Raw genomic sequence first — 72,089 nt, forward strand, 5'->3', positions numbered from 1 at the left:
GATACCCACCTCAAAACAAAAGACAGACACAGGAGGAAAGTGAAGGGATGTAAAAAATATTTTCAATGGAAATTGGGAACAAATGTAAAGCTATTGTAGCGATACTCATATCTGATAAGATAGACTTTAAAATGAAGGCCAATTAAGAGGACCTAAAGAGACACCTCTACAAACAGGACATACAAATGGCCAAGAGACATATGAAAAAATGTTCAGTGTCACTAATCATCAGAGAGATGCAAATTAAAACAATGAGGTATCACTTTACATCTGTCAGAATGGCTGCCATCAACAAATCATAAAACAAAAAGTGCTGACGAGGGTGTGGAGAAAAGTGGACCCTAGTACACTGCTAGTGGGAATGCAGACTGGTGCAGCCACTATGGAAAACACTATGGTGTTACCCAAAAAATTAAAAATTCAACTGCCATTTGACCCAGTGATCCCACTTCTAGGGATACACTCTAAGAAGCCTGAAATACCAATCAGAAAGAATATATGTACTCCTATGTTCATAGCAACACTATTTACAATAGCTAAGATCTGCAAACAACACAAGTGACCATCAGTAGATGAGTGGATGAAAAAACGGTGGTACATATACACAATGGAGTACTATGCAGCTGTAAAAAAGAATGATCACTTATCATTTCAGATGACATGGAGAGACCTGGAGAGTATTATGCTAAGCGAAACAAGCCAAGCAGAGAAAGACAAATATCACATGATCTCACTTATTTGTGGAATATAATGAACTAAACAAATTGATGAACAAAATAGACCCAGAGTCATAGAAGTAGCGTACAGACTGACAGTCCTCAGAAGAGGGGTGAGAAGGGGAGTAAAGGGATAAACCACAGAACTTATATGCATTTATGTATAACCGATGGACATAGACAACAAAGCTGGCAATGGAGGGAGTGTCAATGGGGAAAAAAGGAGAAACATATGTAACAAAAATAAATTAGTAAAAATATGAAATAAAATAAAACAAAGGCCAATTAACAACCAACATCTGCCCTATCCTCTGGAAATCCTCTTATACTGAACACCTGAGAACGTTTTTCACTCAGCTGAGGGCTACAACCCAAGGCTCATCAAGTAACTAAGACTACTAGCCTCCAGGCAAAAAGGTAGAAGATAACTGAACCTTCCCTGGACATGCAAATCTACCTAGGAAAGTAAGACTTGCCAGTAATGTTGAACATGGGTCCTCCTACACTCAAACAAACCCAGTACAGGGAGCTACAAACAGCAGAACACCAACACGCAAAGGGAAAATTTGGCAGGCTCCAAAACCCACTGAGATAGCCAAAATGGTGAAACAAAGAAACAAATCCAAAGTGAAACAACAAGAGAAGTCTACTGAATGAGATAAATGAAATACAGTTAAGTTATCAGAGGTAGAGTTCAGAGCCATGATGTTGAGGAAATTCAACTGCATGAGTAAGGACATCAACACCATGGGTAAAGATATAGAAACACTGAAAACCAACCAAGTGGAAATGAAGAATGACATAGCAGAAATAAAGAACACATTGGAAAGACTAACCAGCAGAGTACAAAAAACTGAGGACTGGATCAGTGAATTAGAAGACAGGGTAGAGCCCTGGCCGGTTTGGTTCAGCGGTTAGAGCGTAGGCCTGCGGTCCTGAGAGACCCGGGTTTGGTTCCCGCTAAGGGTATATATCTCAGTTGCAGTTTGTCCCCGGCCCTGGTCGGTTGTGCGGGTGGCAGCCACTCGATGTGTTCCTTTCGCATCAATGTTTCTCTCTCTCTCTCTCTGTTCCTCTCTCTCCCTCCCACTCTACCTGAACAAAAAATGGAAAAATGTCCTCGAGTGAGGATAAAAAAAACAAACAGAAGACAGGGTAGAGAAAAAATTAACCAATCAGAAAACCAAAAGGAAAAAACAAGAAGAGAGCTTAAGAGAGCTGTGGGACAACTGGAAACATAACAACATTCACATCATAGAAGTTTCAGAAGGAGAAGAAAATGAGCAAGGGTTAGAGAATATATGTGAACAAATTGTGATGGAAAACTTCCCTAACTTGGTAAAGAAAGAAGGCATTCAAGTTCAAGAAGCACAAAGACCGCCAAGTAAGAAAAACCCAAACAGGCCCACACCAAGACACATAGTAATTAAAATGCCAAAAATTAAAGACAGAGAAAATCCTAAAGGCAGCAAGAGAAAAGCAACAGGTTACCTACAAAGAAACCCCCATTAGGCTATCAGGTGACTTGTCAACAGAAACACTACAGGCCAGAAGGGAATGCCATGAAGTAATCAAGGTCACGTAAAACAAGAATCTGAATCCAAGACTACTCTATCCAGCAATGCTATCATTCAAAATAGAAGGTGAAATAAAGAGCTACCCAGACCAAAAAAAAAAAAAAAGGCTAAGGGAATATATTAGCACAAAACCAGCACTGCAGCCCTGGCCGGTTTCGCTCAGTGGTTAGAGCGTCGGCCTGCTGTCCTGAGAGACCCGGGTTCAGTTCCCGCTAAGGGCATGTACCTCGGTTGCAGTTTGTCCCCGGCCCTGGTTGGTCGTGCGGGTGGCAGCCACTCGATGTGTTCCTTTCCCATTGATGTTTCTCTCTCTCTCTCTGTTCCTTTCTCTCCCTCCCACTCTACCTGAACAAAAAAAAAAAAAAAACCAGCACTGCAAGAGATGTTAAAGGACTACTGTAATTAGTAGTAATAGGAAGAAAAATATAACCGCAATAAAAAAATGGCAATAAATAAGGACATATCAATAATAACCTTAAATGTAAATGGCTTGAATGCCCCAATAAAACGACACAGAGTAGCTGATTGGACATGAAAGCATGACTCATGTATACAGTTGGCCCTCATTTATCGCAGTTATTCAGTTCCAGACTCTACTGCGATAAATGAATTTCCACGAAGTAGGGTTATTTATATACAGTCGTCTCTTGCCACTTCACGCTTTGAAGTTCATGGCTTCACCCTATCATGTTTTTTTTCAAATACTGTATTGTATTTGAAAAAAACAGCAACACAGTGAAGCCATGAAAGTTGAAACACCAAGTGGCGAGGGACAACAGTATGCTGTTTACAAGAGACCCACCTCACAACAAAAAAACTCACATATGTTGAAAGTGAAGGGATGGAAAAAAAATCTTCCAAGGAAATGGAAAGGAAAAAAAAGCTGAGGTAGCAATACTTATATCTGATAAAATATATTTCAAAATGAAGGTCATAACTAGAAACAAAAAAGGCCACTGCATAGTATTGAAAGGATCTATCCAACAGGAAGATAAAACCTTGGTAAACATATAGGCACCCAATTTAGGAGCACCAAAATATATTTAAAATCCTGTGGAGAACTTCAAAGGAGAAATTGACAGGAATACAATCATAGCAGCAGACTTCAACACCTCACTGACATCACTGGATAGATCATCTACACAAAAAATTAACAAGGAAATAGAGACTCTAAATGAACACTAGAGCAAATAATTTAATAGATATCTACAGAGATTTACAACCCAAAATTGCAGAATTCACATTCTTCTTAGTGCACATGGGACATTCTCAAGACATACCACCTGTTAGGACACAAAGTAAGTCTCCACAAGTTCAGGAATATTGAAATCATATCAAGCATCTTCTCAGATCACAATGGCATGAAACTAGAAATCAACTGCAACAAGAACATGCAGACATTTGAACAATTGGAGGCTAAATAGCATATTATTAAACAATGAATGGGTTACCAAGGAGATCAAGGAAGAACTTAAAAATTTCCTGGGAACAAATGAAAATGAACACACAAAATCTATGGGATACAGCGAAAGCAGTTCTGAGAGGGAAGTTCATAGCACTACAGGCCTACCTCAAGAAACAAGAAAAATATCTAATTGGCTATCTAACCTCACAACTTAAAGAACTAGAAAGCAAACAAAAAGAGAAAACCCCAGAGCAAGTAGAAGAAAGGAAATAGTAAAGATCAGAGCAGAAATAAACGACATAGAGACCAAAAAACAATTCAAAGGATCAATGAAACAAAGAGCTGTTTTTTTGAAAAGATAAACAAGATTGATGGACCCTTAGCTATATGCACCAATATATATAGAGAGGACCCAAATACACAAATAAGAAATGAAAGAGGAGAAGTAACAACTGACACCACTGAAATACAAGGATTGTTAACAAATACTATGCACAATTATATAGCAACAAATTGGACAATCTGAGCAAAATGGACAAATTTCTAGAAGCACATAGATTCCCAAAACTGAACTTGGATGAGATAGAAAACTTGAACAGACCAATAAGAACTAAGGAAAGTGAAGATGTAATCAAGACTCTCCTAGAAAACAAAAGCCCAGGCCCGGATGGCTTTACGATTGTGGGGTGGGGGTGGGGGGTACTGAACATTCAGAGAAGAACTAATACCCATTCTCAAACTATTTGAAAAAATTCAAGAAGAAGGAAGACTCCCAAACTTGTTTTATAAGGCCAGCATAATTCTATTTCCAAAACCAGAAAAAGGCACTATAGAGAAAGAAAACTACAGGCCAATATCCCTGATGAACATAGATGCTAAAACCCTAAACATAATACTAGCAAATTGGATCCAGCAATACATTAAATAAATATTCACCATGACCAAGTGGGTTTCGTTCCAGGGATGCAAGGCTGGTACAATATTCACAAAACAATAAATGTGATACACCACATAAACAAAATGAAAGATAAAAACCATATGATCATATCATTAGATGCTGAAAGAGCATTTGACAAAATCCAGCACCCATTTCTGATAAAAAACACTCAGTAATATGGGAATAGAGGGATCATATCTTGACATAATAAGGCCATATATGAAAAACCTATGGCCAACATCATACTCAATGGGCAAAAACTAAAATCATTACCCTTAAGAACAGGAACAAGAAAAAGATGCCCATTTTTGCCACCCTTATTTAACAATACTGGAAGTCTTAGCCCCAGCAATCAGACATGAAGAAAAAATAAGAGGGATCCAAATTGGAAAGGAGGAAGTGAAACTGTCATTATTTGCAGATGACATGATATTGTACATAGAAACCCTAAAGACTCCATTAAAAATCTGCTAGATTTAATAAACAAATTTGGCGAGGTAGCAGGATACAAAATTAACGTCAAGAAATCAACGGCATTTTTATACACCAATAATGAACTCACAGAAAGAGAAACTAGAAAAGCAATCTCATTTACCATTGCAGAAAAAAAAAAAAAAAAATTAAGATACCAAGGAATAAACTTAACCAAAGAAATGAAGGACTTCTTCACATAAAACTACAGTCATTTATTTAAAAAACATAGAGGAAGATATAAAAAAGTGGAAGCACATACTTTGTTCATGGATTGGAAGAATTGACATCATTAAATGTCCATACTACCCAAAGCAATCTATAGATTCAATGCAATCCCCATCAAAATACCAATGAATATATTTCACAGACCTAGAATACATACTTCAAAAGTTCTTATGGAACCAAAAAAAGACTCCGAATAGCCACAGCAATCTTGAAAAAGAAGTACATATTAGGTGGGATCACAATACCAGATATCAGGTTATACTACAAAGCCACTGTAATCAAAACAGCCTGGTACTGGCACAGGAACAGGCATATAGATCAATGGGATAGAACAAAGAACACATAAATTGATCCAAAACATTATGCTCAATTAATATTTGACAAAGGGGGCAAGAGCATACAATGGGGTAAAGACAGCCTCTTTAATAAATGGTGTTGGGAAAATTGGACAACTACATGCAAAAAAATGAAACTAGACCATCAACTTACACCATACATAAGAATAAACTCAAAACGGATAAAAGACTTAAATATGACTCATGAATCTGTAAAAATCCTAGAAGAAAATGTAGGCAACAAAATTTCAGACATCATACACAGCAAAATTTTCACTGATACATCACCTAAGGCAACAGAAACAAAGCAGAAAATGAACACATGCGACTACATCAAACTCAAAAGCTTCTGCACAGCAAAAGAAACAATCATTAAAATGGAAAGGGAACCCACCATATATATGGGAGACCATAACTGCCAATGATACATCAGATGAGTTAATTTCCAAAATATATAGAGTGCTCATACAACTCAACAAAGGGAAGACAAAGAACCCAATTAAAAAATGGGCAGAGGAACTAAATAGACACCTCTCCAAACAGGACATACAAATGGCCAAGAGACATATGAAAAAATCCTCAGTGTCACTAATCGTCAGAGAGATGCAAATCAAAACAACAATGAGGTATCACCTCACACCTGCTGGAATGGCTGCCCTGAGCAAATCATCAAATAACAAGTGCTGGCACAGGTGTGGAGAACAGGGGACCGTCGTACACTGCTGGTGGGAATGCAGACTGGTGCAGTCACTATGGAAAACAGTATGGCATTTCCTCAAAAAATTAAAAATTCAACTGCCATTTGACCCTGTTATCACACTTCTAGGAATATATCCTAAGAAGCCTGAAACAACAATCAGAAAGAATCTATGTATCCCTATATTCATAGCAGCACTATTAAAATTGCTACAATCTGAACACAGACCAAGTATCCATTAATAGATGAGTGGATAAAAAAGCTTTGGTACATATATGCAATGGAATACTATGCAGCTGTAAGAAATAAAGATCTCTTATCTTTATAGGCACCATGGAGGGACCTCAAGAATATTATGCTAAGTGAAATAAGGAATCAGAGAAAGAAAAATGCCACATGATCTCAATTATTTGTGGTGTATAATGAACAAGGTGGGGTGATGAACAAAATAAAGAAAGAAGTATGGTTTAGACTGACAAACCTCAGATTAGGGGGATGGATGTATGGATGAGATGAACCAAAGAACTTATTTGCATGTCTGCATAACCAATGGACTTAGACAACAATGCTGAGGGGGTGGGTGGGGAGGAAGGGGTCTGGGTGGAAAAAGGATAAACATTTGTAACAAAAATAAGTAAATAAAAATTGGAGAAAAAATAAAATGAAGACCATAGTAAGATACAAAGAAGGTCACTACATAATATTAAAAGGATCGATCCAACAAGAGGATATAACCCTGGTAAACACATATGTACTGAATACTGTAGCACTAAAATATATTAAAAACTACTGGAGGCCCTTCAGGGAAAAATCAGTGGTAATCAATAAACTCCCAGCCAACAAAATCCCAGATCCAGATGGCTTCACAGGGGAGTTTTACAAAAAATTCAGAGAAGAACTAACACCTATTCTCAAACTATTCCAAAAAATTCAACAGGAAGGAAAACTTCCAAGCTCTTTTTATGAGACAAGCATAATCCTAATTCCAAAACCAGATAAAGATACTACCATGAAAAAAGGAGAAACATCTGTAATAAAAATAAATTAATAAAAAACACACTACAATGAAAGAAATTTACAGGTCAATATCCCTGTTGAATACAGACACCAAATCCTTCAACAGAATTTTTCCAAAAAGAATTGAGCAATATATTTAAAAAATGTTATACACCACGACCAAGTTGGATTTATCCAAGAGATGAAAGGCTGGTATAATATCCGCAAATCAATACAAGTGATACACCACATAAACAAAATGAAAGGTAAAAATCATATGATCGTATCAATAGATGCTGAAAAAACATTTGACAAAATGCAGCACCCATTTTTCTTTTTTTATTCCTCATCTGAGGACATTTTTGTATTTATCTTCAGTTAGAGCAGGAGGGAGAGATAGAGAAACATAGATGTGAGAGAGACACATTGGTTGCCACCCCCAACTAGGGCCAGGGAAATACTGCAATCGAGGTATGTGCCTTTAGCAGGAACCAAATCCAGGTCTCTCCGGTCCGGGGGCAATGCTGTAACCGCTGAGCCAAACTGGCCAGGGCACAGCACCCATTTTTGATAAAAACTCTCAGTCAAGTGGGATTAGAAGGATCATTTCTCATCATAATAAAGACTATATATGACAAACCTATAGCCAGCATCATACTCAATGGGCAAAACCTAAATGCATTTCCCTTAAGAACAGGAACAAGACAGGGATGTCTGCTTTCACCACTCTTATTCAACACAGTACTGGAAGTCTTAGCTACAGCAATCGGACATGAAGAAAAAATAGAAATAAAAAGCATCCAAATTGGAAAGAAGGAAGTAAAACTGTCATTATTCACAGATGACATGATATTGTACATAAAATACCCTAAAGATTACAACCAAAAAAACTACTAGATTTAATAAATGAATTTGGCAGGATACAAAATCATACAATATCCAGAAATTGGCATTTTTATACACCAATAATGAACACACAGAAAGAGAAACAAAAAAATAAATCTTACCATTGCAACAGAAATATTAAGATACCTAGGAATAAACTTAACCAAGGACGTAAAAGACCTGTTTTCAGAAAAGTACAGGACATTGCAAAAAGAAATAGAGAAAGATATTAGAAAATGGAAGCATATACCGTATTCATAGATTGGAAGAATTAACATAACTAAAATGTCCATATTACCCAAAGCAATCTATAGATTCCATGCAATCCCTATTAAATTACCAACGGCACCCTGGCCAGTTTGGCTCAGCGGTTAGAGTGTCAGCCTGCGGACCAGAGAGTCCTGGGTTTGGTTCCCGCAAAGGGCACGTACCTTGGTTGCAGTTTGTCCCTGCCCCGGTTGGGGTTGTGTGGGTGGCAGCCAGTCAGTGTGTCTCTCTCACATTGATGTTTCTCTCTCTCTCTTCCTCCCTCTCTCCCTCCCACTCTATCTGAAGATAAATGCAAAAGTGTCCTCAGTAAAAAAAAAAAATTACCAACAGCATATTTCACAGATCTAGAACAAATACTCCAAAAGTTTACATGGAACCAAAAAGACCCCAAATAGCCACAGCAATCTTGAAAAAGAACGAAGTTAAAGAAATCACAATTCTGGATATCTGGTTCTACTACAAAGCCATTATCATCAAAACAGCCTGGTACTGGCACAAGACCAGACATATACAGTTGTCCCTCACCAGTTCGCGCTTCAACTTTCATGGCTTTACTCTGTTGCGATTTTTTAAAATCATTCGGAATCGCCTGAAGTACTATATTTGAAAAAAACCACAATAGAGTGAAGCCGTGCAAGTCAAAGCGCAAAGTGGCGAAGGAGGACTGTATATAAAGAATCCTACTTCATGGAAATTCATTTATCGTGGTAGAGTCTGGAACTGATTAACCACGATAAACAAGGGCTGACCTTAGATCAATGGAATAGAAATTGTAGAGAACCCAGAAATCGACCCAAGACAATATGCTTAATTAATATTTGACACAGGAGGCTATAGCATACAATGGAATCAAGACAGTCTGTTCAATGAATGGTGTTGGGAAAACTGAACAACTACATGCAAAAAAACAAAAACAAAATTAGACTACCAACTTACACCACACACAAGAATAAACTCAAAATGGATAAAAGACTTAAATGTCACTCTTGAAACCATAAAATTCCTAGAAGAAAATGTAGGCAGCAAAATCCCATAATCACACATAGCAGAATTTTCACCAATACATCACCTAGGGCAAGAGAAACAAAGGAAAACATTAATAAATGGAAATACACTTCCAGTCAAGGTGGCAGCATAGGTAAATGTGATATTGCCTCCTCCCACAACCACATCAAAATTACAACTAAACTACAAAACAATCATCATTCAGAATCACCTGAAATTGAGCAGAATGGAAGTCCTACAACAATGAAATTGAAGAAACTGGTAGGAGGGTCGGAGGCACGGATGTGCTGGTCCCACACCCACGTGTGGCAGATAAAAATCAGGAGGGCTATTTTGGCTGTGAAACTCCTCCGAGGAGTGAGGGGTCCCCATCCATCAGGCTTCCAGCTCAGGGTTCCAGTGCCAAAAAGAGAAGACCCCATAACTTCTGGCTGTACAAAAACAGTAGTAATCGAGGCTGAGAGAGGCTGAAACTTCTGGAGCCCCAGGCAGTTCCTCTTAAAGGGCCCGTGCACAGACTTACTGAGACTACCTCCTTCTTGGCTCCAGCACTGGGGAAGTAGCTTGAAAGGCACCAGAGACATACAGGGAAGAACTGAGTTGTACGGCATTTGGGTGAGAACTGAAGAGGTTGCTTTCTCCCGGACAAACATGCTGGCAGAGGCTGTTGTTCTTTTGCTGAGCCCATACCCCAAGGGGCTGGCAGAGGGTCACCATATCTGGGACTTCAGCATCCTGGCTTACCTGTTTGCCCTGCCCTGGTGATTACCTGAGGCTCTGCCCCACCCAACTCCCAGGCCCATGCAAGCTGTTCCAATGGCTTTATCATAGTATTGGCCTGTCTTGCATCCTGCTTCACTTTCCTAAAATCTCTCAAACAAGCAGCAAGCCCCATTCCTCTCGTTAAGTGGCCCCAGGACTGGCACTAGAAGCTGCCAGCTTGGTTCACAAGTTGGCTTTTCCTGAGCACCTCCAAGCCCAGCAAAAGAAGCAGCCATCTTTAGATCATATTGCAGCTATGCTGGGTGGCCCCAGGTAGAACACAGGCAGTGGCTGACCTTGCCCCAGAGGGATCACACCCAGTGGACAGCTTCAGACCACATCAAAGCACTACCACCCAACCACATCCACAAGTAACACACTCAAGGAGTGGACTCAGTGAGTACCAGAGCCCTGCTGTAGTAAGTTTTGCTCTGTGTGGTGGCCCCTGCACAGCTGATCCTCCAAGGTAGTTAGAGGTCAGTGGACAGTGGTCATAGCCAGTCCTTGCAGCTGATCAGCCTGAGTAAATCCCTCCCACTGAGGTGCCAACAGCAATAAAGACTCAATTAAAACAGAAGGGTGTACAGTCAACACTAGGGGTGCACCACGAGGGCCCAGCTGGGGTGATCAGGGAAGATGTGCCACAGGATCCTACAGGACACCTACAACATTAGGCCACCCTACAAAACCTAGGGAAACATAGCAACTCTACCTACTACATAGAAACAATCACAGGAAAGCAGCCAAAATGAGACAAAGAAACATGTCTCAAATGAAAGAAAAAAACAAAACTCCAGGAAAAGAATTAAAGTGAAGATAAGCAATCAATCAGATGCAGAGTCCAAAACATCAGTTGTAAGGATGCTCAAGGAACTTAGTGAGAACTTCAAGAAACTTAACAAGAACTCCAAGAAAGTTAGTGAGAATATCAACAACATAAAAAAAGACCAGTCAATAATGAATGATGCACTAAATGAAACAATGAATAATTTACAGGGAATCAGAAGTAGAGTGGGTGAAGCCAAGAAGCAAACCATCGATTTGGAATGTAAGGAAGCAAAAAACACCCAATCAGAACAGCAAAAAGAAAAAGAATTTTAAAAAATGAGGATGGTATAAGGAGCCTGTGGCACAACATCAAGTGTACCAACATTCGCATCATGGGAGTGCCAGAAGGAGAATAGAGAGGGCAAGAAATTGAAAAACTGTTTGAAAAAATAATGACAGAAAACACCCCTAACTTGGTAAAGGAAACAGACATACAAGTCCAGGAAGCACAGAGAGTCCCATACAGATGAACCCAAAGAGGTCAACATCAAGACATATTATAATCAAAATGCAAAAGATTCAAGATAGAATCTTAAAAGCATCAAGAGAAAAGCAGTTAGTTACCTACAAAGGCGCTCCCATAAGACTGTCAGCTAATTTCTCCAAAGAAACTTTGCAGTCCAGAAATGAGTGGCAAGAGACATTCAAAGTGATGAAAAACAATGACCTACAACCAAGATTACTATATCCTGAAAAGCTATCATTTAGAATCAATGAACATATCAAGAATTTCCCAGACAAGAAAAAGCTAAAGGAGTTCATCACCACCAAACCAGTATTATATGAAATGTTGAAGGGTCTTCTTGAAGGAGAAGAACAACAACAAAATGAACAATAAAATGGCAATAAATACATATCTATCAACAATGAATCTACAAACAAAATGAGCAGGCAGAACAGAAACAGACTCATAGATACAGAGAAGTGTCTGTTGCTTGCCAGATGGGAGGGTGCTGAGGGGATGGGTGAAAAAGATGAAGGAATTAAGAAGTACAAATTGGTTGTTTGACTGATGAACTTCAAAGGGAAGGGGGAGGGAGGACGAGAAGAGATAAACCAAAAAACTTGTATACATATATACATAACCAATGGACACAGACAATAGTGTACGGAAGGCAGGAGGGGGGCAGAATGTGGATGGGGGGACCAATGGAGAAAAATGGGGGGATATCTGTAATATAGTCAACAATAAAGATAAGTTTATGCCCTGGCCAGTTTGGCTCAGTGGTTGGAGCATCAGCCTGCAGACCAGACAGTCCTGGGTTTGGTTTCCGCCAGAGGCACATGCCAAAAAAAAAAAAAGATAAGTTTAAAAAAATAAATAAATGGGCACTGGCCAGTTTGGCTCAGCAATTAGAGCGTCAGTCCACGGACCAGAGAAACCCGGGTTCAGTTTCCGCTAAGGGCACGTACCTCGGTTGCAGTTTGTCCCTGGCCCCAGTTGGGGTCGTGCAGGTGGCAGCCACTCAGTATGTCTCTCTCATATTGATGTTTCTCTCTCTCTCTTACGCTCTCTCTCTCCCACTCTATCTGAAGATAAATGCCAAAAAAAAAATAAAATAAAATAAATAAATGGGAATACATCAAACCAAAAAGCTGTGCAGCAAAAGAAACCAGCATCAAAATGAAAAGGTAACCCATTGTATGGGAGAACATATTTGCCAATGATACATCTGATAAGGGGTTAATTTCCAAAATATATAGAGTACTTATTTAAGTCAACAAAAGGAAGACAAACAATCCCAATTAAAAAATGGGCAAAGGACCTAAATAGACACTTCTCCAAACAGGACATACAAATGGCCGAGAGACATATAAAAAATGCCCAACATCACTAAGGATCAGAGAGATGCAAATTTAAATGGCTATAAGATATCACCTCACTCCTGCCAGAATAACTGGCATCAACAAGTCATCAAACAACAAATGCTGGTGAGGATGTGGAGAAAAAAAGGACTCTAGTACACTGCTGGTGGGAATGCAGACTGGTGCAGCCACTATGGAAAACACTGTGGTGTTTCCTCAAAAAATTAAAATGGAACTGCCATTTGATCCAGTGAACCCACTTCTAGGACTATATTCTAAGAATCCAGAAACACCAATCAGAAAGAATATATGCACCCATGTTCACAGCAGCACTATTTACAATAGTTAAGATCTGGGAACAGCCCAAGTGTCCATCTAATAGGTGAGTGGATAGAAAAGCTGTGGTATATTTACAGAATAGATTATGCAGTTGTAAAGAAAGATCTCTTACCCTTTGATATGACATGGAGGGACCTGTAGTGTATTATGCTTAGCAAAATAAGCCAATCAGAGAAAGACAAAGATCATGATTTCACTTATTTGTGGAATATAATGAACAAAATAAACTGATAAACAAAATAGATCCAAAGACATGGACATAGGGAACAGACTGACAAACCTCATGGAAGGGGGTTTGTCAGGCAAGAAGGGATAAACCAAAGAACTTACATGCATATATGTATAACCAATGGACACAGACAGCAGTGCAGTGAAGGTGTGAAGGTGGAGGAGGGTAGCAGGAAGGAGGCTGTCAGTGGGAGAAAAAGGAGGGACATCTGTAATAAAAATCATTAAAAAAATAAAAATTAAAAATAAATTAAAAAAAAAACTTGGACATGATTATTCAAAGCAGTATTATTAACAATGCCAAAATGAAACAACCCAAAGGTCCATCAAATGCTGAATAGATTAAAAAATGTGTTTGTTCTATACAATGAAATGTCATTCAACAATAATGAAGTACTGTTTTAAAGGTATGTCTTACATGCTACAAATAGACATACCTTTAAAACATTATGATAAATAAAAAGGGTAGTCATGAAGGACCACATATTATGTGATTTCACTGAGGAAATGTCCATAACAGACAATACAGATGGAGTACAGTAGTGGATCCCTAGGGCTAGGAAGAGTGGGGTAAGTGGAAACTGGCATAGGGTGATTGCTAAAAGGCACAGGGTTACTTGTTAGTGTGATGAAAATGTTCTAAAATGGATTTTGAGCCCTGGCCGGTTTGGCTCAGCGGTTAGAGCGTTGGCCTGCGGTCCTGAGAGACCCGGGTTCGGTTCCCGCTAAGGGCACGTACCTCGGTTGCAGTTTGTCCCCGGCCCTGGTCGGTTGTGCGGGTGGCAGCCACTCGATGTGTCCCTTTCACATCGATGTTTCTCTCTCTCTCTCTGTTCCTCTCTCTCCCCCCAACTCTACCTGAACAAAGAATGGAAAAATGTCCTCGGGTGAGGATAAAAAATAAATAAAATAAAAAATAAAATGGATTTTGATGATGACTGTATAATTGTGAATGTAGAAGACACTTTAAATGAGTAAAATGTATAGTATGTTGATTATATCTCAATAAAGCTGTTATCAAAATTTAAAATATATATATGGTGACTTAAGATTTGATTTTGGTGAACACACAATGCAAAACAGATGATGTATTATAGAATTGTGCACTTGAAACCTATATAATTTTATTAACCAGTATCAGCTCAATGAATTTAATAATAAAATTTTTTAAAGTCAAATGGAGCCTGGCCAGTGTGGCTCAGTGGATTGAGTGTTGTCCCATAGACTGGGAGGTCCCGGGTTGATTCCCAGTCAGGGCACATGCCCGGGATGTGGGCTTGATCCCCAGTGGAGGGTATACAAGAGGCAGCCAATTGATGATTTCCTCTCACATCGATGTTTCTATCTCTCTCTCCCTTCTCTCTCTAAAAAAGCAATAAAAACTTTTTTTTTAAGTCAAATGGATAAAGATGATGTGGTACATACAGATAATGGAATATTATTCGGCCATAACAAAAAGAGTGAAATTGTACCATTTGCAACAACATGGATGGACCTAGAAGGTATTATGGTAAGTGAAATAAGTCAGAGAAAGACAAAAACATAATTTCATCTATGTGTGGAATATAAAAAAAATAAATGAACAAAACAGAAACAAACTCATACAGAGAAAAACATGGGTTGCCAGATGGGAGGAGGACTGGGGGGCTGTGAGGGAAAAGGTGAAGGGATTAAGAAATACAAATTTGCAGTTACATAATAGTTATGGCGGTGTAAAGTACAGTTTAGGGAACACAGTCATTGATATTGTCAGAACTGTGTCAAATGGGTGCAAGACGTATTGGGGGCATCATTTTGTAAGTTATATAAATGTCTAACCACTATGTTATACACCTGAAACTAATATAATATTGAATGTCAACTGTAATTGAAAAAGAAAATTCTCTTTTAAAAAGAAAAAAATATTTGGATAACTGATTTATGACACTAATTTAAAAATCTCAGAAATAATATACAAAAGGATAAGACAAGAGGAAACACCAAACAAAAGCTGGTTTAGGAGTAATAAAAAACAAAATGTTTTTAGCTTATTAAAATTTTTTAATTATTATTTTTAAAGAGAGAGAGAGATAAGAGCTTAGATTGGCGACCTCCTGCATGCCCCCCACTGGGGATCAGGCCCACAACCTGGGCACATGCCCTTACCGGCAATCAACCAATCTGGTGACCTCTTGGTGCATGGATGATGCTCAACCACTGAGCCACACCAGCAGGACTTGTTTTAGCTGATTATAATTGCATAGCAAGCCCTGGCTGGTTTGGCTCAGCGGTTAGAGTGTTGGCCCTCGAACCAGAGTCCCGGGTTCAGGTCCCACTAGGGACATGTGCCTCGATTGCAGTTTGTCCCCGGCCCCAGTTGGGGTCCTGTGGGTGGCAACCACTCGATGTGTCTCTCTCACATCGATGTTTCTCTCTCTCTTTTCCTCCCTTTTTCTCCCTCCTGCTCTATGTGAAGATAAATGCAAAAATGCCCTTGGGTGAGGATTAAAAAAAAAAAAAAATTGCATAGCAAGAGAAGCTTTTCTCATGTCTGCTTCCATTCTACTTCTCTCTTATGTATATTCTTGTGATTTCATTGTCATTTTCCAACTTTTCATTATAGACAGTCATTCCAAGGTAGACCCAAATGTTAAAAGCAATATTCAAAAAAGGAGTCAAAGAAAAGTGAGAATTAAATTTATTTCACATTGATAGAAACCACGGAAAAGATTTACATTTTCCACATTACAGCACATTTGAATGGAATATCTCTTGCCATAAATCATATCTTGCTGGTTCGTATAACTGAAACAAGTTTATATTCATCAAGGTAAATAAAAATGACTTATTAAATGATTGTTTAAAATGTTTATATCCAGACATAAACATATGGCTTCATCATTAACATTCTATATAGTCCATTACTAAATTATTTTCATTATCAATTAGCACCCATTTATAAAGATGCACTCCTAATATTGTTTTAGTCAGTTGGAATACAGAAGAAAAATAAACAGTTCAAAAATAGGAAGCATATATTTTTGCTACATATTAAACTGTGTGGTAACTATACCATATGTATTGAGTTCTAACTAACCTTTATGGCCAATGAATTTGTTTTCAAATAGTTTTAAAAACAATAATCTAAAAATTCCAACTACTTAAAATCAAATAATTGCTACTTTTATGTTTGCACAAGTTTTAATCATCTAAAGTGAAAATTTCAAATAAGTCAACAATGCAGATAAAAGTAAAGCAAATTTTTCTAATTGTTCATTTCCTACAGTAGCTGATTTCAAACATATGTACAAAATACATAAACTAAAATTCTATGCCACAAGGAGAATCACCTTAGAGCAAATCATCTTAGAAATTATCATTTTTAAGATTAATCTTCAATATTCCAGAACATACTAGAACATGACCTTATAATTCTTTGAGTTAATTACAGAAAAATACAACCACAGAATTACTTCCTTCCTGGACTGAAGAGTCTAATAACTATATAGGTCTAACTGTGGACTGAGGTACAGTTTAAAAAACAAGTAATGTAGGAAGTTTGAAGTGATGTTTAGTTTCTTTATATAAGTATAAATACATTTTAAATATCACTATGTTTGTGATTCAGAATGTCAAATTACATCATGTATTGACAGCAGATGTCTATGGCAAGGAGGCAATATTTGGTCTGTCATGAAGGATAAAAAGAAAGAATACATTTCTAGAGAGGAAAACAGATATTAAGAAATTGTGCCCTGACTGTATACTTCAGTTGGTTAGTATTGTCCCGATATGCTCAGGTTGCAAGTTCAATCCCCAGTCAGAGCACATACAAGAATCAACCAGTGAATGCATAATTGATGGAACACATCGATGTTTCACTCTTTTTCCCTTTCTCTCTCTAAAATCAATCAATAAATATAATTTTAAAGAAATTGTAATAGGGAAAGAAAAGCCTGGTCCCCAAAATAAAAGGGCCATTCATTGAAGAGAGCAATATTATTCTTTATTGACACTTAAGAAGCACTATCCCTATGATTAGGAATAATGTAATAACACCTCATTCTTTTTATGTATTATAAACATTAAGTATATCTGAATACATATATAAAAAATATAGATACTGCATGGTGACTAAGTAATTTTGGGATAATTCCATAGACTGTCACAGCATTCATAAATAGTTTAAACATTAACTGCTCATTTATACCTGAACAAGTTTTCATTAAGCATACTAATAATTTTCAAATGATGTAATAGAAAATCTGGTTGAAGTATTTTATTATTTTGCTGAATTACATTTGGGAAAAAGAAGCTAACTGCTTCACCTGTTTTAGTGCTAGTATATTCTGGATCATATTATACAAACACATTTATTGAAACTTAAAAGATCATAAATTTCCCATAAAGAGATCATTGTTTAGTCTGTGTCATTGGTGTGTATTTGCAAAACATTTTAACACTGCAAACATTATAAGTTTCAAGACTGGGCACAGGAAAAGGTTTATACTGTACTACAATGATGCTGGTGTGTACTTCTACACAAGGCCCCTTAGTGATGTCAATCAACTGGAGGTAGGAGTTTATCGATGAATTGCTTGATATCCATCATTTCCTGTTTGGAATAAAGTGACTTAATAAGCAGTTACACAAATGAGAAATTAAATCCCCACGAAAATACCACTAACTAAATCTGTGGTGTGTATACATAAGGTGAAACATTTTTACTACAACATAATAGAGAAAGCAGGTTCCAATAGAAATTTCACATCACTTTCTATGTTTATTACTGTACATTCAATGATGGTTCACATCTATTATCTACTCCCATTAATATAGTCTGCATTTTGCTATACTTGAATAAACAAAACATGGGGGTGAGGTGGGATAAAGGGGGTTTAAAAGTGACAATACCTATATCAAGAAGTATCAGGCAGTATACAATGAATGCCAACTCTGTATATGTGGAAAAGCCTAGCTTTTAACACTCTCATGAAAATGAAATGCTAAATCCATAGCATAAAATATTTTTTGCTTTGATAAGGGTTTTGATATAATCAGCTATTAGAAAGATAGCATGTACCTTAGATAAGCCTGACAAGATATGAAAATTAACATAACCAAATATTTATTACAGAAAAACCTTTCCCTGAAGACCCCTACATGTTGCTCAGTTATCTCACTTCCCCAAAGACATTTCATATCCTCTATCATCTCTAGTATTTCAAGGCTTAGCCTCACAGACCCACAAATCAGCAATGCAGAGAACCTTTAACTTTGTAATTTAGTCAGTCAGAAAAAAAAGCCAAAGCACAAAATTCATCTATTTTACAGCACTCTAAAGTCCCATGAGTTTCCTGTCACACCACGTCCCACCATTCACTTCTTCTCACTTTCTGCTCCTAATCATTCAATCCAATGTCCTCCAATGTGATTGCACAAAGAAACATCTAAGGAACTTTTATTTTTAAAACATCTACATACAAACATAGATACCTGACTTCAATCCCAAACCCCCAATGTACTAAATAAGAATCACTTGGGTTTGAAGTTTGGGGGGGGGGGTCTGTATGTTTATTAAGCTCTGGGGTCCTTATAAGACAAAATCTGCTTGGAAAACCAATGCTCTAGACCAGCAGTTTTCAACCTGTGGGTCACAACCACTTTGGGGGTCAAACGATCCTTTCACAGGGGTCACCTAAGACCATCTGAAAACATATTTCCTATGGCGATTCGTAACAGTAGCAAAATTGCAGTTATAAAGTAGCAACAAAAATAATTTTGTGGTTGGGGGTCACCACAACATGAGGAACTGTATTAAAGGGTCACAGCATTAGGAAGGTTGAGAACCACTGCTCTAAACCCTCAGTCCCTCCTGGATGCTCAAGTGCTACCTCCCTTCCTGGATTCAATACTTAATGACAGTTTCTTTCTTTTTTAAATTTTATTGATTCTACAAAAACAAAAGGTTATTTTAAAAGAAAAAGAAAATTGTGAGTATGCCACCTGTTCCATAACTCTAATTACAGAAAGTCTGTAGACCAACAAGTACAAAAACAAGGAACCATTATGATAGTTTCAACTATGTTCTTAATAACACTCTAGCATTTCAAGCCCCTGGTCTTTCTGGATAACTCATATTACTACCTGCTGTCTCTGCCCTAAAGCAAATGATTTAGCTAGGTTGAACAGTTAGTAGCAAAACAATGTTAACATAAATTGCCTCAGTGCTTAGCCACCAATTTTTATTCTAGGACTTTGTAAGCCTCCAAATCATTCAGACCTCCTTCATTAAGTGACCACATCTTCCCTACTTTACAAAAGATTCAAAGGATCTAATGTGGGCTCTCAGCTACTTTCTTCTATACCCCAACAATCCATTTATGTTCATCCATCCTCTTCTATCTTGATTCAAAAGTGTTTTCTCCTCTTTTAAGGCAACTCCTACCCATTTCAGGACTTTATTATATGATCCCACTAAGAAGTTCCCCTATCAATTACCTTCTCTTTATGGCATCTTCTTACTCTTTCCTCCCCATCTATGGGGTCTCTTTCTTCCATCCTAGTAAAAAAGACCTTCCTACTCTTTTCCCTCTTTACCAAAAGCTTTTTTTTTTAAGAGGTTAATACATGTTGCCTCCATTTCCCCATTTCCCTGTCTACTTCATATAACCCACTGCAGTTTGGCTCTATCTCCCCAAACATCTGAGGTCATGAATGTCTTATCATTGGATAGTTTCTTCCTGGTCTATTTCTCCTTAATCATTCTTTGAATCATAGGTTACTGTTCCCATCCACTCAGAAATTCTCTCCTGTCCTCTCATTCAACACTTAACTCCTTTTAATTCCCCCAAAGTTCCATCCCTTGGCTTTTTTTCTCATGATATTCTCCCATGGTGATTTTTCACTGATCAATAATATTGGTAATGCCCTGGCCGGTTTGGCTCAGCGGTTAGAGCGTCGGCCTGCGGTCTGAAGAGACCTGGGTTTGGTTCCCACTAAGGGCACGTACCTCGGTTGCAGTTGGTCCCCGGCCCTGGTTGGGTCGTGTGGGTGGCAACCACTCGATGTGTCCCTTTCACGTTGATGTTTCTCTCCCTCTCTCCCTCCCTCCCACTCTATCTGAACAACATATTGAAAAAATGTTCTCAGGTGAGAATAAAAACTAAAATGATAATAATATTGGTAATTATTCTAAATCTCTATTACAGGCTTGAGTTTCAGACAAGTATTTCCAATATCCCACCTTGATATTAATCCCCCTATATGTTCGCTAAACTCAATATATCTCCTTCCTGTTACCCTAAACTGTTCCTTGTACTACCTACTTTATGAATGGCATAATCATCTGTGCTAGGAATATAAGGCCTCACTGATACTTCCTTCTTTCCTATTCCATAGATTTAGTCACTAAATTCTAATGGATTCTGCTTTATTTGTTTCCAGAATGTAGATTACATCCTGTTTTGATTTAAAAAATGGTTTGGTTGGTTTGGCTCAGCGGTTAGAGCGTTGGCCTGTGGTCCAGAGAGACCCGGGTTCGGTTCCCACTGAGGGCACGTACCTCGGTTGCAGTCTGTTCCCGGCACTGGTTGGTCATGCAGGTGGCAGCCACTCAATGTGTCCCTTTCACATCAATGTTTCTCTCTCTCTCTCCCTCCCACTCTATCTGAAAAAGGAATGGAGGAATGTCCTCCGGTGAGGATAAAAAAAAAATAATAATAATAAAATAAAAATAAAAGTCAATGGCTTTCTGCTGCTTAGAAAACAAGTCCATCTTCAGCACAACATAAAAAGCTCTCTACAATTGAGTCTCTCCTCTCTGTCTCTATTCTATGACACCTAGCTTTTCATAAGACTACAGCCCAACTGGCCAGCTTGCTTTTCCTGTCCCCTGCACACTTGCTATCTAAATCCTACCGAGTGTTCAAAATCTAGTTCTTTCATCATGATCTCTGTCTCCTAAGATAAAATTAATCCCACTCTCCTGTTTTTCAAAGAACTTGTTAAAAACTTTTAATATAACAAATATCACATCTGCTTTCTATATAGTTACTTGGATATACATCCTTCTCCCCTATTATAATTAACCATTTCGAATTTTAATAAAAGGGAATATTTTTCGTCTTAGAATTATGTACAATGCTTCCATGTAATAGGAAGTCAGTGAATGGTTTGCTGAATTAAATTGAACAAACTTTGATCCTACTAACCTATGACTCAGTGTGAATTTATTAACTCCTTTAAAGCCCCCAAAAGTCAAATGTTATTTATCTTAAAATATCACATGGAAAAGGAAGCAAATTTCATCTCTCTAATCACTGTTTCCAAACATTTACCTGTTGACATGAACTATGCATCATGCCTTCATAGGTTTTGAAGGTTACATTGGCTGGATTTACCAATGTTTTTAGTTTTTCAGCAGTAAGAGAACCAAACATTAGGGGAACTAAAGGGTCACAATCTCCATGGCACTGAAGAATAGAAATGTCTCTATTAACACCACTGATAGGACCCTGCAAAAAAAAAAACAGAACAAAACTAGCATTATTTATTCAAATGTATAGAGCATTAACCCAGGCATTTAAAACTATAGATAGAAATGTGCATACAACCTGTTATTACTTACAAGTTATATTTGGCCACAGAAATAAAATTCCTTCCATCCCTATATTCTCCACATGTCTTATTTAAACTGTTATAAAACATTTGATTACCATGTCATATAATATGTTCTTCCAATAAATTGGTTCCTTGAAGCAGATTCTATTCTTTATCTGTTTGCATTGTCCTGACACGAGAGGTTATGTTTTAGCTGAACCATGTTCTTCTCAGTTCTTATTTAATTAATTTAAATAAGATAGTTAAACCCTGGCTAGGTAGCTCAGTTGGTTAGAGCATCAACCCAATAAGCCAAGGTTGCCAGTTCAATCCAAGGTCAGGACACATATAAAAACCAATGAATGCGTAAATAAGTGGAACAACAAACTCCACTTACTATGCAGTTAACAAACAGCACTTACTATGTAACCAAAGAGCTACTATATAGTGACAAGAAAAGAAACCCAGATTTAAAGATGAATTTGAAAATAAAATAAAGTCTACATCTCCTACGTATACTATATACTGCTCTACACTGCTGGGTATTTAGAAATTATATTTTATATAGCAAAATCTGCTATCAAACAGTGAGCATACTGAACATTCGAATACTATTTCTATATTTTTATATGTAAAAAATAGCCTTGCCCTTGCCAGTTTGGCTCAGCGGTAGAGCATCAGCCCATGGACCAATGAGTCACAGGTTCGATTCCGGTCAAGGGCACACACCTCAGTTGTATTTCATCCCCAGCCCTGGTTGGGGTCATCTGAGAGGCAACCAGTCGATGTGTCCCTCTCACATTGATGTTTCTCTCTCTCTCCCTTTCTCTCCCTCCCACTCTATCTGAAGATAAACAGAAAAATATCCTCAGGTGAGGATTAAAAAAAAGAAAATAGCCCTAATTTTTATATATATCTTCAAATGTATCAAACACTTTAAATGTAAGATTTATGACAATAGGACTTATTTCTTATTCCATTCTATGTAATCCACAATATAGACAATGTAGTGTACCCATAAAGTCCAGTAATACATCACAAAAGTCTGAGAAAATTCTTTTTAAAAAAGGGTAACTGATGTAAACTATGGGTTTTGGGTGATAATGTGTCAATGTAGGTTCATCGATTGTAACCAATGTGCCACTGTACTGTAAAATGTCTATAGTGGGGAGGCTGTGGAAACTTCCGTATTTTCCACTCAATTTTGCTCTCAACTTAAAACTACTCTAAAAAAATAACGTTTATTAAAAAACAAACAAACAAACAAAAAACCCTCTCCCCAACATTATCTATCTCTTAGCTCAGTAATCTAATGTTGCAAGTATCAGTCAGACTACCTGTGGAAATGAAGCCCGCAGCGGAAGCCAGCAACTGAGTGCAGTGACACCTGCCAGTTTCTGCTGTGTGGTAAGAGCAGTGTATAAAGATAAAGCTCCTCCCTGGAAAGACAAGCAGAGAAAGTCAATAGAACACATCCTTTGCTAACAACAACTTAAAGAGATTTCTTGTTATTAATAATAATGTCCATAAAAATTCAAACTGGGCCCAGCCGGTGTGGCTCAGTGGCTTAAGCATCATCTCATGGACTGAGAGGCCCCGGTTCGATTCCCAGTCAGGGCACATGCCCAGTTTTCGGGCTTGATTCCCAGTAGGGGGTATGCAGGAGGCAGCCAATCAATGTGTCTGTCTCACATTGATGATTCTGTCTCTCTCTCCCTTACTCTCTCTCTAAAAAAATCAATGAAAACATATTTAAAAAAAAAAAAATCAAACTGGGTGGCTGTTGTCAAATCAAATCAAGCAAACAAGTACAAATATATACATACCCCATTATGTCCTAAAGCACATAATTCTCTACACTGAGGACCACTGTAAGAACACAGCCAACTACCCAGTCAGTCAAGACATAGTTAATAGTAGAGGCAACTGCTGCACTTACAACTGCCTTGGGAACATTATGAATTTATAGTTACTATTTTCTCCTCTTAAAAGTCTTAGGATAAAATCAGATCTTGTCTTAAACTGGTATTTTCCAAAACAGTAATTCAAGATAATGAAGACTATGTAGCAGATACTTTAGAGTATCAGCCTGCCCAGCTCACAACACTCTGCAGTCTGGGAACTGCAGTCCCACCAGTTATCTAGAGGCCTGTCACTCTGACCATGCCCATGAGTCACTGGGACACATGGATACATGAGATCCTTTCTCATCTGAGAGAGTCATGTTCTTTCTCCCAGGATTCTAAAACTGGGATTCAGTGACTCTCAGTCTGTTTCTTTGTGTGGCTGGAACTCCAATATGTAAACTGGAGAACCGGAAACACTGTAGGCTGCAAAAGCTGAGACAACCAGCTGTAGATGGAGAGGCAGATGGAGCAGATGAGCAGAAGAACAGAGGTGAAAATGGAGAGAGAAGCTGTGATGGCTTTCCAAGTCCTAACTATCTCCTGAGGCCTTGCTTCATTCTCATTTTTGGTTTCCTGTGATCTCACAGACTCATAACTTTTTCTTGCTTAAGGTAGTAGGAGTTGGTTTCTTTAAACCGTGATCAACAAGTCTCAAATATACAAACTCCTATGTTTACTTCCTATTTAAAACAGCATTCGTTTTTCTACCCATGTTTTATGTCACACTGTGTATTACAATGTATATTTTCTATGAATTTCAACAAATAGCAAATTATCTTTTTACTGTGTTATATCAACAACAACCTATCTTTCTATTGAATTCTAACTCCTAAATAATTCCTTAATTCTGATATTGCCCTAATTCACACTGACACTAAGTGTTGATTTAGAAAGTTTACAGATTAGAAGCTACAGCAATTTGGGGATGGGTGACATGGCACACAGGTGATAAGTTGAAATAAAGATGTAAGGTGAACATGAGGTAACTGTGCCTATAGAAAAATTATAGGAGGTAGAAGAAAAGGTAGAGAAAGAGAAGATGCCAAAAATAAACATCATATATTTATATCTGAAACCTATTTTACATGACAAGAGTAGAGAGGATAGAATGACATCAACGAGATGGCAACATAGGTTGTTCCTAACTTCCCTACCCTTCACAAGAACAACCATCAACTATACAAGAACAAGACATCACGGAGAGAATCTGAACACGGGTGAGGTTGCCGAACCCCATGCACCACAGAGGACAAGACAGACTGCAGCAGCTACATGTTGACCTCATTGCCTCTGCTCGAGGCTAGCACAGCACCACACAGAGAGGTCTTCCCTGAGTCTCGTTCCTCTAGTGGGAAAAGAGATCCCAGGTGAGACAACCAGTACCCCCAGCATTGTAGGTCACTTTGAGGGAGCCTCTAGTCTGATCCTGCCCCACAGGAATTATAGAAGAATATGCGGGGCTCAACCAGTGGGAATCTGTGGCAAAGGGAGAGAAGAAATTCTCTTGTCTTCTACCTTATTGTTCCCATCAGTAGGTTCCTCCTAGACAGGGGACTTATACCTGTATTTAGGGTTTTGTTTAAAGGGCGACAATGTTAACATTCCAGATTACAATCAATTTACTTAATAAATTGACTTTCAAGACAAAATCTATATGGTAAAGCTATTAATGAAAAGAGTAAAATAGAAAAGCAAAAGAGTATGAAGTACTCTCTCAATTAATAATTATTTCTAGTCCAATCAAACTTAATTCAGCATTAAAGATAAGCAGTATATCAGTTTCTATAATATCTTCCTAAAAAGGACTCCAAAGAAAAGGACTGAAACCACTGACTTCCTGATAAATGTACTGATGGTACTGACACACTATCCAAACTTTATCTTACCTGAGAAAATCCTCCCAAAATAATTCTGTTTGAAGGAATGCCATTCTTCACCTCTTGCTCTATCAAAGCTTTTACTAAAAACAACATGAAAGTTAAATTACCAATGCTTTCAAAGTTAAGGCCATTGATAAGATTTAAATACAAAAAAAATAATGACAGAAAAATATAAAGTATATTAAAGGTCAAAACAAGTGAAAAACTTGAAGTATTCTATTAAAATACAAAACTAGAATGCAATTTCATTATAAAACTCAGATTTTGCACGTGCTGCTTACACTGTTCAATTGTTTCTTGTTATATAATTTATAAACAACAGTTACTTCTCTCATCAATATATGGATATTCTTTTATGTGTGGCCACTTCTATTCATATACATTTTATATTTCTCTCTCTTCAAGGAAACACATGCATTTGTACCTAAAAGTTGTAATTTAAAATTTTAAGAAGCAGATTGCACAGTTTGTGATTAACAGTGTTTAAACAGTTCATTCTATTATTTATTTTAGTTTTAGTTTGTTAAATATATTTTTATTGATTTTTTAGGGAGATCAAAATATCAATGTGAGAGAGATACATCAATTGGCTGCCTCCTGCACACCCCTCACTGGGGATCAAGCCCGAAACCCAGGCATGTGCCCTGACTCGGAATCAAACCAGGACCTTTTAGTCCATGGGGCAATGCTCAATCCATGGAGCCACACCAGTCAAGCATATTTTTTCTAAAAAAAAACCAAAAAACCCACAGTATTTTATTTCCCTATAGCCAATAAATGACATTAAGAAAAGAAACAATGAATTCTTTTCTTTCTGCAAAATATATTGGCATTGGCACTCATCATTAAATGTAAGACTTGATACCTCCTCAAATTTCCTTTTCTTTATAATCAGTCCTGAGTTTTGTGAATAACTGCACCTTTAACAAAGTTACCTTCTTTCATTTTTGACATGTATGCAAGACTTCCATTATTTTAAGACTAAAATATCTATCTTTAAATTTCCTTTTTATCAAAAACCAAAAATATGCTTTTATTAGAATACTACAAAATACCCAAATGCCCAAACTAAAAATTATTTTGCTTTTGTATCCAGTTTAGTTCTTCATTAGAATTAGTATGAAAAGCTGAGATACTTTGACTAGGGCATGGAGAACAGGCTAGAAAACGTTAAAGACTTAAGAGGTAAAAGAACTGTTGAGAATTATGAGGGGTTTCTTTAGGGGAGACTGCACAGCCTCAGAAAGATGCACACGTGGCAGAAACAGCCCATGTGAGGAGGGAAGGCTGTGGTTGGGGCTTGGTGAATGTTAGCTGCTAGCCAGTCAGGTGCTATTGTATTTTCCCTCAATTTCACAAAGCTTTACACGCCATGGTTACACCAACTGCTGAGATAAAGTTAACAAACTACAATGGCAGCAGTGAGGTGTGGAGTTCTAATTTCTGCATGAGGGCAAGGGAACCACTGTGCTCCCTGGACCTAACCCGAGCACTCTCTTCTTTATTCAGTAGCACAGTCTCTCAGCCCTCAGAGATTCCTATCTTTCCCAGCTCCGAATCTGAGCCTAATGCTCTCCAACATTACATCGCCATGGAGAGGAAAGAAATCACAAGTATGTCATCGGCCAATTCTATCATTAGGACAGAACTTTTTTCACTATGGAACTCACCAGGCCCACCTGTCTTCTCCCCAAAGCCCAGCTCCTATCTTCCACTGGTCTCACAACTCACTCCCATACCCAACACATTTGTTTTTCCCCTCACCTGAGGATATTTTTGCATTGCTTCTTTGATAGAGTGGAAGGAAGGGGTGGGGGGACACAGAGAGAGAGAGAAATATTGATGAGAGAGAGACACATCCATTGGCTGCCTCCCCTACGATCCAGGTTGAACCTGCAACCTGGGTATGTGCCCTGAACCAGGAATCAAACCACAACGCTTTGGTCTGAGGACCAACGCTCTAACTGCTGAGATAAACTGGCCAGGGTGCCAACATGTGTCTTTGTCATCTGTTATTTGAGGGAGAGGGTGGGAGAGAGAGATAAAACATCGATGAGAGAGAACATCGACTGGCCGCCTTCTGCATGCCCTCCACTGGGGATTGGCCCACAACCTAGGCATGTGCCCTGACCAGGAATTGAACCAGCGACCTCTTGGTGCTTGGGTCGATGCTCAACCAGTGAGCCACACTGGCCAGGCTCATCTGTTATTTTCTGACAAATACCTAGCAATAGCATTACTGCTTTTATCTACTTTTTGATGGTCCTAAAAGTCAGTGTTCCCAGTCTGACATTCCTAAATATCAAATGTGTTTTGAATGTACCTTTTTTCCTGTTTTGAAGTTCTTAAGAGTTCTTCTAAAAATTGTTTTTTAAGCATTTTTAAAAAGATCCTACTGGTTTGGGATTTTTAAGCTATTTTGGAAAATTTCAAAGAAGCATAAAAGTAGAAAAAATGTGCAATGACTCCTGGACACACATTACCTCACTTCTGCAATTATCAATTCCTAGCCAGGCTTGTTTCATCAGTGCCTGCTATGTCATCACCCAGATTATTCTGAGGTCTATCCCAGTCATCACATTGTCTATTTGTGAACATTTCAATACATATATATAAAAGAAAAGGATGTTTCTGTGCATTTTCTAAACCCAGATTTCTCTGAATAAGTCCATGTTTTTTATGCTTCTACCCAAAAAATAAGCAAAATGAACATGTTCATAAGGGAGCATGGAATACTAACCAGAGAACAGACTTTGGAGAGTCTATAGAACTAATACTTATTTCATATGACTGTTAAATGAGATGATTTATCTGGCTTGCTTAATATTACTACACTAAAATTAACCATTAATATAATTTTCATTATATAGCATTACATCATTATATCATCATTTTCATCCCTATTTCAAGTCTCCTTAATGACAATAACTGGCCACAACTATTAAACATTTTGTTATTTTCTCCATTTGACATGTAACCCAAAGCAAACTTAATTATCTGACAGCTAAAGCTTAATAACTGCCATTCCTCCCTGTGCACCTCATCTTAAGTGAGTCCATGTGGCCATCACAGCAAACCAGTCAGAGAGCAATTAGAAAGGAAGGAAACAGCATCACCTCCTGAGTTAAATAACTGTGTAATATTTCATCAACATCAATATAACTATTCAATCTACTACAAATATTAAGAATGCTTTTGTTTATAAAACGTTTCTGTACTTACCATTTTCTGCTGCCTGTTTAATTCCAGGTTCATCTTCCTGTGAATCTGGTGAAAGCCCAATAATGTCAAACCTGGAAAATACGGCAAAATCTTAAAAGAAGCAGTTGATTCTAAGAATATCTACTCTTGATAAATATGTTTTACTAAACTCATGGTTGTTGGGATAGGAAGGGCTGACAAACATTCTCTAGAACATGAAATTCAAAATGTCTTCAGAGGCAAAACAATTAAAGGTGTGAATCTGGCCCTGGCCGGTTTGGCTCAGCGGTTAGATCATCGGCCTGCAGTCCAGAGAGACGCGGTTTGGTTCCCACTAAGGGCACGTACCTCGGTTGCAGTTTGTCCCCGGCCCTGGTTGGGTCGTGCGGGTGGCAGCCACTCGATGTGTCCCTTTCATGTCGATGTTTCTCTCTCTCTCTCTCTCTCTCTCTCTCCCTCCCTCCCACTCTGTCTGAACAAAAAATGGAAAAAAAAAAGTCCTCGAATGAGGATTAAAAAAAAAAGGTGTGAATTTGATATTCTGTAAATTCCTTTCATCCCAACTAGATATAGATTCTAATGTTAAGAAGTCACAGTGCCACATAATTTTAGGATAAAAATATCTAAGAGATTACCTCGTCGAATCTTTTACCCAAGTAGGCATCTTAACCCACATTCCTAAGAAGTTTGCAGTAAATTCCAGCTACTAATTTCCTCTTCTATTGCATCATAGGTCAACCCAATAAAATAGAGCTACTTTATTATGTCACCCTTGCATGCACTACCTCATACCTATTAAACATAGTGATTTATACTGATCTTTATCCATACTCTGCAAAACTTTTCATCACATATTGTAGATACCGCAAACCAGAGACCTAGAGAAGCTTTCCTTTGGCCCTTTCTCCTTCTTTATCAGGTTATATGCATTTTTTATGGTCTCCAGAGACATTAGGTAGAAATTTTGGTTCTGGACAGGAGTTTTGCCAGAGAGGGAAGGTGAAAGAACCAAACACCAAGGTAAGCAGGAACTTGTAAAAGTTGCCAGTGAATCTAATGTACATAAAAAAGAAAGTGCAGGGATGGTTACAGATGGGTGGGAAAAAGGAGAGAGGACAGCTGACTGGAATTCTTGATGAGGCCTAAGAACAAGTAGTGTGGAAATAGTGAAGCAAAGTCAAGGGATGAGTAATTATTTTTAATATCTGGTTTGAATTAAGTGACTTTAGAGATGGCACAGTTCTAGATGACAAGGCCCAAGGGATGACTGTGGATGACCAAAGGTGAGAGAAGAAAATATCACTGCGGAAGAGAAGAGCCAAGGAAGTAACAAGCCAGTCAAGGTTGTGAATGAGTCATTTACACTGGATCCTGTAGTCACCCAAAAGATAAAATGGTGGCATGAAATAGAGTGGAAAGTAAAATACTAATCAGGTGTCAAAGTCATCATTTTTTTCAAACACCTGTGGCAGGCCCTGGATGGTTTGGCTCAGCAGTTAGAGCGATGGCCCTTGGACCGAAGAGTCACAGGTTTGATTCCTGATCAAGGGCACACATCTCAGTTGTAAGTTCGATCCCCGGCCCCGGTTAGGGTCGTGCAGGAGGTAAACCAATCAATGTGTCTCTCACATTGACATTTCTCTCTCTCTGTCTCCCACCCTCCTTCTTTCCCACACTATCAAAAAAATCAATGAAAAAATATCCTCGGTGAGGATTTAAAAACAAAAGAGAGACCTGTGGCCGGAGTCTCAGAGAGCAGCAGGTAACAAATCCAAAGTTTACAAGTGGTTCAGAGGAATGAAGAACTGACTCTACTTCCTGACTATACAGCATATGAAATGCAAACTTTCTTAAGAGGGCCCAAAAGGAAATGATTTCCTTAAAAACTCACCAACTCTCCAGAAAGGGAAGAAGTTGAAGGGTAAAGAGGCTATGGCTTAATCAGAGTAATAGCCATCTGGAGTCATTCAAATGTTTGGTTACTGAAATCAGTAAAGATTTATCAAGCACTAGGTGATACTTTCTGCAGTCTTTCTCATCACCCATTCTCGCCTGTTTCTCTACCTGTTGGTGCAGCTCCTAAAGTCTACCCCGAATCTAAAATATAAAAACTTAAATAATTAAATAAAGGTTAAATTTAAAGTGAATCAGATAACTTTGCAACTTAAAAATAACTAATTAAAAATTGCTATACACAAAAGTACTTCCGATCAAGAAAACTAAGTATAAATAAAAAGTTCTTATTGAATAAGTAAATTCTTACTTACCAAGAAGGCATAGCCATGTTCATATTTAATGTTACACCCATAACTGGTCTACATGAAAAGAAAAAAAAGCAGCAAAATAAGAATAATTTAACAAAGCATAAAACCTGATAAAATTCCATCAATTAAAGATAATAATTTGAGGCTTATGTAAAACTATGCTATGATTCTAACATCAGAGATGTTGCACTGCATCGATGACTGTGTAATTAATTCAGTTTTGCATACTCTCCAAGTGTGTTCTTTCCAGCAGCTGGAAAGAACTAAGTTTGACAAATAAAAAACATTTTTCTTTCTCAACACCCTTACTTAACACTTGCAAACCAAACATGAAAAGGTAAAGCAGTAGTCAAGACAGTTGGAAATGTATAAAATATGAAACTCTGGCTAAGGATATGAGCAATTTATTGAACGGATACTGTAGTATCAATTCCCATATGCTCAGATTACATTTTTCCTTATTTTATAGTTCTTAGCTAAATATCTGCTTGCTTAAGAGACTGTTAAATAAGAGAAATATAAGTTTTGCCAGTGTTCATTATACCCAATTCAAGTTTGTGATGAAAAATTTGCTGGACAATCTGAATGTAACTAGGTACAAAAAGAAAGAAAAATAAATACACTGTAACTACATCTCACCACTAGGTTTTCCTGAGTCATGAAACAAGTATACCTTAGAGGTTATAAAATCTTATCAAAATTTCTTTGAGAAATAAAACTTTCCTAGGCTGAGAAACAGACTTAAACCAAATTCAGTTCTAGAGCCAAGAACAATGTAATCAACAATTCTGTTTCTTGGAAACAGAAGGACTGCTTTCTTACCTAATCTCAAGTATTTTTCCTCTTTCTAGTTCCACTTTCACATTTATCACCTCTACTGCTACAACCACTTCTAAGGATGAATTACTAACCTACTAGCAGGTACTTAATTAATCCATTTGTCTTCTCCGTGGCTATTGCATCTCAGTAGCCTTTAACCTAAAAACTTGCCCAACTTATTGATTTTCTGAGTTTGCTCAAAACTTCCTAGTTTCTTTGACATCCACAAACAGTGTCAAAATTCTAAACCAAATCTATTAGACTCCAAAGTCTGTGTTCTTTCCACAGCATATTACACATTGCCTCTAATCAATAAAACTTAGGAGTGTTTTCAACATAAAGATTTCTCACAAATCTAGCAGGTAAATCCCCATCAAAGATCATAAATATCCTTAGAACTTAATAAACATTTGTATATCTAAAAAAATGTTTCTGGCTGTGAACTTAACTGCCTCCAAGAGAGCATTATTTTAAATTTCTCAACAGAAAAAAAAACAAAACAAGATACTCTCTTAGTTATAAAAAATTTACTAATCCTTGTTTTTTATTATTATTATTTTAATCATATGTTTATTGGTTTTTTATAAAGAAAGGAAGGGAGGGAGGAAGGGAGGGAGGAAGAGAGGGTAAGGGGAAGAGAGAGAAACAGAGAGACAGAGGGAGAGAGAGAAAGAGGGTGAGAGAGGAAATGAGAAAGAAAAAGAGAAAGAGATAAGTATCAATGTGAGAGAAACATCAATAGGTTGCCTATACCTCCTGTACATGCCCTGTCTGGGGATCAACCAGGGATCGAAAAAACCAAGATACTCTTTTAGTTATAAAGAATTTACTAAACTTTTTATTATTATTATTTTAATCATGACCCGAGGATATGTTTATTGATTTTTTAGAGAGAAAGGAAGAGAGGGAGAGAGAGAGAAATATCAATGTGAGAGAAACATCAATAGGTTGCCTATACCTACTGTACATGTCCTGACTAGGGATTGACTCTGCAACCTAGGTGTGTGCCCTGACCAGTAATCGAATATGTAAACTTTTTGGTGCACAGAACGACATTCCAACCAACTGAGCACCCCAGCCAAGCACTAATCTTTATTTTTTTTACTTATTTTAATTTTTTTTTCTTTATTGATTTTAGAGAGTGAGGACGGGAGAGGGAGAGAAAGAGAAACATGAAGAGAGAATATCAATCGGCTGCTTCCTTCACACTCCCCACTGGGGATCTGGCCCACAACCTGGGCACATGCCCTGACCCAGAATCGAACCAGCGACCTTTCAGTGCATGGGTCGATGTTCAATCACTGAGCCACACCAGCCAGGCTTAAATTTTATTTTTTTAATTACAGTTTACATTCAGTATTATTTTGCATTCGTTTCAGGTGTATTCTTATCTTTATTTTTAAACTGAATATTTAAAAGATAAAAATTAATTATATTCACATGCTTTTCTAGAAAAGTAAAGATATTACAATAATCCTCTCCAGATAATGAATCACGAGCCAAAAGATTAAAAAGTTATGCAACCCTGGGCAGTGGTTAGAGCTCACACATTGAGGGGTCAAGGGTTTGGTTCCAGGTCAAGGGAACATACCTGGGTTGTAAGTTTGATCCCTGTCCTGGCACATGCAGGAGGCAACCAATCAATGTGTCTCTCTCACATCGATGTCTTTCTCTCTCTCCTTCTCTCCCAGCCGCTCCCTTCCACTCTCTAAAAATCAATGGAAAAAACTATCGTTGGGTTAGGGTTGACAACAATAAAACAATACTTACGCATGAGGGCAGATATATTTGATATGTGAACTTCTGATACCTGCAAAGGCTTCTGCCCATCCGTGCCTGGTAAAGAAATTATTTGAAAAATGTCATTAGATAGTGTTTTAATTCCCAATAAATTAGTAACAGAATAGTGTTTTTAAAAAGTCTGTGAGAATAAAATATCTTAAATGTGTCGGCCATCAACGCTATTAAAATACCAGCACAAATATAGAAACAACTCAAGGACTATTGTTTCAATTTTACCTATGGATAAAGATGATTTCTGAAGAGAATTATGTTTTCTTCATGTACTTCCACAAGACTTTAGAATTTACAGAATATATTTTTAATCTCTTTATAACTTCACAATGTGCCTAACAAATCAGGCAAGACAGATAATATAATTAACACTTTAAATTTTAAAAAAGGCCTCAGAGGAATAAAGTAAATCAGTTGTCTGATGGTGTTTTGGGAGATGGCCGCAGTCTAAGGAAGTTCCGTCTGCTTGCTCCCAGCACTGGATCGGACTTGTGACTAAACTGCAGAACACTCGACTTGAAAAACTAGCTGAAAAATAGCTGATCTGAAATACTGTGAGTGGGGAGCGCCAAGCGGAGACAGAAAACACAAAATGGGTGAGCCAATCTGCGCAGCCCTGTAGTGTAGCTGGGAAGCCGGAGGGAAGGTTCGGCAGCGCAGCTCCTGCCCCCTGGAAGTGTCGGGTCTCAGCCCCAACGAGGGATCCCCAAACCAGAGCAACAGAAAAGCAAAGGGGGGCCCATGTAGCATCGGACAGTGGAAATCAGTGGTGATTCAGTCCACCGGAGGGATTCAGACCATACTCTCCTAGGCAAAGAGTGAGTGCTTGGTTAGAACACCAGCCTGGGAAGCTTGCCCTAATCAGTGTCTGCAGGAGGGGCCACGCAGCAGAGCTCTGATCCAGCAGAGGGCCGTGAATGGACCACCCAGCAGTGAATCTGAGGGGCCAATTATTCTCTGAAATAGGTTCGGCAGAGAACTGGATGGGGGCCCATCAGAATGCTCTGGGAAAGAGGCACAATCCTCGCCACCTCCAGTGAAGAGGAGGTGTCTCCCTTCCCCTGCCTGTGGAATGGCCCTGGGCTAGAAAACTGCACCCATGTGTCTGGGCCTTGTGACGGGGGATATGGACATCTGGCCTGGTAAGAGCCTAAGCAGAAGCCCCCTGCAGCGAGAACCCACCGTGCTGAAAGATTATAGAGCCAAGGGGATGGGGTGTTTTGTTTTGTTATCCTTCCTACTTGGGGTGGTGACAAGGGGGTGCCAGTGATCCAGGCTGAGCTGAGGCATTGAAAATAGAAGAAGTACCCGTCCATCCCTCCTACAAGCCAAGGGTACCCCCCCCCCCGCCAATGAAGTCTGTTTAAACCATCCTGTCTGGGACTACATATCCCCGCAGTGCCCAGTTCTAGGGGAGGAATGAAAGCGGCTTAGAACAAGGATATTCAAGGAGTGTCTCCCAAAGCAGACCCAGCCTCTGGGCTAGGGAGGCCCTGTCCACTGGACTACTTGGAGATGTACCCTGCAGGACTTCAACCAGGTTGACCAGGACCAGGTAGGGACAAGTGACTCACACTGGCCTGCACCAGAGAACTGCCCAGGAGGCCTGGGATCCACACACCAAGGGGTCAGACCAACTATATTAGGGCAAAATATCGTAAGCTCCACAAATAGCAGATCCAAAGTTTTTTTTGTTTGTTTGTTGTTCTTGTTTGGTTTGGATTTTTTTTCTCTTTCTTCTCCTTAATTTTCCATATTCTCTTATTGCTATCTTTCATTCTAGTTTATTTTTTCCTCATTCTCTTTATTTTTAATTCAACTTTTTTCTTCTTTCTCTTTTCTTTTCCTATTATATATTTTATTTTATTCAATATTATAACTTTTTAAAATTATCATTATTTCATTAATTTTTTCCCCATCTTTTATTTTTTATATTTATCTTATTTCTGGACTCTTCCTTCTTGGATTTGATAGTCTCTCTCTCTCTTTTTTTTCCTATTCTAATTCTTCTGGACTAGTGTCTTCTAGTATTCTGTGTGTGTGTGTGTATGTTTGTTCATTTGTTTTTCAATCTTTTTGTTGTCACTGTTCTTGTTGTTGTTTTGGGTTTGTGTGTGTATTTTTTTTAATTTGGTCTGGTTTTGTACTGTCAACACCTATATAACAGTTGGCACGATGTGGTCAGGGTTGAGACACACAGTCAACAAGCCAGAGGGCTGAGCCCACCCACAAACAGTACAACAGCAATTAAGGTCCAAATTTATCAGGAGAGCCCACATAACTCACATACGGGTCATTACTAGAGCACCTAGCTCAGAAGATCAAGGAGACTACACCACTGGGTCATACAAGAAGGCAACCCACCAAGAATGCGAAGCATAGCAGTCTTATCCAATACACAGAAAGAAATACAAAGAAACATCAAAAATCAGGAAACAAAGAAACAGGCCCCAATGAAAGATCAAGAGGAATCTCCAAAAAAAAGCTAAATTAAATGGAGGCAAGCAATATCAGATATAGAGTTCAAAGTAATGTTTATAAGGATGCTCAAACAACTTAATGAGAACTACAAGGAACTTAGTTGGAATTACATCAGCATGAAAATAGATATAGAAACCATGAATAAGAAGCAATTAGAAATGAATAATGACATAGCTAAAATATAGAGCACCCTGGAAGGAATCAACAGTAAATTAGAATAAGCTGAGGACAGTGTAAGAATGGAAAGATGTCATCAGGTGAGGATAAAAAAAGACAAAACAAAACATGAGGACAGTGTAAAAAAACTGTGGGAAAATATGAAATGGAGCAACATCTACATTAAAGGGGTAGCAGAGTGAAAAGAAAGTGAGGAAGGGATAAATTGTTTGAAGAAATATTGACAGAAAATTTCCCTAACCCGATGAAGGAAAAAGTCACACAAGTTCAGGAATCACAATCCTAATCAAAATGAACACAAAGAGAACCACAGCAAGAAACATCATAATTAAAATGGCAAATGTTAAATACAAAGAACGTAGTTTAAGGTAGCAAGAGGACAGTCAGTTACCTACAAGAGAGCTTCCACAAGGCTGTCAGCTCATTCCCAACAGAAACACTACAGGCCAGAAGGGAATGATATGAAGTATTCAAAGTAATGAAAACCAAAAATCTGTAACCAAGACTACTCTATCAAGTAAGGCTATCATTCAAAATTGAAGGTGAAATACAGAGCTTCCCAGACAAAAAAAGACTAAAAGAGTTTATTACCACCAAATCAGCATTGCAAGGAATGCTAAAGGAACTGTTGTAATAAGAGAGAGAAAGAGGAACATAAGCAGATAGAGAGAGGAACTAAATAAAATCAGAAATGAAAAAGGTGAAGTAACAACTGACACCACAGAAATACAAAGGATTGTAAAAAAAATGTTATTAACAACTATATGCCAACCAAATGGACAATTTGAATGAAACGGACAAATTTCTGGAAACATACAATCTTCTAAAACTCAATCAGGAAGAATCAGAAAACCTGAATAGACTAATAACAACTAATAACAACTAATGAAATAGAAACAGTAATCAAAAAACCCCCAGCAAACAAAAGTCCTGGGTGGGATGGCTTCACAGGCAAGTTTTACCAAACATTCAAAGATGAACTAACACCCATCCTCCTCAAATTATTCCAAAAAATTCAAGAGGAGGGAAGACATCCAAACTCTTTTTACGAGGCCAGCATTATCCTAATTCCAAAACCAGATAAGGCACTACAAAGGGAGGAAAATTACAGGCCTATATCCCTAATGAACACAGGTTTTAAAATCCTCAACAAAGTATTAGCAAATCTGATCCAGCAACCAATTAAAAAGATCATATACCAATGTGGGTTTATGCAAGGTTGGTACATTTGCAAATAAATAAATGTAATACACACATAAACAAAATGAAGGATAAAAATCACATGATCATATCAACAAATGCAGAAAAAGCATTTGATAAAATCCATACCCATTTCTGATAAAAACTCAGCAAAGTGGTAATAAAGGGATCATACCTCCACATAATAAAGGCCATATATGACAAACCTACAGCCAACATCATACTCAATGGACAAAAACTAAAAGTGTTTCCCCTAACAACAGGAACAAGACAGGGATATCTGCTTTCACCTCTCTTATTCCAAAATACTACTAGATTTAATAAATGAATTTGGCAAACTAGCAGGATACAAAATTGACATTCAGAAATCAATGACATTTTTATACACCAATAATGGTATGTCTGAAAGAAACTAAAAAAAATTATCCCATTTCCCAATGCAAGGAAAAAAAAAAAAAAGATAACTAAGAATAAACTTAACCAAGGAGATAAAAGACCTATACTCAGAAAACTATAGTAAATTGAAAAAAGAAAAAGAAGATACCAACAAGTAAAAGCATATACCGTATTCATGGACTGGAAGAATTAACATCATTAAAATGTCCATACTACCCAAAGCAATCTACAGGGTCAATGAAAACCCTATTAAAATACCATTGGCATATTTCACAGATTTAGAACAAATATTCCAAAAATGTATATGGAGCCAAAAAAGACCCTGAATAGCTGCAGCAATCTTGAGAAAGAAGAGCAAAGTTGGAGGGATCATACTACTGGATATCAAACTATACTGCAAAGTCATTGTAATCTAAACAGTCTAGTACTGGCACAAGAACAGGCATATAGATCAATGGAACAGAACATATGCAAGAAATTAACGCCATTATAGTCCATTAATTTTTTACAAAAGAGGCAAGGAGCACACAATGGAATAAAGACAATCTATTCAATTGTCCAGTTGGGAAAACTGGACAATTACGTGAAAAAAAAGAAACAAGACCACCAACTTACACCATACAAAGAATAAACTCAAAACAGATAGAAGACTTAAATCTAAGTCATGAAACCATAAAAATCCTAGACGAAAACATAGGTAGTAAAATCTCAGACATCTCAAGGAGCAGAATTTTCTGATACATCTCCTAGAGCATGAGCACATATTCACCAATGATGCATGTGATAAGGGGTTAATTGCCAAAATATATAAAACACTCATGAAACTCAACAAAAGGAAGACAAAAAATCAAATTTAAAAATGGGCAAAGGACCTAAATAGACACTTCTCCTATGAGGACACATAGTATGGTCAACAGACATACAAAAAAAGTTCAACGTCACTAATCATCAGAGAGATGAAAATTCAAACTACAATGAAGTATCACCTCACCTGCCAGAATGGCTACCATTAATGAATTAACAAACAACAAGTGCTGTTGGATGTGGAGAAAAGGAACCCTACTGCTGGTGGGAATGTGCAGACTGGGGTGCAGCCACTATAGAAAACGGTATGGAGTCTCCTCCAAAAATTAAAAATGTAACTGCCTTTTGACCCAGTGATCCCACATCTGGGAATATATTGTAAAAATCCCAAAATACTAGTCAGAAAGAATATATGTACCCCTACATTAACAGCAGCATTATTTACAATAGCTGAGATATGGAAATAGCCCAAGAGCCCATCAGTAGAAAAGTGGATAAAAAAGCTTTGTACATGTGCAGAATGGAATGCTATGCAGCTGTAAAAAAGAAAGATCTCTTACCCTTTGCAATAGCATGGATGGACCTGGAGACCATTATGCTAAGTGAAAGAAGCCAGTCAGAGAAAAACAAATATCACATGATTTCACTTATATGTGGAATCTAATGAACAAAATAAACTGATGAACAAAATAGGTCCAGAGGCATGGAGGCATGGGACAGGAAGAGATTAACCAAAGAACTCATATGCATATATGCATAGCCCAAGAACACAGACAATAGCGTGGTGAAGGCGTTGGTGGGGAAGGAGCTGGGTGGAAGGGGCATGTGGGGGGACAACAGTCTAGAAGTAACAACTATAGCAATAAGCACACATAGCACTCAGATCTTGGTTCCTCAATGACATTCTCCACTAAAAGGTGCCAGGGCTCTTGAAAAAAATGGCTGAATCTAGGACTGAGGCAGGAAAAACAGAAGATAATTCTGGAAAAGATCCTGTTGCACCAAAAACAAGAAACTGCTCAAGGAATTATGGGACATGTCCCAAAGACAGAAGAGCCAGCTTGAAGGGGCATCCACTGGCCAAAAATAGGACAGGTTAAGTATCAAAATAAATAATGATAGATTTAACAACAGATAGTAACCTTCAGAGTAAAACAGAAATTCAAGAGTCTGTACTAATTTAAAATTTCTAAACATATAAATGAATACATGCATACATTATAAATAAGGGAGAAAGCTCTACCCCAAAGTAGACTGCCAATAAATAAATTTAGAACAAAAAATTTTAAAAGATCGTTATTTGGCAACTATCATGATAATAGATTCAGTCAGGAATGGTTAATGGATGAAAATTTGGTAGGAAACACATATTTTCATAATATCAAAGTATGTCCCACAAAATATTTCTTAAGTATTAACTTTACTGTGGTAAACTTGGCAGGCACTATCTTAACCAGGTGATAAAATGTAGTATCACCAGTAAAGATACAAAAATCAAGTGTGTGCCTGATACGATGCACTGAGACAAATACAGCAATGCTTCTGTTCCTGCCAAGAAGTTTAAATGAGAGGAGACATCACATAAACCCAAACTGAGGAACATTCTACAAAGCAATTGGCCTGTATTCTGGAAGTGTCAGTCATTAAAGACAAAGAAAGACTGCTCTAAACTGAAAGAGACTAAGGAAACATAACTACATGCAATAAGATTCTAAATTGGGTCCCAGACCCATTACTGACACAAACCAAGGAAATGTGACTGAGGTTGGTGAATTTAATAGTAGTATTAAATCAATGTAAACTTCTTGACTGATCGTTATTCTGTGGTTATACGGGAGTGTCCTTGTACATACAAAATATACACTGAAGTATTATGCAGTAATGAGGCAGTTTCAGAAATGTTACAAATTGTGTAATCTAAGTGAAGGGTATAAGGAGCTGTAAATACTATTTCTGTAGCTTTTATATAAGTCTAAAGTTTTTCTAAAAGAAAAGTTTAAAACATAATAACAATAATGGAATATAACCCATTAAATAAATCTGAGTCTATACTAAGTAAATGGGGAAGGGCAAACTAATAAACTTACAAGTGACAGTTAGAAAATCACATCACAGTAACCACTGATTCGAGCCAAGAATTACCAGTTGATGTTATAAAAATATTAGGTGAAAGTCTGATGTATATTTGTATCATCTCAAAGTATCTCCCCACAACTTACTTTTTTTTTTTTTTAAATCCTCACCTGAGGACATTTTTCCATTTTTTGTTCAGATAGAGTGGGAGGGAGAGAGAGGAAGAAAGAGGGAGAGAGAAACATGGATGTGAAAGGGACACATAGAATGGCTGCCACCCGCATGACCAACCAGGGCTAGGGACAAACTGCAACCGAAGTACATGCCCTTAGCGGGAACCAAACCCGGATCTCTCTGGACCGCAGGCCGACGCTCTAACCGCTGAACCAAACCGGCCAGGGCCCCACAACTTACTTTTTACCAAACAAGGGAAAACAACTGCAGTAGAGAAACTTGGAAGGTATCACCTTAATCAAGTGATCCAAATTAGCATCCATAATGGAACAAAGTGCATCACTGTCTCTTAATGTGATGCAATGAACAGAACATATCACCTATATGGTATTTATACCAAAAATGCACAAACTGAATCTAATCATAAGGACATATCAAACAAACCTAAATTGAGGGACTAGCCTGATCTCTGCAAAAATGTCAGTGTCATGAGAGATAAAGAAGAGCTGAGGAATGGTCCAGGAGATCCTGTGACTGAGAATTGCGGGATGGGGGTGGGAGGTTACTATCATGTACATTACTAGGACAACTGGCAAAATGTGAATATACAGTGTAATAGATACTAATATTAAATATTAAATAATACAAAGTGTCTTGAATCTAAAAACTGTTCTGTGGTTATAGAAAAGGCTCTCCTGTTCTTAGGAGATACATGCTAAAGTGTTTGGAAATAAAGAATCATTATATTGCCCAGCCGGTGTGGCTCAGTGGATTGAGCATTGTCCCATGAACTGAGAGGTCCCGGTTCAATTCCCCGGTCAGGGCATATGCCCGGGTTTTGGACTTGATTCCCAGTGAGGGGGCTTGCAGGAGGTAGCTGATTTATGTTTCTCTCTCACATCAATGTTTCTCGCTCTCTCTGTTCCTCTCTCTCAAAAATCAATAAAAACATATTTTTAAAAAAAAGAATCATTATATCTGCAATTTACTCTCAAAGGGTTCAGCAAACAGTCAAATTCGGTAGAGATTAGTGGATCTAGGTAGAAGTTATTGAGGAATCTGTACTATTCTTGCAACTTCTATAAATTTGAAATAATTTCAAATAAAGCATTTTTTAGAATTTAATAAAAAATAAATATGTATCTCTAGGTTGTAGGACTTTAACTGATTTTTTATTATTTTCTCAAGCATATGTGCATTAAAATTTTTTCTTAAAATACAAATGTAACATTTTCATAATCATCACAAAAACTGTTTTTATTTTGCAAGGAAAACTGTGATCTCATACATGGTCTAAAACATATTTCTTTGAATACTAGTTTCACAGTTTATTATATATGTTATGAACAGGAACACTTGGTGGTCAGATGTTTCTTTACTGCAGAACTTTTCAGAGCTTTAAACATGCTAGTGCACTGGCTATAAATCTTCAAAAGGAGACTATGCCATGTCATATTTCCTAGAGATTATAAAAGGCATCATGGAAAAATAGTTTTTTACACCCCCCCCCCCAAAAAGTCACCACCACAATAAACACACATGTAGTAAGATCAGTACCCCAATTTCAGAAACATAAAACTGTGGGGAAAATGACATATTAGAATTGAGAAAATACGTAGTTATACCGAGTCTCCCAATTTTATTCGGCCACTACTTTTTTCATGAGGAACCCAAAGAACACAGACTGCAAGACCTAAGTTTCCAGACTGCACACACCGTGGCTGGTTCTGCAAAGAACCTCAACAAAAAAGAACAAAAGCTGCCCATTTTTACAGCAACAAACTTGTATAAATGTAGATGTAAGCAAAACCAACTTCATCTCTGTGTCCCAGATTTAAGTTTCATACTGTGACCTTTGACCAACCTCTGTCTCTAGCAAGAACATCAAAGCTTTTTAGTTCATGATTATCTGTGTTCCTTAAAATGTAGCCATAAATATTTTTGTTAGTAACAGCCAGAATAGCATGACAACCTAGATAAATAAACTGGTGAAAGTACTGAGTATATCACAAGACCACTAGGAGGTTCAGCCCCTGATCCTATTGCATTCTTTGTCCCTTTTTCTGGTCAGTCACCAGTGCCCTAGTTATCCTATTTAAAAAGTACTGTGACAGGTCAGGGTCTGTTAGTGGAGCATAATCTGGGCATACTGATGGTCTTTTCTGTTCCAACCCAATCTTCCAGTAAGTAAATTATCCTATAGTAAATTCCGTCATAATCTATGGAGTTGCCTGCTTCGTTTGTGGGTCTTAAAATACCTTCTCACACAGTAGCCATTGTAACTTTGCCTTACCATGAGACAAAACTGAATTGCTTAATCTCAACAGCCTCCAACTTAACCTGACAAATGTACTTTAGTTCTCCAAAAGTATCTCAAACAATAAATTACCACTTGTTAGATTGGTTCGTTCTGAATTTCATCATGAATTCATGGAACCAAACTAGAATTAGTTTTTCTTTAGTGTTATCTCACAAAGTACTTCCAGAACTGGAGATCTTTACTTTTTAATATAAACTTATTCTTAGTCAATATGTCATGGATGCTCTTGGTTAGTTTTAATCTCATAGTGTCCATTTCCTTAATCATTACACTCTGATGGAATCTGGCTAAATTGGGGTTTACAGAGAACCTTCCTACACTGAAAATTTTTTTTTCTCTTGGGCTGATTCTTCAGGCCTAGAAACTCTCTTTAATGGGAAACTTACAGAGTACAAAGTTCCTCCCCAGCTTTCAGCATCAAGAAGTGTTTGATTATAAAATAGATCTTCTCTATACCTCTGTTTAATAAAATAAATAAATAGTAAAATAAATCTGTCATTTTCACAGGACTACCTGGATGCCAGAAAATAGTCCTACAACCTTTTCTGTAACTCCATACAACGTACGTGTCACGTTACCTCTACTTAGTAAGCATAAAAGAATATTAGGAATCACCTTTAAAAATTAATCTAAAAAAAGAAAAGAAGAAAAAAATTATTCTAACCCAATATCTCCATATAAAGATGATTCAACAGTTTTTTGACTAGTTTATCAAAATGTATCTATTTCAGTCTTCTGCCAATTCTACAATTTTGTAACAACTACCTAAGTTTCAAACATAATCACTGATTTAAATTAAAAACAAAACCTCTCAATATAGAAAAGGCCTAAGTGAAAGATATACCATTCATCAAAAGTTAGCACAACAAAATCTGTTTGTCAAATAAATCTTTGAGTCCCTTCCTTGCCCTTCAACTGATTTTTTTTCTTTTAAAGGAACATCTAAACTCTCACTCAGAATGCTGTAGACTGTACCTTGCTATTGTTTCTCTTATCAAAATCAACCAGTTTTTCTAAACCTGCCCTGAAATTTTAACCCTCTGGAAAGCTCAAACATTCCACCCATCTCTGCTATCCAAAACCCATAAGCAATTCAAGGAGAAGTTTGCAATTTTAATATGTTCCAAAAACAGGAGTTGAAAAATGACAAATTCAAGATGTTGAGGGGGAAATTCTGGGGATTTTCAAAAATGAAAAGATTGTATCTTATTTCTGGACTATAAGAAATATCGCTAGCAATTTTTTTTATACAATCCTAGAGTTTGTAAATATGAAACCTTTCATCACTTAGGTAGATTTGCATGACCCCATTTTATTACTGTTGCTAAAATAATGGTACCTACCCTGTATCTCCCAATCCATGAAGGAAAATCACCTAGAAGAAAAGAGGGAAAATTAATAAGCAATGCCTAAATAAACCTATGTGGAATTGTTACACACGGTAGCTTTGGTTAAGGTAGATGCCCAAATTACAAAACACTTTCTTCAGCAAGTTAATTAATCTCTACAGACATCTCTTAAATGACAAAGATACTTCGCTCCTTTTTGTTCCTACCATAATTGATGTGGGGTTTCTGCACGGAACGAGGTCCCACTTAGACATTCTTAAGGGCAAATAATCACATTCTAAGAAAAAGTCTCTTTCAAGTCAAACGATGAAAGGTCTCATTTATACTGTAGAATTTTCCATCACAAAAAGGAACTTCCGGAGATAAAAATAAGTTTGAGATCCTTAAGTACAGTTTTCTAAAAAACAGCACCTCTGATTTTACAGGACACTAAATCTCCAAACTTCTTTAATTTAGGATGAAAATGCAAGGTAAGAAAAAGTCTTTTTTTCCCTGTTTTGCGGACTTAGGACTTCCACATCCACAAACAAGAGAGACATGCGATAATGCCACCTCGAATCGGGGCGCCTCTGCACTAACGCAGGTCACGGCGGCCCTGGCGGGCGGCCAGAGTCCGCGGGCCACCCCGCTCCGCAATGCAGAGGGCTCGGCTCCGGCCGGGGAGAGGTGGCGGGGCTGCCCCTCCGCGCGGCCGCGAGCTCAGCGCTCTCCCCACACAGCCGGCCGGGACGCGAACCATTCCACCTCCTCCCGTCAGGGCGGAGCGTCCACAGCCAGATTGCCAACCCGCCTGCGAAGTCGACTCCGCCCGAGGGACAGTCGCGGGCCGTGAACCGAGCCGGACCTCTGAGCTCCGGCCGCCACCACTCACCGCAGCGGTAGCCTTCCGGGCGGCTGGCACGACGGCGGGAAGCGGGGCAGACATGTTATTGCCGCACATACACCGGCTGGCTCCACGGACAACGTGCCTCGGAAGCGGAAAGCAGAGCCGGCGCCCGGCCCGGCCCAAGGGCGTGAGAGCGGCAAGTCCCGGCCCGCCCCACCGGGCGCGCGCTCAGGCGCGTGCGCGCACACGTGGCGCCGCGCCACCCTCCGCCTCTCCACGCGCCCACGGCCCAGGGGCCAGTTGTCTTGCCCCGCCCTGGCCGCTCTCCCCTCAGCACGTCACAGTGTCCTGCTTCTCTGTCCACCCGATTGGCTGTGACGGAACTGCGGCCTGAACTGACCTTCTCTTTCCCCGACTCCGCTCCCTGGTGTCCGCATGCTCGGTGCGCAGGGCCCCGTGGTGCTCTTCCTGCTGGGTGTCCAGGTCACCTCGGGGAAACGTTCTCAGGCCCAGCTCTGCAGCACGGCCCCTGCAGTCTGGCTTTGTCTTCTGCTCTTGGGGCACTGTAGTGAAGTGCAAAGAATGAGCGCCAAAACCACTAATACCCAATCTCTGATACTCCTTTGTTTCCTGAAAGCTAGGGTATACTCATTTGTTTAAAAAAAAAAAAAAGTGAGGCTGGAGGCTGGTCAGACTCGCTATATTTCCATTTGGGGCTACACCACTGTGTAGTTTTGGAGTTGATTGGCCTCCTCTTTTAAAAATTAAGCTGGACTGTGTGGCTCAGTTAGTGAAGCTTTTTCCTGTGCACCAAAAGGTTGCCGGTTTGGGTCAGGGCACATGCTCAGGATGTGGCTTCAGTCCCCCTGGATTCCACAGGCAGTCAATCTGTGTTTCTTAGGTCATGTTTTACGCATCATGTTTCTCTCCCTCTTTCTCTTCTTTCTCCTCTCCCTTCCTCTCTCTAAAATAAAAAAAAAAAATTAAAAAAAAAACTATTAAAAACCAAAACAAACTTAAGCTGGAAAAGAAAATATTCAATTGTCACTGAGAATCCACAACTTAATGATTGGTGGATAACAACACAATGCCGATTGAAGCGTGAGACCAGATGTCCCTTTTCTTTTCTTTTTTTTTTAATCCTCACCCGAGGACATTTTTCCATTTTTTGTTCAGATAGAGGGGGAGGAAGAGAGAGGAAGAGAGAGAGAGAAACATGGATGTGAAGGGACACATCGAGTGGCTGCCACCCACACGACCAACCAGGGCCGGGGACAAACTGCAACCGAGATACGTGCCCTTAGCGGGAACCGAACCCGGGTCTCTGTACCACAGGCCTATGCTCCAACCGCTGAGCCAAACCGGCCAGGGCGAGATGTCCCTTTTCTTTATGGGAATCTCAGTGTATATCAAATATACTGTAGGATCTGAGCTAGAAACACCTAAAGCCAAGTGCTCTTGTTAACAGAGGGAAGAGGGTCTCGTATCCCCAGGTTGCTACTGGGAGTGGGATTCTTACATAGTCCAAGAAAAATAATTTTCTGAGACTCATGCGGGAGAACAAGTGATTTTTATTACAGTGGAATTAAAATGCCTGAGTTTCCAAAGTCCCATTTCCCTCAGTCCTGTCACAAAAGAAGTGTATCTGGGGCTTCCGTAGAACAGAGCCAATGTCCAGAGTTTCCTTTCCATGTTTGAGCCCTGTCTGGTCCATCATCAGGCTAGCTTAGCTTATGTTTCCTGCTGCAATCTGTTAATTAATTGCGTGTGGGGTCTGTATGAGCAAGTGCCAAAGGGGCGAATACAAGGAAGCTAAGAGCACAAGAGCAGCAAGAAAGCCAAGAGCATAAGCAAGCCAACAGAGTGAACACCTTTGTTTAGGATATTATGTATTCCCAAATTTTAGTACATTTGCAGTAACCATGCCCATTCTAGCCAATGATCTTTGTTCCCAGGTATAACTGATAGGCAAGTACCTTCCCTCTGTCACCCCAACTTTAGTAATCATGGGTCTATCTTCCCTTTTGGATCCTTCCCCAGTGTTTTGCAGGGAATAGGCTGGTGGTTCCCTGGGGAGTGTAAAGTTGCAGCTTCCTGTTGAAGCTGCCCAAATGACATGCCTATTAATATGTGGCTTTCCCTTTGCTCCTTTCCTATTATTAATAACTAATTAATAACTAATTACAACACTATCACTCTTACCTTTAGGAATTTACAATTCCCTGGAGAAACTTAAAGGGTGTATACAATCCTTAGGTAGTACGGTGTAAGATAGAAAAGGAAGCTGGTGAACATAAAGACTTTTTAAAAAAACACTCCACGTTAATTCACATGATAACCAGACTGCTGAAGGACTGAGGTTGGTGTCTCATTTATGTCTTATCATTCTTGTCTTGGATTTGAGTGCTGAGAGTTTTGTGGACTCGCAGAGATCTTAAGTTGATACTAATTTATTGAAAATGATAGTGACTTATATTTCACATCTGAGTGTATATTTAGGCTTTTAAGTATTTGGTTGTGTTGACCCTAAGAATGAATGTGCCTGTTAAAAGGGGCTCCTGGTGCCTGGCTGTGTGGCTCACAGGTTGTGGGCACAATCCCCAGTTGGGTGCATGCAGGAGGTGGCCAATCAATGTTCTCTCTCTCCCTCTTCCTTCCTCTCTCTCTAAAATCAATAAAGAAAAAAAAAATTTAAAGGGCTCCTGGTGGCTAATTAGGCTCCTGGTGGTTAACGGAGCCTCCTAACCCTTGCTAAACTGGCCCCTCACCCAAGTCATGCTTCTCTTGGCTTGGCTCCTGCACTGAACTTCCTGCCTGCATTGTGTTCCTGCCACCTGAGCCAACTTTTATAAAGGAGTTCCTGGAATTACATTTCAACCAATGGGACAGACTTTCTAGTCCAATTGAAGCTGTGCATCTATATCCTCATTTACATCTTCAACCAAACTGTGAGGATTTGGAGTCCTCATTTACATAAGAATGGATCAATCAGGGACCAGGAGCTTTTTTCTATATAAGCCAGCTTCACCTCTGTGTTGGAGAGCAATTTCAGTTTTCATCAAAGACTGCATTTTCTCCAGCTGGAGCTGCAATATTGACTGCACTGTCTTACTGGAACTGTAACACCAGAGCTGTAACACTGGGGTTGCCTGGCTCTTACTGCCTCACAATTAAGCTATTCTTCATCCAAGATGTTTCACATCTGTACTGTTCTTCAGCTGTTTGCACTGAATAAAGTCTCTTTCACCTCACCACAACCCAAATTGGGGACTCCTGTAGCAGCGAATTGGCAATGACAGTCTTCAGATAACAGTTGTGATGTTAACGGAGAAAATAATACTATCTTTAGTTCTTACTATGAACACAATATGTTCCAAATCACTAGTATGTGAATTTTTCTATGGTGTAATGTCAGGAGCCACCAATCAGTTCTATCAATTAACTTCATTAGTGGGGAGTAGGACAGATCAGTTTGATGTATTTCAGTCATCCTCCTCTCTTTCCAAGTCCAAACACTACTATTCCTGCAAGGTTCATCTAAGTTCTACATTTTTAAGCAACCTCAGTGTTCTAATTATAATTGACCATTAAACAGCATGGGTTTGAAATAGGGGGTCTACTTATACACAGGTTTTTTTTCAATAAATATAGTATTGGCTCTTTGTGTTTTCAGGTTGAGCATCTGGGGATTCAACTAGCTAGGGATGGAAAATATTGTTGAGGAATCTAGAGATGAGATGGGCTGACCTTATGCATTGTTCTACACCATCTTATATAAGGACCTTGAGGGTCCCGAGATTTTGGTGTCCACAGGGGTCCTGGAACCAGTCTCATTGGATACTGAGGAATAAGGGACTTTTGATAAGTTTTGGGGGAGTCAATAGTTATATGTGGATTTTCTACTGGGGGGGTGGCACCAGCCTCTATGTTGTTCAAGGATCAACTATAATTTATTTCTCTCTTTCCCAGGTAAGAGAATGAAACAAATATAATAATTGAGAAAATACAAAATTATTATTATTTTCAGATGATTATATGAAGGAAAAGTTTAATAAAAGCAGTTTAAAAATTACTAACAAGAAAATTCAGAAATATAGCCAATTACTATATCAATATACAAAAAATGAATGGATTTTTTAGCTATAAACATGGCTGGTTAGAATAAGTAATGGAAGAAAAAATATCCACAATAGAAATTTAAAAATATATATTTTGGCAAAACTTAAGAATGTACCAGACCTGTATCAGGAAAAGCATGAAGCTGCCAAGGCACAGAAAAGACAAATAGTGGATAGGAAGATGCAATGATATAGGTTATCAATTTCCTCAGAATTAATTGACCAATATAATTTTTTCTCAATTAAAATCCCCAAAATGTATACTTTAATAAAAGTTACTTTTGAATATCCTAATAAAATTTTTTAATTTTATAAAATAATTCTAAACTTCATAAACATGGGAGAATTAGAAGCTCAAAACCCTTTTCTTATGTCTTGTCATTTCTCTACAAACATATTTCCCTTTGTTAAAATGGTACATAAGTTTCCATTACTCCTCATGGTTTTTCTTTTTTTTTTTTTTTTTGGTATGTGCCCCTAGCAGGAACCGAACCCGGGACTCTCTGGTCCACAGGCCGACACTTCAACTGCTGAGCCAAACCGGCCAGGGGTCCATTACTCCTCATGGTTTTTCATATCACTTCTGTGAGACCCTCCCATATGTATATGAAGTAAACCTTTTCCTTCTGTTAATCTGTGTTTTTTGTCAGTTTATTTATTTATTATTATTATTTTAAATCCTCACCTGAGGATATTTTTCTATTTATCTTTAGATAGAGTGGGAGGGAGAGAAAGGGAGAGAGAAAGAAACATCAACATGAGAGGGACACATAGACTGGTTGCCTCCTGCATGACCCCAACCAAAGCTGGGGATGAACTACAACTGAGGTGTGTGGTCTTGACCAGAATCGAACCTGTGGCTCATTGGTCCACAGGCTGATGCTCTACCACTGAGCCAAACCAGCCAGGGCTGTCTTTTGTCAGTTTAGTTGGCAGGGCCCCAGTTACTGAACCTAAGAGAGCAGAGGAAAAAGATTTTTCCGTCCCATCAACATCATCTAGAATTACAAAAGATAAAAGAATAAATTACCAATGCAGATAAGGACAAGCAGATCAGATCATTTACTGAATACCCTTAGTTACTTAGATTTATTTATAAACATATCTAAAACTCCAAGAGAAAAAGAAAGGGGGGGGGGATAAATAGTTACATGTTAAGGGTGGCATTTCAAATCACTGGGGAAATGGTAATTTTTCATAAACTGATATTAGAATAACAGGAGAAAATTCAAATGGTTCCTCCAATTTTTCTCCCACCAAATTTTAGATAATATCTAGAAGGGGAAATCCAAAGGAAGTACCTAACTTTTCAAATAATTAAGAAATGCAAATTAAAACAATTTACTGCTTTAGACCTGTTAAAGGCAGTTAGACAGACAGGAGCAGAACAAGGACAAGAGGCTAAGTATGGAAGGTCATCAGGGTGAAAAGCCCTGGGTGTCTAGAAAGGGGCAAAACTGGAAAAACAAGGACCTCACTCCCAGGGTAACCTTTCCTCAGTTTGGATCCCTGACCTTTCATATCCCTGGTCATGCGGTTTAGACCCCCGATTGGAGCATCAGCTTGAGGGCCAATTAGTCTAGGGTTCGATTCCAGTCAAGGGCATGTACCTCAGTTGCGGTTCGTCCCCAGCCCTGATCAAGTCATGCGGGAGGCAACCAGTCGATGTGTCTCTCTCACATTTCCCTCTCTCTCTCTCTCGTTCTCCCTCCCACTCTGTCTGATGATAAAATGGAAAAATTTTCTTGAGTGAGGATTAAAAAATAAGTAAACAAGTAAAACAAAACAAACGAGTGATACTGTGGCGACCTCAGAACCAGCTGCATTGACTAATGGCCTCCTGCCCCAGCACTGACCAATCCGTGGAAATCATGGCCCTGAAAAAGCACACCTAGAAAGCTGATGAATATTCTATTGAGACCTTCCCCTGAGATCTCCCCTAAGGTTCCCACCAGCAAAAGAAAGAAAAATACCCTCAATACAAAGGTCCCAATGGGAGTATGTCCTTGCCATTCTCTTCCCTCTTCTTCCCTCTAAGGGACTGCCAGAAACTTGCAACCTGGGGAGCAATGGGCAGCAGCAGATCCCCCAGGGCTAACTCCCTGAACCTGTCTCCAAGGCCCTTTTTTCTCTGACTTCTCAGTGAGCAAAGCAGCCCAGCCTAGGCTCTCCTACTTCTTCTTCTAAGTGTTTCCTTGTTTACTGTCCTGAGTGTTTTTTCGCTTCAGCCAATACATTCTTGCTTGCTGTGCTGCATTTTGTCTCTTGATTGAAATCTTTTTTCTCCTTTATTGATTTTAGACAGAGAGAAAGTGAGAGAGAGAGAGAGAGAGAGAGAGAGAGATAGAAACATTTATGAGAGAGAACATCGATTGGCTGCCTCCTGCATGCCCCTTACTGGGGATGTGTCCTGACTGGAAATCAAACCAGCGACCTCTTGGTGCATGTGTCAATGCTCAACCACTGAACCACACAGCCAAATGAAATCTTTCCTTCAAGAAGATAAGGACCAAGGTCTCATCATCTTATTGGTAACAGACCCATAATATTGGAAAAAACAAAACAGGGTTAAATTGCATACACTGCTAAAGAAAGTATAAAATTGAATGACCCTGAAAGAACAATTTGGAATGATCTAGTAAAGTTGCAGATTTGTGTAGCTATGACCCAACAACTCTACTCTGGGGGTATACTTTGGAAACAATCACATATATGTGCACAGAGAAATATATAGGTATATTAACAGCAGCACTTTTTGTAAAGTGAAAAACCAAGAGCAACCTAAACACTCATCAACAGGAAAATGGATAAATTCACTGTTACAGTCATATGATGAGATATTGTACAAAGGTGAGTATGTATGAATAATATGTAAACATATCAACATGAACACATTTCAAAAAGTGTTGAACTTTGAGAAACATATTACAAAAGCACCTTTACAAGAAAATATTAAAATAGAATATTGTACCTCAAATTCCAGTCAAGATGGCAGCTTAGGTAAATGCAGTCTCGCCTCCCCGACAACCACATCAAAATTACAACTAAACTGCAACACAGCCATCATTCAGAACCACCTGAAATCGACCTGAATGGAAGTCCTACAACTACAAAATCAAAGAAACAGCCACACTAAAACTGGTAGGAGGGCGGAGGGGGACCGGCTGGTCCCACATCCACGTGTGCAGATAAAAATCAGGAGGGACACCTTGGCTGGGAAGGTCCTCCCTGAGGAGTGAGGGGAGGTCCCCATCCCACACCAGGTGCCCAGCTCAGGGTTCCAGTACCAGGAAGAGAATCCCCATCACTTCTGGCTGTAAAACCAGCAGAAGCTGAGGCTGAGGCTTCTAGAGCCCCAGGCAGCTCCTCTTAAAGGGCCCACACATGGACTTACTCAGACTTGCTTCCTCTGAACTCGAAGGAGAGGCAGCTTCAGGGGTGCCAGACACGTACAGGAAAGAACTGAGCCGTTAGGCCTCAGGATGGGGCTGGCGAGGCAGCTTTCTCTGGACAGATGTGCTGCTGGAGGCTGATGTTCCTTTGGTGAGACCTTCCCTGGGGAGGCAGATGGCAGCCATATCTGGGATTCCAGCAACCTGGCTCACACTGTTGACCCCGCCCTGGTGATTCCCTGGGGTCCTGCCCCACCCAACTTTCAGGCCCACCCAAGCTGTTTCCAAAGGCGTTACCATAGGATTGGCCTGTCTTAGATCCTGCTTCAGATTTTTCTAAAATCTTTCAAACAACCAGCACCTGGTCTCAGCGAGCCCCATACCTCTCGTTAAGTGGCCCCAGGGCTGGCACTAGAAGCAAGCAGTCTTGGTTCATATCTTGGCTTTTCCTGGGCACCTCCAAGCCCAGCACAAGAAGCAGCCATCTGATTCTTGCAAATCACTTTGTAGCTTTGCCGATGGCTGCAGATAAAACACAGGCAGTGGCTGACCTTGCCACAGTGCCAGCACACCCAGTGGACAGCTTCAGACCACATCGAAACACCACCACCCAACCACCTCCACAAGTGACACAGTCAATGAACAGACTCAGTTGGTACCAGAGCCCTTATAAAGTAAGCCTTGCACTGTGTGGCAGGCGCCTACACAGCTGATCCTCCAAGGTAGTCAGAAGTCAGTGGTCAGTGGACACAGCCAGTCCTTGAAGCTGATCAGCCTGAGTAAATCCCTCCCACTGACGTGCTAACAACAATCAAGACTCAATTATGACAGAAGGGTGTACAGTCAACACTAGGGGTGCACCACAAGGGCCCAGCTGGGGTGATCAGGGAGGCTGTGCCATGGGAACCTACAGGACACTTACAACATTAGCCTACCCTACGAAGCCTAGGAAACATAGCAACTCTAATACATAGAAACAATTATGGGGAAGCAGCCAAAATGAGGAGACAAAGAAACATGTCCCAAATAAAAGAAAAAAAACAAAACTTCAGAAAAAAAATTAAACAAATTGGAGATAAGCAATCAATCAGATGCAGAGTTCAAAACACTGGTTATAAAGTTGCTCAAGGAATTTGGTGAGACATTCAAAGAACTTAGTGAGACCTTCAAGGAACTTAAGGAGACCTCCAAGGAACTTAGTGACAACATCAACAACATAAAAGCAACCAGTCAGAAATAAAGGATGCACTAACTGAAATAAAGAATAACTTACACGGAATCAACAGTAGAGTAGGTAAAAGCCAAGAAGCAAACCATCGATTTGGAATATAAGGAAGCAAAAAACACCCAATTAGAACAGCAAGAAGAAAAAGAATCCAAAAAAGTGATGACAGTGTAAGGAGCCTCTGGGACAACTTCCTCTGGGACAGCATGCCAACATTCACATCATAGGGGTGCCAGAATAAGAAGAAGAGGGAAATTGAAAACCTATTTGAAACAATAGTGGCAGAAAATTTTCCTAGCTTGGTGAAGGAAACAGAGATACAAGTCCAGGAAGCACAGACAGTCCCAAGCAAGATGAACCTAAAGAGGTCCTCTTCAAGACACATCATCATCGCCCTGGCCGATTTGGCTCAGCGGTTGGAGCGTCAGCCTGCGGTCCAGAGAGACCCGGGTTCGGTTCCCGCTAAGGGCATGTGCTTCGGTTGCGGTTTGTCCCCGGCCCTGGTTGGGTCGTGTGGGTGGCGACCACTCGATGTGTCCCTTTCACGTCGATGTTTCTCTCTCTCTCTCTTCCTCTCTCTCCCTCCCGCTCTATCTGAACAAAATATCAAAAAATGTCCTCGGGTGAGGATAAAAAAAAATTAAAAAAAAGACACATCATCATCAAAATGCCAAAGGTTAAAGACAAAGAGAGAATCTTAAAAGTAGCAAGAGAAAAGCAGTTTTTATATACAAAGGAGCTCCCATAAGACTGTCAGTTGGTTTCTCCAAAGAAACTTTGCCGGCCAGAAAGGAGTGGTAAGAGATATTCAAGGTGATGAAAAGCAATGACTTAGAACCAAGATTACTCTGTCCCGCAAAGCTATCATTTAGAACTGATGGACATGTCAAGAGTTTCTCAGACAAGAAAAAGCTAAAGGAGTTCATTACCACCAAACCAAAATTGTATGAAATGTTGAAGCATCTTCTTGAAAGAGTAGAAAAAAAATATGAACAATAAAATGACAATAAACACATATCTATCAACAACTGAATCTACAAACAAAATGAACAAGGAGAACAGAAACAGACTCAGATACAGAGAACTTTTTGTTGCTTGCCAGATGGGAGGGTGCTGGGGGCAGTGGGTGAAAAAGATGAAGGTAATAAAAAGTACAAATTGGTTATTAGACTGATGAACCTCAAAGGGAAGGGGGGGGAGGGAGGGCTGGATGAGATAAACCAAAGAACTTCTATGCATATATGCATAACCAATGGATACCAACAATAGAGTGGGGAAGGCAGCAAGGGGGTGGGATTAGGGAGGAGGTGGTCAATGGGAAAAAAAGGGAGGACATCTGTAATATATTCAGCAATAAAAGTAAGTTTAAAAATAAATAAATAAAAATGAAACTGTAAAAAAAACAATATTTTATCTCTTTCAGCAGTTTTAAGATATGTGATATTTAAAGTACCTAATTTGGTAAGTTTTGTTTTACTATATATGTCTAAAACTATCACCACAATCAAAATGATGAACATATCCATCATACACAAAAGTTTTCTTGACCTCCTTTGTCATCTATCCCTGCTCCTTTCCTCTGTGGGGAAGAGACACAGCCTCAGGAAACCTCTGGTTATTTTGTCATAATAGATTCGTTTATGTTTTCTAGCACTTCTTTCACTTAGCATCATTGTTTAGACTTAGAGATTTGTTCATATTGTTATATCAGTTGCTCATTTATTATTGCTAAGTAGCATTCTATTATATAGATATACGATGATTTCTACCTGTTCATCTGCTCATCAACTTTGTAGTTATTTCCAGTACTGAGCTATTATGAAGAAAGCTACTATAGGAAAAGCTGGTATATCTGATAAAATATTTTGTTTATAGTTTAACTGGGTTGTCATTATCATTAAGTTATAAATATTTTATGTTTATTCTAGATATGAGTGCATTGTCAGATACATGTTTTGCAAATACTTTCACCCAATCTGTGACTGGACTTTTAATTATCTTAAGTGTATTTTTTTTTTTAAAGAACGAAAACTCCATTTTATTTTTTAAAATTAATTAATTTATTTTTGTTACAGATGTTTCTCCTTTTTCCCCCACTGATACCCCATCCGCCCCTCCCCGCTCTGTCCCCAGCTTTGTTGTCCATGTTCATTGTTCATGCATACATCTATATGAGTTCTGTGGTTCATCTCTTCCCCTCACCCCTTCTTCTGGGGATTGTCAGTCTTTACCCCACTTCCACATCTCTAGGACTACCCCGTTCCTCAAACTGTTATGTTCATTATATTCCACAAATAAGTGAGATCATGTGATATTTGTCTTTCTCTGCTTGGCTTGTTTTGCTTAGGATAATACTCTCCACATCCCTCCATGTCATCTCAAAGGATAAGAGATCTTTCTTTCTTACAGCTGCATAGTAATCCATTGTGTATATATACCACAGCTTGTTTATCCATTCATCTACTGATGGACATTTGGGCTGTTTTCAGATCTTAGCTATTATAAATAGTGCTTCTATGAACATGGGGTACATATATTCTTTCTGATTGGTGTTTCAGGCTTCTTAGGGTATATTCCTAGAAGTGGGATCACTGGGTCAAATGGAAGTTCAAGTTTTAATTCTTTGAGGTAATACCATATTGCTTGCCATAGTGGCTGCACCAGTCTGCATTCCCACCAGCAGTGTACTAGAGTCCCCTTTTCTCCACAACCTCGTTAACACTTGTTTGGTGATTTGTTGATGGCGGCCATTCTGACAGGTGTGAGGTGATACCTCATTGTTGTTTTAACTTGCATCTCTCTGATGATTAGTGATGTTAAGCATTTCTTCATATGTCTCTTAGCCATTTGTATGTCCTGTTTGGAGAGGTGTCTATTTAGTTCCTCTGCCCATTTTTTAATTGGGTTCTTTGTCTTTCTTTAGTTGAGCTGTATGAGCACTCTATATATATTAGAAATTAACCCCTTATCTGATATATCATCGGCAATTATGCTCTCCCATAGAGTGGGTTAGCTTTTTATTTTGGTGGTTATTTCTTTTGCTGTGCAGAAGCTTTTGAGTTTGATGCAGTCTCGTGTGTGCATTTTCTCCTTTGCTTCTGTTGCCTTAGGTGATGTGTCAGTGAAAATTCTGCTGCATATGATGTCTGAAATTTTGTTGCCTACAGTTTCTTCTAGGATTTTTATGGATTCACGAGTCATATTTAAGTCTTTTATCCCTTTTGAGTTTATTCTTGCGTATGGTGTAAGTTGATGGTCTAGTTTCATTTTTTTGCATGTAGCTGTCCAATTTTCCCAACATCATTTATTAAAGAGGCTGTCTTTACTCCATTGTATGCTTTTGGCACCTTTGTCAAATATTAATTGAGCATATTGCCTTGGGTCCATTTCTGGGTTCTCTATTCTGTTCCATTGATCTATCTGCCTGTTCTTGTGCCAGTACCAGGCTGTTTTGATTACAGTGGCTTTGTAGTATAACCTGAAATCTGGTAATGTGATCCCTCCAACTTTGTTCTTCTTTTTCAAGATTGCTGTGGCTATTCAGGGTCTTTTTTGGTTCCATATGAACTTTTGAAGTATTTGTTCTAGTTCTGTGAAGTATGTTGTTGGTATTTTGATGGAGATTGCATTGAATCTATAGATTGCTTTGGGTGGTATGAACATTTTAATGATGTTAATTCTTCCAATCCATGAACAAGGTACGTGCTTCCACTTTTTTATGTCTTTCTCTATTTCTTTTTTCAATGACCTGTAGTTTTCTGTGAGTAGGTCCTTTCTTTCTTTGCTTAAGTTTATTCCTAGGTATCTTAATTTTTTTTTGCTGCGATGGTAAATGGGGTTGCTTTTTTAGTTTGTCTTTTTATGAGTTCATCATTGGTGTATAAGAATGCTGTTTATTTCTTGACATAAATTTTGTATTCTGCTACTTTGCCAAATTCATTTATTAAGTCTAGTAAGTTTTTGATGGAGTCTTTGGGGTTTTCTACGTATAGTATCATGTCATCTGCGAATAATGACAGATTTACTTCCTCCTTTCCAATTTGGATCCCTTTTATTTTTTCTTCCTGTCTGATTGCTGTGGCTAAGACTTCCAGTACTATGTTAAATAAGAGTGGTGAAAGTGGGTATCCTTGTCTTGTTCCTGTTCTTAAGGGAAATGCTTTTAGTTTTTGCCCATTAAGTATGATGTTGGCTGTAGGTCTTTCATATATGGTCTTTATTATTTTGAGATATGATCCCTCTATTCCCAGATTGCTGAGCGTTTTTATCAGAAATGGGTCCAGGTCATGGCACTGGCCAATTTGGCTCAGCAGTTAGAGTGTCGGCCTGCGGTCCAGAGAGACCTGGGTTCAGTTCCTGCTAAGGGCACGTACCTCGACTGCAGTTTGTCTCCGGCCCTGGTTGGTCATGCGGGTGGCAGCCACTCAATGTGTCTCTTTCACGTCAATGTTTCTTTCTCTCTCTCTCTCTTCTTCTCTCTCCCTCCACTCTATCTGAACAAAAAATGGAAAAACGTTCTTGGGTGAGGATAAAAAAAAAGAAAGAAAGAAATGGGTGCTGGATTTTGTTGAATGCTTTTTCAGTGTCTATTGATATGATCATCTGATTTTATCTTTCATTTTGTTTATGTGGTGTATCACATTTATTGATTTGTGAATGTTGTACCAGCCTTGCATCCCTGGGATGAATCCCACTTGGTCATGGTGAATAATTTTTTTGATGTATTCCTGGGTTTCATTTGCTAGTATTTTGTTCAGGATTTTGGCATCTAAGTTCATAAGGAATATTGGCCTGTAGTTTTCTTTCTTTGTAGTGTATTTATCTGGTTTTGGAATTAGAAATGCTCACCTGATAAAATGAGTTTGGAAGATGTCCTTCTTCTTCAATTTTTTGAAATAGTTTGAGGAGAATGGGTATTATTTCTTCTTTGAATGTTTGGTAAAATTCCCCCGTGAAGCTGTCCGGGCCTGGACTTTTGTTTGCTAGGCGAGTCTTGATTACATCTTCAATTTCTTTTGTTGTTATTGGTCTGTTCAAGTTTTCTATCTCTTCCGGGTTCAGTTTTGGGAGACTATGTGTTTCTAGAAATTTGTCCATTTCGCTTAGATTGTCGATTTTGTCGCCGTATAATTGTTCATAATATTTGTTAACAATTTTTTGTATTTCTTTGGTGTCAGTTATTATTTCTTCCTCTTTAATTTCTGATTTTGTGTATTTGGGTTCTTTCTCTTTGTTTCTTGGTGAGTCTAGCTAAGGGTCCATGAACTTTGCTTATCTTTTCAATGAACCAGGTCTTTGTTTCATTGATCCTTTGAATTGCTTTTTGGTCACCATGTCACTTATTTCTGCTCTAATCTTTACTATTTCCTTTCTTCTACTTGCTCTGGAGTTTTCTTTTTGTTTGCTTTCTAGTTCTTTAAGTTGTGAGGTTAGATAGTCTATTAGAAATTTTTCTTGTTTCTTGAGTTAGTCCCGTAGTGTTATGAACTTCCCTCTCAGAACTGTTTAAGTGTATTTTAGAAGGCAAAAGCTTTTAATTTAATGAAGTCAGATTTATTGGTTTTTCTTTTATAGTTTACATCTGTTATTTCAGTTTATCCTTTATTTAAGAAATTTTTGTTTGTCCCACCATAACTAAGATTTTCTCCTAAAAAATTTATAATTTTAGTTGTGTGTAAATGAATAAAGGAAAACTTGATTCAAAATGGAGTCAGATGAACCCTGGCTGGTTTGGCTCAGCAGTTGAAGCATCCACCTGCAGACCAGAGAGTCCAGGTTTCGGTTCCTGCTTGCGGCACCTACCAAAAGAAAAAGAAAAAGAATGGATAAAAAAGTTGTGGTACATATACACAATGGAATATTATGCAGCTGTAAGAAAGAAAGATCTCTTATCCTTTGAAATGACATGGAGGGACCTGGAAAGTATTATCCTAAGTGAAACAAGCCAAGCATAGAAAGACAAATATTACATGCCCTGGCCGGTTTGGCTCAGCGGTTAGAGCGTCGGCCTGCGGTCCTGAGAGACCCGGGTTCAGTTCCCGCTAAGGGCACGTACCTTGGTTGCAGTTTGTCCCCGGCCCTGGTCGGTTGTGCGGGTGGCAGCCACTCGATGTGTTCCTTTCACATCGATGTTTCTCTCTCTCTGTTCCTCTCTCTCCCTCCCACTCTACCTGAACAAAAAATGGAAAAATATCCTCGGGTGAGGATAAAAAAAAAAAAAAGAAAGACAAATATTACATGATCTCACTTATTTGTGGAATATAATGATCATAACATTCTGAGGAATAGGGTAGACCCAGAGATGTGGAAGTAGGGTACAGACTGACAGCCCTCAGAAGAGGGGGTGATGGGGGGAGGGAAGAGATAAACTACAGAACTTATATGCATCTATGCATAACTGATAGACACAGACAACAAAGCCGGGGAGGGATGGGGAGGAGGGTGTCAATGGGGAAAAAAAAAGGAGAAACATCTGTACCAAAAAATTTTTTAAAATTAAGAATAAAAAAAATGGAGTCAGAAAACCACATAGGGAGTGATTTCATTAAAAAACCCATTTGTGCCCTGGACAGTTTGGCTCAGAGGTTAGAGCGTCGGCCTGCAGTCCAGAGAGACCCGGGTTCGGTTCCCGCTAAGGGCGCTACCTCGGTTGCAGTTTGTCCCCAGCCCTGGTTGGGTTGTGTGGGTGGCAGCCACTCAATGTGTCCCTTTCACGTCGATGTTTCTCTCTCTCTCTCCCCCTCCCACTCTATCTGAACAAAATATAAAAAAAAAAAAAAAAAAACCATTTGTGACACCTTATTTAACATACCCCAGCAGGAAGAAGCGTACTTTACATACCCTAGAAGGTGGGAGGATAATTTTTATTCTTGCCTAACAACAACTTAGTCAATGAGGAGCTGCCACAACCCCAAATTCCAACTCTCCTGCAATAAACTTTTTTTCAAAACTCCCTCTCAACTTTCTCCCTCTCTGTATATAATCACATTCATCTCCTTTGTTCTCTGTACTTGCTTATGGTTTACCATAGTTTGCATGTCCCAAATTGCAATTCCTCAATACACTCATTTTCCCTGGCTAAACCTTTGTTTTAAAGGTTGGCAGCTTTTATATTGAAGATATTTATTATGATCCATTTTGAACTAATATTTGCAAACTGTATGACATAATAACTGTGATGGATATCCAATTTTATTTTGCACATGGCTATCCAATTTTCTATCACCATTTATTGAAAAGATTATTATTTCCTCTTGAATTTCCTCAGAATCTTTGTTAAAAATCAGTTGACCACTGGCTAGCCACAAATAAAAGAATGGCGTTGGACAGCTTTCTCACACCACATACAAAATTTACTGAAGTGGATCAAATAACTAAATATAAGAGTTAAAACTATAAACTCTTTGAAGAATAATACATAGCTTTAAATCTTTGAATGTGGAATAAACAATTGTTTCTCAGATTTGGATAGACATTTCTCCAAAGAAGATATACAAATGCTTATTTCATACAATAAACACATGAAAAAATGCCCACCATATTAACCAAGTAGTGAAATGCAAACTAAAACCAAATAAAATACCACTTCATATTTACTAAGATGGTTATAATAAAAAAGATAGATAACAAATGTTTTCCAGGATGTTGAAAAACTGAGACACTCATACACTGCTGGGAGGAATGTAAAATGGTGCACCTGCTTTGGAAAACTGTCCCTCAGTTCCTCAAAAGCTTAAACATAAAGTTCCCATTTGTCCCAGCAATTCCACTCCCAGGTATAAACCCAAGATAACTGAAAACTGATGTGCGCACAAAGGATTGTACACAAATGCTTATGACAGGACAATTTATAAAAGCCCTAAAGTGGAAACAAATGTTCATTCACTAATGAATGAATAAACAAAACATTGTATAATCCATATACGATGGAATATTACTGAGAACTGAAAAGAAATAATACATGCTACAACAATGAAAACATTGGGTTAAGTGAAGAAGCTAGTAACAAAAGACCACATATTGCATGACACCATTTATGTGAAATGACCAGAACAGGCAAATCCATGGAGACAAAAAGTAGACTGATGGTTGCTTAGGGCCTGGAGACGGGGGAGGAGGAGGGGGATTTGGGAAGAAATAAGGAGTGACTACTAATGGATACAGGGTTTCCTTTGTGTGTGACCTAAATTTTCAAAAATTTGTCAGTGATAATGGTTGCACAACTGTCTGAATATACTACAAAACATTGAATTATACGTTAAAAATGTATGAATTGTATAGTATGTGAAAATCAATTGTCTAGGAATTTGTGAGTCTACTTCTGAATTCTCTGTGATGTTCCATTGATCTGTGCCTATTCCAATACCACAAAGTCTGGGTTACTGTAGCTTAAAATAAGCTTGAAATCAAGTAGCATTAATCCTCCTTTCTTGTTCTTCTATTTCAAAATTGTTTTGGCTATATTGTGTGCTTTATATTTCCATATTCATTTTAAAATTGATTTGTCTACTTCTGCAAAAAAAGAAAAAAAAAAAACCTATTGAGATTTTCTTTAATCTACAGATCAACTTGAGGAAAACTGACAACCGAGTCTTCTGATCCATGAACCAATATATCTCTCCATTATTTAGGTAATCTTGAACTTCTGCCAGCAATGTTTTATACTTTTCAGTATATAAGCCTGCATATCTTTGGTCAAATTTATCCCTAGAAAATCAATATTTTATGCTATTGTTAATGGTGTACTAAATTTCAATTTGACTATTTATTGCTAGATTTATACATATGTATAACTAATTTTACATATTGACCTTCTATCTGTAATTTTGCTGTACTGATTTAACAATTCTAGTAACTTTTTTGTAGATTCCTTAAGCTAGATAATTACGTGCTTGAAAATAAAGACAGTTTTTCTTCTTTTCCATTTGTATGATTTTTTTTTCTTTTACCTTATTGTGCCCTCTAGGATCTCCAAAAGAAGTGGTAAGTAAACACTGTTGCTTCATTCCAGATCTTAGGATAAAAGCATTCAGTATTTTGTCCTGAAGTTTAATGTTAGCTTTCAGGTTTTTGTAATTAGTCTTTATCAGGTTGAAAGAATTCCCTTTTACAGACTGACAAACCTCAGAGGGAAGGTGGTGTTGGAGGGTTGGGAAGAGATAAACCAAAGAACTTATATGCATATATGCATAACCAATGGACACAGACAATAGTTTGGAGAAAGCAGGAGCGGGGTAGGTGTGGGGTGGAGGGGGTCAATGGGAGAAAAAGGGGGAGACATCTGTAACACAGTCAACAGTAGAGATTAAAATAATCAATCAATCAATCAATCAATAAATCAATCAATAAATAAAGTAAAATACAAAACTGGTTGCTTACCAGGAGATCTCCAAGAACCACAGTGGAGTGTGCAGCCCAGAGCACAGCCATACTGCCTGGACTTGCCCCTCCAAAGTGTGATTGTTGGCCAGTCACCAAAGGGCCTGTCACTTGGTGTCCTTGTCTAGTTACTGGGAACACTAATAGGACTTGCCTCATACAGTTGTTAGGATAATTATGTAAAAAAAGAGTTCTTTTTATTTCTTGTTTTCTGAGAGTTGTACAGAATGAATCTTTGATTATGTCAAAATATTTTATACTTATTAAAATGATGTTTTCTGTAGTCTGTTAACATGGTGAAGTATACTGATTGATGTTAATATTAAGTCAAACTTGCATTCCTGGGATAAACCCTACTAGAAATGATATATATTTTTTTATATAATTTGGTTGGAGTGAATATGTTAAAAATTAAGAATTTTTCCATCTATTTTCATGAGGGATATTGGCTTATGGTTGTTTTTTTTTCTTGTAATGTTTTTGTCTGGTTTTTGTATCAGTATAATGGTGGCTTACCCAACTGGAGTGGCTCAGTTGGTTGAGCATTGTCTTTTGTACCAAAAAGTTGCTGGTTTGATTCTCAGTCAGGGCAAATACCTGGGTTACAGGTTTGATTCCCAGTTGGGGCAGTGAGGAATCTACAGAAGGCAATCGGTTGATGTTTCTCTCCCATCAATGTTTCTTTCTCTCCAAGAATGCCCTTAGGTGATAATTAAAAATAAATAAAATAAAATTTTAAAAGGATAATGCTGGCTTCATAGAATGATTTGGAAAATGTCACATCTTCTTCAAATATGTGAAAATTTGCATATAACTAGTACTATTTCCTTCTTAGATGTTTGGAAGCAGGTAGGGAACATTGGGAGATGTTGGCCAAAGGGTACACATTTTCAGTTTTAAAATGAATAGTGCTGGAGGTCTGATGTATAGCATGGTGGCTAGATTTTTTTTACTACATTTTGTATTATATACTACACTATACACTACATTTTGTACATTCATTCATCTCTTAATGGACACTTGGGTGGTTTCAACCTTTTGGTTTTTTTTTTTATGAATAATGCTGCAATGAATATTGGTATACAACTATTGAGTTCCTGCTTTTAATTCCTTTTGATATATGCCTTCAGCTTTCAATACTTGATTATAATGTGTCTGAGTGTAAACCTCCTTTCACTTATCCTACTTAGAGTTTGTTAAGCTTCTTGGATATGTAATGGTTTCATCATATTTCAGAAGTTTCAGCCAGTATATAGTCAATATGTTTCTCTCTCTCTCTCTCTCTCTCTCTCTCTCTCTCTCTCCTTTCCTTTGTTACTTCCATTACACATAGGTTGGTGTGCCTAATGGTGTCCACAACTCTCTATTTCTCTGTGTTCTCCTTATTTCATAATCTCTATCAATCTATATTTACATTTTTGGATTCTTCCATCTTACAGTTCAAACTTACTGTTGGGCTCCTCTTGTGAATGATTATCTAGCCACACCCTTGATGCTCTTTCCAAAACACACTTTCTTAATTTTTTGCAATATAGACACGCTGAAAATTTTCCAAACGTCAGTTTTGGTTCCTTTTTCTAACTCATTACCCAGTTCTAAAGCCACTTCTGCAATTTTAGGAATCTGTTATAGCAACACCCTACTTCCTGGTAATAAAATCTGTATTAGTTTTCTAAGACTGCCATAACAAAGAACCACAGACTGGGTGGCTTAAACAACAGAAATTAATTTTTACAGAACTCTAACTTTGAGAATTCTGAGAACAGGGAGTTGGCAGGGTTGGTTTCTTCTGAGGTCTTTTGTTTTGACTTGTAGAGTACTGTCTTCTTCCTGTGTTTGCACAATGTCTTCTCTTTACACAGGTTTTTGTTCAAATCTCATTTTCTTATGAGGATACCAGTCATTGTGGATTATGGCCCACTTGAATGCCCCCATTATAATTTACTTACCTTATGAAAGACACTTTCTCCAAATACAATCCTATTATGAGGTACTGGGAGTTAGGATTTTAACATATGAATTTTGCAGAAAAACAGCTCAGCCAATAATATCCTCCTTGGCATGAAACCTGCATCCTATGAGCAAGCTGGAATTGGGCTTTCAGGGCCCAATATTTTCAATCTGCCACCAACTATGGCATAGCTTCAACCCTACTAGTCAGGCTAATTGGGATAAGAGGGCTTCAGTCTTTTGGCGGCACTTACCTGGAATAGAGCTCCTGCAACATGAAGCTGAGAATATTAGAGATACCAGCAGCCCTCTCTCCCAGGGAGAAACTATCACTCTAGTCTGGGAGCTAAGAGGAGTTTCTTGTTCATAGCTTCCTATAGTAGACTTGGTGTCTCTTCAGTTTGGGGGATGGGGTGGTGGTAATAGAAGTGGAACATGGCTCAAATGGCACAAACGCTTGCTGTTCTTACCAAGGCTTGTTAGATTTTCTTGAATAAATGTTTCTTAATTTACTTTATATCATTAGAAAAACTTACGAAGAATTTAAACATTGAAAAAATAATATTCACCACTTAAATGATTGTTTCATTGGTGAAATGTTCTGCCAAGTCCTTACACCACTATTCCCGTCTCTGTTGCTTCTTTTTTTTAAAAAAAAAAAACCAAGTCAGTTTATTGCTTTGAAATTTGGACTATTTCACAACAAAGTTTTTTTCTTATTGAAGCTCAGGAATATTCTAAAGAACAGATTTTTAATTACATTTTTACAGAATAAAGTTTGCATGACTATGGCCAGTTCACATAGCAGAGTTGAGGCACGTGACCACTTTTCAATGTTAGTCCAAATGACCATCATCTTTGATACCAGTTGTACCAAATCTGTTAGCCTTTCCCGTTTTCAAGGACTAGTAAGCTCAAAATTAAGTAGTGAATACTGACTTGTACTTCCAGTGATCCTGAGTGCTAGACAGATTTATGGATATAACTTGGATCTTGGAAAAGGCAGCTCAAAGTTTATGGAAGGTCAATCATGTACTAAATAATGTAGCACCAAAAGCGTTGTCCTCTTAGCCAAGTGCTAGCTTATCTGGGTCTCTTCATCTATAAAAATGGGAGGAATACCATTTTTATTTTCCTATCTTACAGGGTTGATTGTGGGTCAAATGGGATTATTATTATTTTTTTTGAGTTATCTTTATTGTTGAATGTATTACAGATGTTTCTCATTTTCCCTCCATTGACCCCCTCCTTCCCACTCCCGCCCTCCTTCTGCATTTCCCAACACTGTTGTCTGTGTTCATTGGTTATGCATATATACATATAGGTTCTTTAGTTTATTTCTTCCCACTCCCTAACCCCCTTCCCTTTGAGGTGTGTCAGTCTAACAACCAATTTGAACTTCTTAATCCCTTCACCTTTTTCACCCATTCCCCCAACCCCCCTCCCATCTGGCAACCAACAAAATGTTCTCTGTATCTATGAGAATGTTTCTGTTCTGCCTGTTTATTTTGTTTGTAGATTCAATTGTCGATAGATATGTATTTATTGCCATTTTGTTTGTTCATATTTTTTATCTTTTTCTTTAAAAAGACCTTTCGACATTTTTTATAATAATGGTATGGTGGTGATGAACTCCTTTAGCTTTTCCTTGTCTGGGAAACTCTTTATATAGCCATTGATTCTAAATGACAGCTTTGCAGGAAGAGTAATCTTGGTTGTAGGTTCTTGATTTTCATCACTCTGAATATTTCTTGCCACTCCCTTCTGGCCTGCAAAGTTTCTTTTGAGAAATCAGCTGACAATCTTATGGGAACACCCTTGGAGGTAACTAACTGCTTTTCTCTTGCTGCTTGTATGGTTCTCTCTTAGTCTTGAACCTTTTGCATTTTGATGATGATGTGTCTTGGTGTGGGCCTCTTGGGGTTCATCTTATTTGGGACTCTCTGTGCTTCCTGCACTTGAACGTCTGTTTCCTTCACCAAGTTAGAGAAGTTTTCTGCCATTATTGTTTCAAATAGGTTTTTGATTTCTTGTTCTCTCTCTTCTCCTTCTGGTACCCCCAAGATGCAAATGTTGGTATGCTTGAAGTTGTCCCAGAGGCTCCTTACATTACCCTCATTTTTTTGGATTCTTTTTTCCTTTTGTTGTTCTGATTGGGTATGTTTTCCTTCTTTATATTCCAAATCAATGGTTTGCTTTTTGGCTTTACCTACTCTACTATTGAATCTATGTAAATTATTCTTTTTTTTATTTTTTTTTTTAATCCTCACCCGAGGATATTTTTCCATTTTTTGTACAGATAGAGTGGGAGGGAGAGAGAGGAAGGAGAGAGAGAGCGAAACATCGATGTGAAGGGACACATCGAGTGGCTGCCACCCGCACGACCAACCAGGGCCGGGGACAAACTGCAACCGAAGTACGTGCCCTTAGCGGGAACCGAACCCGGGTCTCTCAGGACCGCAGGCCGACGCTCTAACCGCTGAGCCAAACCGGCCAGGGCTGTAAATTATTCTTTATTTCAGTTAGTGCCACCTTCATTTCTGACTGTGCATCCTTCATTTCTGACTGGTCCTTTGTTAGACTCTTGAGGCCCTCACTAAGTTCACTGAGGTTCTCACTAAGTTCATTGAGCATCCTTATAAGCAGTGTTTTGAACTCATCATCTGTTCGGTGGCTTATCTCCATTTCACTTAATTCTTTTCCTGGAGTTTTGTTCTGTTCTTTCACCTGGGACCTGTTTCCTTGTCTCCTCATTCTGGCCGTGTCCCTGTGCCTGCTTCTATATATTACTTAATGAGAGGTATGGGGCTTGCTGAGACCAGATGCTGCTTGTTTGAAAGAATTTAGGGAAACCTGAAGCAGGATCCAAGACAGGCCAATCCTATGGTAAAGCAACTGGCAATAGCTTAGGTGGGCCTGAAAGTTGGATGGGGTAGGGCCTCAGGAAATCACCAAGGTGGGGCAAACAGTGTGAGCCAAGTCCCTGGAGTCCCAGATATGGCTGCCATGTACCACCCCAGGAAAGGGCTCACCAAAGGAACAAAGGCCTCTGACAGCACGTCTGTTCAGGAGAAAGCTGCCTCTCCAGCCCTCGCACCAATTTCAAACAACTCAGTTCTTCTCCATTTGTCTCTGTTGCTTTTCAAGCTGCCTTCCCAATGCTGGAGCATGAAGGATACGAATCAGAGTAAGTTTCTGCGCGGGCCCTTTAAGAGGAGCTACATGGGGCTCTAGAAGCCTCAGTCTCCCTCAGCCTCAGTTCCACTGGTTTTACAGCCAGAGGTTATGGAGACTTCTCTTCCTGGCACTGGAACCCTGAGCTGGGTACCTAGTATGGGGCGGGGACCCCTCAGTCTTCAGGGAGGATCTTTCCAGCTGAGGTATCCTCCTAATTTTTATCCGCCACACATGGGTGTGGGACCAGCCTGTTGTGCCTCCACCCCTCCTACCAGTCTCGATGTGGCTTCTTCTTTAATTTCGTAGTTGTAGGACTTCCATTCAGTTTGATTTCAGGTAGTTTTTAATGATGGTTGTTTTGTAGTTTAGTTGTAATTTCTATGTGGTTTTGGGAGGAGGCGATACTGCATTTACCTACACCTCCATGTTGACTGGAAGTTCTGTTGCTCCTTGAATCATCTAGGATGGTTAGTGAATTTTAAGGAATTTGCCTATTTTATCTAACTTGCTGAGATTATTGGAAAAATGTGTCCACTATATTCCTAAGTCTCTAAATATCTGAAGGATCTGTAGTGATGATTTCTCTCTCTTAGTTCTGATATTAGCACTTTGTGTCTTTTCTCTTATTCATCTTGCTTGAGGTTTATCATTTACATTGACATCAAAACAACCATTTCTGGATTAACTGATTTTATCTCTTTTTTTTGTTGTTATTATTTTGATTGATTTGTCTTTTATTTCCTTTTTCTGCTTTTTGGATTTATTTTGCTCCCCTTTTTCTAGCTTCTTAGCATTAACCACTGATTTGAGATGTTTCTTTTCTTCTAATATGAGTGTATAATGATCTCTATTTCCCTCTAAAATCTACTTAACAAAACTGGAAATGAAGAATGACAGAGCAGAAATAAAGAACATATTGGAAGGAATAACCAGCAGAGTAGAAGAAACTGAGGAATGGATCAGCGAATTAGAAGACAGGGCAGAAATAATCACCCAATCAGAAAACCAAAAAGAAAAAATCAAAAAACAGGAAGACAACTTAAGAGAACTGTGGAACAACTGGAAACACAGCAACATCACATCATAGGAGTTCAAGAAGAAGAAAATGAGCAAGGGTTAGAGACTATATTTGAAGAAATAGTGACTGAAAAATTCCCTAACTTGGTGAAGGAAGAAGGTTTTCAACTTCAAGAAGCACAGAGAGCCCCAAGTAAGAAGAACCCAAACAGGCCCACACCAAGACACATAATAATTAAAATGCCAAATATTAAAGACAAAGAGGGAATCCTAAGGGCAGCAAAAGATAAGTAATGTGTTACCTACAAAGGAACCCCCATTAGGCTATCAGCTGAGTTCTCAACAGAAACAGTATAGTACAGAAGGGAATGACATAAAGTAATGAAGGTAATGAAAAACAAGAATCTAAATCCAAGACAACTCTATCCAGCAAGGCTATTATTCAAAACAGAAGATGTTTTTCCCAGACAAAAAACAAAAAAGGCTAAGGGAATATATTAGCACCAAACCAGCACTGCAAGTAATGTTAAAAGGACTGCTATAATTAGTAGAAGAAATAGAAAGAAAAATATAACCACAATAAACAAAAATAGCAATAAATAAGTACATATCAATAATAACCTTAAGTGTAAATGGATTAAATGATCTAATCAAAAGACACAGAGTAGCTGAATGGATAAGAAAGCATAACTCATATATATATATAGTTTATAAGAGACCCACCTCACAACAAAAGAATCACACAGGTTCAAAGTGAAGGGATGAAAAAAAAAATCTTCCAAGCAAACAAAAAGGAAAAAAAAAAAAGCTGGGTAGCATATCTGATAAAATAGATTTTAAAATAAAGGCCGTAACTAGACACAAGAAGGCCACTACATAATATTGAAATAATCTATCCAACAGGCAAATAAACATATATGCATTTAATATAGGATCACCAAAATATATTTTTAAACTTCAGGAGGACTTCAAATGAAGAAATCTACAGCAATACAATCAAAGCAAGGGACTTCAACACCCTGCTGACATCACTGAATAGATCCTCTAGACAAAAAATTAGCAAGAAAACAGAGACTCTAAATGATGCACTGCATCAAATATTATTAACAGATATCTTCAGAGAATTACACCCCAAAACTGCAGAATTCACATTCTTCCCAAGTGCACATGGGATATTCTCAAAGATAGACCACACTAAGTCTCTACAAGTTCAAGAAGATTGGTATCATATCAAGCATCTTCTCAGATCACAATGGCATGAAACTAGAAATCAATTACAACAAAAACCCTTAAAGACATATAAACACATGGAGGCTAAACAGCATGATATTAAACAATCAATGGGTTGCCAAGCAGATCAAGGAAGAATTTTAAAACTTCCTGGAATCGAATGAAAATTAATATACACCAATACAAAATCTATGGGATGCAGCGAAAGCAGTACTGAGAGTGAAGTTCATAACGATACAGGTCTACCTCAAAAAGCAAGAAACATTTCTAACTGGTTATCTAACAACACAACTTAAAGAACTAGAAAGCAAAGAAAAAGAAAAATCCAGAGCAAGTAGAAGAAAAGAAATAGTAAAGATCAGAGCAGAAATAAATGACATAGAGATGAAAAAACAATTCAAAAGATCAATGAAACAAAAAGCTGGTTCTTCAAAAACGATAAACAAGATTGATGGACCCTTAGCTAGACTCACCAAGAAACAAAGAGAGAGGACCCAAATAACCCTAATCAGAAATAAAAGGGAAGTAACAACTGACACCACAGAAATACAAAGGTTCGTTAACAAATACTATGAACAATTACATGCCAACAAATTGAACAATCTAGGAAAATGGACAAATCTATAGAAGCACATAGTTTCCCAAGACTGCAACGGGAGGAGATAGAAAACTTGAAAAGACCAATATCAACTAAGGAAATTGAAGATGTAATCAAGAATCTCTCAGCAAAAAAATCTCAGGCACAGACAGCTTCAAAGGGGAGTTTTACTGAACATTCAAAGAACTCATTCTCCTCAAACTATTCAAAAAAATGCAAGAAGAAGAAACACTTCAAAACTTATAAGAGGCCAGCATAATTCTAATTCCAAAAC

The 72,089-nt window shown here is 38.5% G+C and overlaps 1 protein-coding gene across 1 annotated transcript; it reads right to left on the bottom strand.

Moving 5' to 3' along the window:
- Window positions 1-16,155: 16,155 nt before the first annotated feature.
- Window positions 16,156-45,930, bottom strand: LYPLA1 (lysophospholipase 1). The gene is made up of 9 exons (XM_036264144.1): window positions 45,776-45,930; window positions 44,899-44,930; window positions 33,907-33,972; window positions 31,321-31,368; window positions 29,075-29,145; window positions 25,859-25,932; window positions 23,403-23,504; window positions 21,804-21,980; window positions 16,156-18,079 (listed from the first exon to the last, which is right to left on the bottom strand). Exons 1-9 carry the CDS (start codon window positions 45,842-45,844, stop codon window positions 18,026-18,028), a joined length of 693 nt encoding a protein of 230 aa, XP_036120037.1. The 5' UTR covers window positions 45,845-45,930; the 3' UTR covers window positions 16,156-18,025.
- Window positions 45,931-72,089: the final 26,159 nt, after the last annotated feature.

This window comes from Molossus molossus, unplaced genomic scaffold (genome assembly GCF_014108415.1).
Source record: "Molossus molossus isolate mMolMol1 unplaced genomic scaffold, mMolMol1.p scaffold_m16_p_16, whole genome shotgun sequence".
Classification (NCBI taxonomy): domain Eukaryota; kingdom Metazoa; phylum Chordata; class Mammalia; order Chiroptera; family Molossidae; genus Molossus; species Molossus molossus.

What these genes read in the sequence shown, in the direction of transcription:
- LYPLA1 (XM_036264144.1), bottom strand. Translation starts at nt 45,844, where the DNA reads ATGTGCGGCAATAACATGTCTGCCCCGCTTCCCGCCGTCGTGCCAGCC. An exon ending in AAATATATCTGCCCTCATGC is followed by an intron (nt 31,369 to 33,906) that starts GTAAGTATTGTT and finishes CTTTTCATGTAG; the next exon opens with ACCAGTTATGGGTGTAACAT. An exon ending in TTTTGGGAGGATTTTCTCAG is followed by an intron (nt 23,505 to 25,858) that starts GTAAGATAAAGT and finishes TTGTCTTTCCAG; the next exon opens with GGAGGAGCTTTATCTTTATA.